Genomic DNA, 65,226 nt, shown 5'->3' with positions numbered 1-65,226 from the left:
TCAAACCAATGCCCTACATCACCACCTAAATGGTAGAGTCTCTTGTGCCCCCCCCGCCATGAAACACTTCAGCCCACCTGTCAAACTTGTTCCCGTACCAACCCTGGCCCATCAGAACCTCGGGACACGCCGGCTTTTCTGTCATGGGTCTTCTGGGTCGGCCCTTTCGTCTGTGATCTGCCCCGGTTATGTTTTAAGCTTTAAGGGTTTCCTCTTAACGGCGAACATACTGTCCACTTCGCTGTCTCTTTGTCTGTGGGATGTTTACGTTCACACAGGGTAGGATGACGCCTCAGACGTGCCGAGAGCTTTTTCTGAAAACGGCCTGTCCTATTGAGTAATCACAGGAAATCTTGGTCAACACTGGCCACACATTTATGGAGGACCCCCTCCCTCCCAAACACACACACACACACACACACACACACACACACACGCACATTGTGTCACTGGAGACCATCAAATTGCCTTGAACTCCTCCCTCAAAGCTTTGAATTTTCCTTTCATCTTTTTCAACGGCCAGTTCTCTTAGGTACTGTATGTTTGCACGGCTTGTTCATGAATGTTCTGCTCTGGAATACACCTCCTGTGATGTGTGTGTTGTTAGCCACCCGCTACGTGTCCCTCAGCTGCCTGCAGGCTTCCTTGAGTGATGTAATAACTTAGGCCTGAAGGAGTGGCGACCTTTTCCCATTCAGGCCACCAGGGGGCAGCAAAGAACCTCTGTCCTTCATGGTTAAGGTGGCTGCATAGTTCAACCGAATTCTACAGAATCAATGTTGTTTTCGCAATATGACATTGTGCAAGTGATGACTGGTGCACCGCCTGTGAAGAGCACCAGAGACAAACTTTTTTGTTTGTTCTGATCCTACTCGCTGTCCACGATTGGCTGGTGAATAATGTGATGCCTCAGGGTTGGTTAGCATGCAAGACTAATTATGCAGTTACCAGCATACTTTGCACCGCACTGCACGTATCTATAAATAGTATAAATAAATATGTGAATTTGTATACTTATGTTGTAAATAGTTAATGTCATAACTGTGAAATGTGCACCATGGAACGCTTCTGTTTCGTTAGAGCGTAACCATGAGTGCTGTGTACATTGCTGCCTTCCCTGTCTGTGCTGCTGCTAGTATTACGCTAATAGTGGCTGTTAATGAAAAGAGCTACTTCCTTTTTTAAAAAGCTGTTATTTCCTTTATTAAATTGACTCACGCACTCGCCACCGTATGTTTATTTGCGCTCTGTATGCGGCTCTGCTACATGGAAAACACTCTATGTCCTCTAGCTTTGTGGCATGACACCAACAGGGTGGCAGCATTATGTATCATGTTAGCTACGCACCAGATTGATCTCTCCAACATGCTCGATTTCGATTTGTCTAGATGTCGTGCGCAGTGCGCAGCCCCCTTTACTCTCCATACCAGGGCTGCTGTCCCTCAGGGTGACAGGCCTAAACCTCACTGATAGTAATTGACGTTATCCTAATAGCGACTGAGAGCAGGCTCTTGGCGTTTGCTGTGCTACGTACCGGCCTTGGTTTGGGCTGTCCCCTGTGGGTGCCTGTAGCCCCTTTCTCACCAGATGATCATCTTCCTGTGAGTTCTGGAGTCCCATTTATGTTCCGCCACTAACTCGGTGGGTGCAGGTCAATTATAGAATAGAATAGAATAGAATAGAATAGAATAGAATAGTGATATTAATCCTCATGGGGAAATTCCCGTCTCGCTGTCCATGAGATATATGTACAGGCCAGAGAAAACTTGAGGGTCACAGTGCAGGGAGTCACAGCACAGCGAGTCACAGCACAGCGAGTCACAGGACAGCGAGTCACAGCACAGCGAGTCACAGCACAACGAGTCACAGCACAGCGAGTCACAGCACAGGGCCAGCTAGTGTGCAGTTTTCCTGTGTCCGGGGGCCTTGCTCAAAGGCCTGCAGATATTTGTCTGTTCTCTCCTACACTGTTGTCCGTGTCTCACGAAACCCTGGTTTCCCTCTGGATCAGTGGTTGTCCCAGGAGGAGGGGGAATGAGCGGCAGTCACCATTAAACATTCTCACAGTTTCATCACACCTGAAACCATGATCCTTTCATTTCCCTCTGGAAGCCCCAACTCACCAACTAGGTGTCAGATCGCAAGCACTGTATGCGAGTGGTGAGGGTACCGGCCATCCACGCAGGGGCAAAACTACCAGAGGCTAAAATCCCTCAAACTGAGCTGATGGGAGCGACTGGTGCCACCTTTACAGTGTTGCTGCCTGGAAGGGCGAATGTCCTCATTGGTCAATTCCCTGGACCAGTGACCTGATTGGTTTGTTCATATGCGTGTCACAACACATAAACATTCAGCAAAGATCTTCTAAATGAGGAGGAAACCTTGGTGTTTCAGGATGAATTAGTCTGAGAATTTAGAATGGGGCAAACCTTAAGTCTTCCCCCAGCTTGTGACATATGTGTGTGTGTGTGTGTGTGTATCAGATACCCATTATGTTGTGGCAATCAAATGTCCCCACAATGTGATAAAAACCTGTTATTTTGACATTGTGGGGACCATTTTTTGGGGGAAAATCAATTTTATAAAAATTTGTAAATGCAATCAAAAAACTAAAAATTCCAAAAGTCTTGTACTTTGCTTTGTTACTTATGCTTAAGGTTGGGGCTAGGGGGGGGGTTAAGGTTGACATGTGGGGATTTGGGTTTTTGCCATATAAATGAATGGATGGTCCCCACAAAGATATGAATACGAACATGTGTGTGTGTGTGTGTGTGTGTGTGTGTGTGTATGTATGTGTGTGGGGCTGTCAACCCCGGCGTTGTATTGGCTCAGGCTTGTGGGCGTCACATGTTTCTGGGTTACTGTCTGCTGGGCTGCTTGCTGATTGCAGGTTCAAAGGTCCCACACACGCCCACACACGCGGCGAATCCGCGGCTTGCCCTCGCACACGTCCTCTGAAACCGAAATGTTAAAAACTCCCCTAAGCGGAAACTCTACAGAGAATGTGAGAGATTAAACACCGGCTTTAACTGTGTTTGCTGGTCACAGCTTATTCCATTCATATGACTGAAGATTTCTAGGGTTGAAGTTTTCAGTGAATGGATCCAAATACCAAGGCCCCTATGACCTCCCCCACCATTGGCTTAATGCACGCCCCCCCCCCCTTAATCCCAAAGAAATCCTCTCTGGCCTTAGTGGGGGTAAGTGGTGCCCCACAGATGAGTAGAACAGGGAGGGCTGCTCCCAACCATCGTGTTCCTCTTTCCTGACCCGTGACCGTAGTAACCGATGTCAGGTGACCCATTTTATAAAGTTACTCCGTCCTGCTTCCAGAAGTTTGACATTTCAGGTCCAAAAAGTAAAAATGCAGACCAAGATTTTGTGTCAACCAAGTACGCAACTGGTTGGTTGAAATAAAATCTTGTTCTGGATTTTTGGTTTCTGGACCTGAAATGTCGACCTCAGGACCTGAAATGCCCGCTTCAGATGGTGAGCCGCTAGCTCTGTAATCGGGAATTCCTTTTTTTGTGGGGGCTGGAAATGTTTTTAGACACAGTGGGTCGCTATTGTCTGAGCCCCACCCCCACTGTGACACACACACAGAGGGGGAGCTTTATCAGGGGAGCTTATCTGTGTCAACAATGCAGGCGAGCAGGGCCACCTTGGCTGGCTCTGCTACAGGAATTGTGTGTGCTGTGGGTGATGGGTGATTCCTGGTCACGCTTAACTGTGTGTGTCCTGCATACCATAATGCAGCTTGTTTGGTGAAAACTGAGGCATGAACAAAAGAGGTTTCACAAAGTTTAAGTTAAGTATGTGAGATGTTGATGTGGCATTTCTTTTTTACATGCCGGCAAATGAAAATTATTATTTTACAACAATAGTCATTTTACATCTGCGATGGCTTGCCTGTTCTGCTCACGAGCTCCTGCTAGTGGCTGGTGGGGGAACTATAAGCAAAACAGGCTTATTCAGTCCACTGGAGTCCTGTTTTGTGACGTTTTCAGCTGCTTTACTGAGGTTCACCACCAAGTTCTTAAAATACACACCAGTATGCTATATAATTTGTTACATAAATCATGTAATAAAACATGGTGACGGGGGGCTTCCTGAGAAAGGGGGTGATTGTGGAGGGGCGGGTGGGTAAACAGCGGCTGGTCGGTATGTGGCTAAGCAGGCCCATCTCGTTTGGTGCTGGTGGGGTTAACCTTCCCAGCATGCTCTGGGCTGGCCCGGGGTCACCAGCCCCAGTGGCACATTCTTCATGTGTGAGCCACCTGGCTGCCGACTCGCCGCTCTTTGGCTCCAATGTCCATATAAGGCAAGGAGCGCCATGGCAACCAGAGGGCTTGAATAGCAGTGTCAAATCCCTGAGCACACAGGCGCGCGCGCACACACACACACACACACACACACACGCAGGGAGAGCGAGTGAGTGAGCGAGCGAGCGAGGGAGGGAGGAGAGGGGGAGGGAGAGACAGAGGCAGCGGAGAGAAGTGCTGGAAGCGGCTCCTGGCTTTTCACAACGGGCTGCCTGGCCACGGCCTCCATGCTGGTCGGGTTCCCCTCTCCTGGAGGCAGAGACACGGAACGTTCCCACCCTGGAGATCTGTGCTGGGAGGGGCCAGGCCTCCGGACACCGCCGGCGCCGCCACCACTGACAAAGGGCCAGCTGTGTGTAAGGAGCGATTCGCGAGGAGACTCCCCCTTCTCCTCCTCCTCCTCGCTTCCCGTCCTCCGTTCTTGTTTTGTTTTCCGTCGAGAGGCGCGGAAACCGGCGAGGTGCTGACGCCGGCTGTTCTCCGTGGGCGAGTTGGAGATCATCCCCTTCCTTGAACTTTGATCTCGCCTCCTGGGGGAAGGAGTGGATGATTAAAGGAGACAGGGACCTTTTTCCCATTGTGCCGTGCTTTCGGGGGGAAACGTTCAGGGAAGGACAGCTTGCGGAGGACGCCGAGGGCCTGATCCGTGGGCTGCACCTCTGCACCCTGGGATCTGACTCACCTGGGAGGTGGAACTAAGAACCAGAGCAGAACCGCGGCCCCAAGAGAGTCTGCAGAAGCTACATGCTGACTGTCAGATGAAGGTGCAGGTCCTGCAAGAAAGTGATTGATTCTTTTTTGGGAACTTTGTCAGAAACTAGAATCTGCCTGAGCCCCGAGTGAAAATCTGGTGTTTCTCCTGCCATTTTCTGCCAAAGAGCCAAATTGTTTGCCAGTTAGCCGTCCTGTTCTTGCATAAATAACCAGTTACAGATACTTATATCTCTTTAAGGTTGCTAGGAACTCGTCCTTCTACGCCGTTAGAACCGGTGCGACCTGTTTCCAAACGCCTGGATCGCGTTCCCTTATCTCGCCTGCTCTGAAGGTCACTTGGCCGTTTTTCTGCCTGCTTGCGAGAATTCGACCGGCGGAAGGAGTTGCGCAATCGAGCGAGTCCTTCCCTCGAGCGTGGTTTGCATCCCGAGAAGAGGTCAGGAGGAGCTGAGCTGCATGCCCGGGCGTCTGCGAAGACGTGCGACGTCACGCTGTGACTGAAGGAGTGAAACAGGAGGGAGTTGCCAGGAACAGGAGGGAGGAGATACCAGGAGACACGTGAGAGCTGTGGTGTGGGGGACAAACCCCTTTTCGACCGTGTTTGTGTTACTAATTCCCCACATCTTAGCCAATCACTGCTCAAGAACATCAGTACGGGTGTTTTCATTAAGCGAGCAGACAGATGGCGCTGTGACGAGGCCCGGCTGCCACATTAACCTGAGCCAGCAGGAGAGGAGGCCCCCTGGCCACACGGAGCAAGGCTTGGCCTCCTGGGTATGGCCATGGTGAGCGGGGCTTGGGGGAACCCCAATGGGGACTCGAACGGCCTGGGGGAGAAGGGCTTCCTGCGGGGTGGCCGAGGGGACGGCTCGCCCCACGCAGGAGCCAGCGACCCGGAGGCCAGTGAGGATGACCGGGCCTGCGTGGTGGACTGCGCAGTGTGCGGGGACAAGTCCAGCGGCAAACATTATGGCGTCTTCACCTGCGAGGGCTGCAAGAGCTTCTTCAAGAGGAGCATCCGCCGCAGCCTGAGCTACACCTGCAGGTGAGGGTGTCCTCCAGGTGGCGGTGTTGAGCAGATTCCAACCCCCGCCTGATCTCACTGTGCCTGTTCTCCTCTCCTGTGCCATAGGTCCAATCGGGACTGCCAAATTGACCAGCACCATCGGAACCAGTGCCAGTTCTGCCGGCTGAAGAAGTGTTTCAGGGTGGGGATGCGCAAAGAAGGTACCTGTCTGTCCTCATCCGCCTGGGGGGGGTCATAAGGTACCTGTCTGTCTTCATCCGCCTGGGGGGGTCATAAGGTACCTGTCTGTCTTCATCCGCCTGGGGGGGTCATAAGTTACCTGTCTGTCCTCATCCGCCTGGTGGGGGTCATAAGGTACCTGTCTGTCTTCACACATCTGGGTGTGTTATAAGATGGTTGCATGCTTTATAATAGAGGATGGGGATTGTTGAGAACTTCCTGTCTGGCTCACCCTTTACCCACTCTGACACACACACACACACACACACACACACACACACACACACACACACACACACACACACACATACACACACACACACACACATACAGGTTTGTAATTATATCTTTGTGGGGACTCTACATTTATTTCTATGGGGAGAACCTTTATCCCAACATGGCAATCTTAACTCCTACCCAGCACTAACCTTAACCATAAGTAACCAAACAAAATATGAGACTTTTGGCATTTTTAGTTTTTTTATTGCATTCAGAGATCTTTGTGGGGACCTGAAAACTGGTCTCCACAACTTCAAAATAACAGGTCTTTATTACATTGTGGGGAACATTTGGTCCCCACAATGTAACATAAACCTAATCCACACACACACACACACACACACACACACACACACACACACACGTGTTGGTATTCATATCTTGGTGGGGACCGTCCATTCATTTCTGTGGGAAAACCCCTAATTCCAACAATGGCAACCTTAATCTCTACCCAGCCCTAAGCTTAACCATAAGTAACCAAACAAAATACAAGACTTTCAGAAACTGAAAATTTTTTGATTGCAGTAATTTGATTGCAGATTTTTGTAAAAGTCAGTTTCCCTTTGTAGGGACCCACAACATCAAAATTACAGGCTTTTATTGCCTTGTGGCGATATTTGGTCTCCATAATGTAATATATACAGCAGCCCCCTCCCCACACACACACGGGGAATTTCCCCACATTAACAGGAAGGGTGACTCCAGTAGGACACAGTTCGAATAAACTATTTTGTGTGGAGCAGTGGATGGACCTGGGTCACATCAGATGGCCATCAGGCATTGCCGGCATTAACCTTAGGCTCTGCATGGTCAGCTTCCAGACAAACGTGCCAGTGAATTCTGGGAAGCGTGCTGATCGTAAACAGAAACTTTGATCTCGATTTAATGCTGCTGCTCTGTTCGAGTTTCCTCTGGCCTGATCTTGATGTCCTGCACTGGACTCTCCCTATTGACCTGTACCGCGCGTGTGCGTCTACATAACTGAGCTCCTCTGCCTTTCCCCCCACCTCCCCTTAGCAGTTCAGCGTGGGCGAATCCCGCCCTCACAGTCAGCGTTGAGCCCCACACCTGTGCCAACAGGGGGCACCGTTGGCGGAGCGAGGGCCACGGACGAGGGCTTCGACGGGCAGCCTGTGTCCGAGCTAGTCTCGCGGCTCCTGCGGGCCGAGCCATACCCCGGGGGGCGCTACGCCCCGGCATTTGGCCAGGGGTCCGACACCATGGGCATCGACAGCATCTGCGAGCTGGCGGCCCGCCTGCTCTTCAGCACCATCGAGTGGACACGCGGCATCCCCTACTTTCCCGAGTTGCCCGTGTCGGACCAGGTGGCGCTGTTGAGGCTCAGCTGGAGCGAGCTCTTCATCCTGAATGCTGCTCAATCCGGCCTGCCACTGCACGCAGCTCCGCTGCTGGCTGCCGCAGGCTTCCACTCCGCCCCCATGTCGGCCGAGCGAGTCGTGTCCTTCATGGACCAGGTTCGTCTCCTCCAGGACCAGGTAGAGAAGCTCACGCGCCTGCAAGTGGACGCCGCCGAGTACAGCTGCCTCAAGGCCATAGCCCTCCTCTCCCCAGGTGCGCCCCCCCCTCTCCATACTTCGCCCTTTAACCTTTCACCTCCTGAGTGACCTGCAGTATCTATATCTGTGTATTTGTCCAGTTTGTACAGATCAGTGTCTACCTCCGGGTGCAAATCACTTGGCTCGGTTTCTGTCTCGCAAGAGAGATGCTCCATGCACCGTCTGGCACAGATTAGAAAAATTAACAGACTTAATCATCACCCTCGATCCATCACATGGCAATTTTGTTAAACTGCGGGTGCCAAAAACCGGAACGCTGAGGTTTGGCTCCCTCTTCAGGGGCAAACGTGAAATTTCACGCTGTCATCAACACTCTGTTTACTTGTTAGCCTATTGTGAGGTTGGCTCAGTATCCAGATCCACGCAGCTTCTTCCTGGACGGGTGACAGAAGGCCTTTGCAGGCACAATGATTAATGTACCTGGTCTCTGGGACTGAAAACCTTAAAAGAAAAAGCCCCTTAAACCCAGGTGATGTAGATCAGTGTTTCTCTGATTAGTCCTTGGGGACGCCCAGATGGTCCGCATTTTTGCTCTCTCCCAACTCCCCGAGGAGAATGTCGAGCGTTTGGGCAACCCTGAGGACTCCATTGAGAAACACTGATGTTAATGATAAGGGAATCACCTTTATCAGGCTCGCAGCCAGAAATGGTTTTCGGTGAGGGGTGTCCAGCAAATTTCAAGAGAGGCTCATACTCATTATTATATCTACGTGCCAGGTTGGGAGCAAACAATTTCAAAATAGGGGCGGGTTCAGACCAGTAATTTTACTATGTGGCTACCAGAGGTGGAGATTTCAGGTCCAGAGAGTACAAATCCAGACCAGGATTTTGTTTCAACCAACTAGCTGAGTATAAAGAGTCACAGTCACAGAGTGCTCAGCTGATTGGTTGAAACAAAATCCTGGTCTGGATTTGTACTCTCTGGACCTGAAATCCCCACCTCTGGTAGCTATGTGCCTGCTATTACAGAGTATTTCATGAAACTGATAATTGGTTTAATCAGGTCTATCTGCCCCTCCATGTTAAGCGGCCTTCTTTTACCCCCTCCCCCACAGATGCGTGTGGCCTGACGGACCCCGCACAGGTGGAGGCCCTGCAGGAGAAGGCCCAGGTGGCGCTGACGGAGTATGAGCGGGCGCAGTACCCCAGCCAGCCGCAGCGATTCGGCCGCCTGCTGCTCCGCCTTCCCGCCCTGCGCGCTGTCCCCGCCGCCCTCATCTCCCAACTCTTCTTTATGCGACTGGTGGGCAAGACGCCCATCGAGACGCTGATTCGTGACATGCAGCTCTCCGGCAGCTCCATCAGCTGGCCCTATGCTTCTGGCCAATGAGCTGCAAGCATGTGGGTGCAGTACTGCCACCTGCTGGAGGACAAGGCACTACACCGGCAGCTCCTGGACAGCGGTCGTCTTGCCATGCTCCTCAAAGAAGAATGGCTGGAAGAGGATTCCTAGTGGACCTTTCTGGGCTGAGGGCCCTGCCTGGCCTCCTGGAGTGTTCAGGCCTTACCTCACACCTAGTCCTTGTGAACACTCACATTCACGTGAGGCACTGAACAAATGACTTCCTGTGCTTCACACCACCATATATCTGGAGTCATTATTGTGCAGATTCCATGACTAAAAAAAAAATATCACCAAAATCAAATATGAAGAAGTAGATTTCCTTCTACAGGTATATAAGGCTTTTACTATGTTGTGAGTTTTAACTTGTTGTAAACACATTTTTGCTTCTTTCAAAAGAACATACTGCTCAAATGAGATCTTTTGTTTTAAATGTCTGATCCCAAGGTGGTTGCTTATCCAGCCACTGCTGGCGTTCATTGCTGTTTTATGTAGGTCCCTGTAACATGTAAACGTTCCACTCTTGGACGTATCATTCCTCTCCGCCCCCGAGGCTCTGTGCGCACACATTGCGGGGCACGGCGGTATGTCCTTTAAACAGCAACCTTATGCTAAGCATCAGAATGTGACATCATTCAGCTCAGTGTCGGCTGGGACCTGAATGATGCTGGTGTGTTCTTAGGGCCAGACTACAGGTGGCAGTAGCGAGCAGATATCTGGTCTGAGCGTAACAACGTTAAAGTGGAATGCAGTTATGACCAAATCATTTACTACGTCTGTAAATTAATGATACATTGTCTGATAAGCAATAAAGTTTCTTTTACATGTTAGCTGACATGTCACCAATTTATTGTAACATCAGTATATCATATGATACAGCTTATAAAAATATTTGATTGTATTTGGTGCAAAGCATTGAATGGAATGATATGTTAACGAACATACCTGGTCCCTGATTAAGAAATAAATACACCATTGTAGGATTAAAAGGAAAGTGGCAAACAGTTCTGTCCTGGTGTCCTTCCTCCTTTGGATACAGATAAACACAACAGCCCATGCAGAGCAATTGCAGAGTGATCCCAAGGCTGAAGATTGTTACATGCACGGTTCTTCCCAGCCGAAGTTTAGTTCCACTCAGAAAAGCCCAACACCAAGTAGGAATCTGAAATCTTGTGCTCTGGTTCCTCCAAGAGTACTGTGGACCTGAAGCATGTTCCTTCATACATTTTTTGGTAGTTGTGCATTTCACTGTGTGTTTTGCAACTGAGACACAACACCATCCTTACATGAACATGCTGGTGTTGTGTAATTGACGTGCTGACCCTAGCTTGCATCTTTTGTTTTTAAAGTTGCACGTCCAAGGCCTTTATTTTTGTGTTACAAGGTTTGATGCATTTAATTGTGTTTTCCAGTTTACATGCCAATATTAAAACATATGTATAACTAACGTATAGTGTACATAGTGTCATGCAGTTCACATGCAATTGAAAGAATGCTTTTTTATTGCATTGGCTCACTGTGTAGTTTGAAAGCTTGCTTATGTTGATAAGTCCCAGAATGCCGTTGTTGTGCGTTACAGAGTTGTCACTGTCCAGAGGTCCAGAGAGTTGTGACATGTGATTGTTTTGCAGTAGTATTCACACGTTGTGCATGCAGGCTCTAAGAACGTCTAAAAACATTAAACTACGCATCTCTCAGAGCGTGCATGTTTTCTATTGTGTTACGGAGTTGACATGCCAGTAGAAGAAAGCTTTTCTTGACAAACTGGCCCAAGCAAGTGTTTTTAAATTGGATTTATACAATTATTACGATGATGCTTTTTTTGAATATTAAAAGGTACGCTGCAGTTGACCCTAACGTTTTAGCATTGTTTTTGTGTTATGGAATTGACATGCCACTCAAAGCCATTTCATTTTACTTCATGTTGATGCCAAAATCCAAACAAGTATATGTAAATTGGATTAATGGTGTTATAATAAATGATGTGGGTTTTAGAAATAAATGCCAGACTTTCTGGGGCAGGTCTGGGCTTCTAAAGAGAGATGGTCTTCACCCTTCTTGGGCGATCTCATGTCTAAAAACATGGCAGAATGTCTTTCGTCAAAGTGTAGACTTTGCAGAGCCAAATCCAGGCAGCAGACAGACCAGCATAACCATCTGTCTGTTAGCTGCCTAGATATGTCACCTAGGGTGCAAAAAATAAAATAAAATTGAAACCTTGTATGTTTCTCAGACAACCAAGTAGCAATTTGCCATAAAACAAGCTTTGAAAACGGAATACATATTCAATTGGAGCCCATAACACATGACATTAGTAATATTAATATAAAGTTGGGTTTGTTGAATGTAAGGTCATTAGCTACTAAATACAAATAATCTGACTACTGATCATGGTGTAGAAATTTTGTGCTTGACCGAAACTTGGCTTAAGCAAGACGACTACATTTGTTTAAATGAGTCTGCTCTTTCCTAGGTATGCTTATAAACAATCTCAAAGTGGTGGCTGTTATCTTTCATTGCCAGCTAGGTATCACAGAGAGATTAGGGTATGAGTTCCACACGTTTGAATTTATGTTTTTTAATGTAAGTGGCTGAGCGACATGCAACCTCCCATAAATGTCACTTCGGTCGTTGTTTAATGGCTTCCTGGCCCTTACAGTGACTTCATAAAGGAATTCACTGATTTCTTTACAAGCTTGATCATATATATAGATGAAGTTGTCATTGTTGGGAATTAAATATCCAGATGGGAAATGATACTGATCCTGTCAGAAAAGCCTCCAACCTCGATTCTGTTGGTTTTATGCATCATTTGTTTAACCATATTTTACATTTGGTTCTTAGCTGGGGAACATGTGGAACTTCTCCCACTATTTGAGATTCAAACAAAGACCATTGTAGTTTCTGGAGCATTACTTTAATCGTTTGATCAGTCCGTTGACTACTGCAGGTCTTGCCTACAAACGTCTGCACACTTTACACACATTAGATGAGGCCACTATTGAGGCTGAAGTGGAACTCGAATTCCAAATGGTTGAGCAGGCATTTTGTAGCAGTCTTGACTATGCGGCTCCACTAAAACAAAAATGACTGATAGACAAGAAATACATACCTTGGTTGTACAGACAAAGCGTGTGAGCTTAAGCAAGCACACTTAAGTCTGAATGTAAGTGGTTTAAAAAGAAAGGGTTTTAACATACAGGCATGTCCTAACTAGGGCCAGCTCCGCATACCTGTCCAGGCTGATAGAAAACCACAAAAACAATCCCAGATTCCTATTTGGAGCCACGTCATGTCTGACAAGGGATCATGCATCATTGGACTCGCAAGTTCCAGTGATAAATAGCAGCAATGATTTTATTGCATTTAACAAAATTATTAACATTTAGGGAGACGATCTGGAGAGTTACATCGACGGCTCGTGATATTCAGACTTCTGACTCTGCGATGACTAAATACTGTACTCAAATTCACTGTGATAACTCAATCTGATGTACTAAAACTATACTACAACTTCAATGAAACCCACAACCAGTTTGTTTGATGACATGCCTGATATCAAAGCTGTTAAAGGACACTGCACCACTAATAATCAGCACACTACTTAATATGATAGACTCATCCTTAAGCTTGAGGTGTCCGCTCGAGGTTGCTGTTGCCAGATCTGTCCTCAAGAAGCCAAATCTACATCCAGTTGATTTGGATAATTACAGACCTATTTCTAACCTTCCATTTATTTATAAAATCTAAAATCTGTGAAAATGTAGTTGCTAGTCAGCTATTTATTAATGAGATGTTCCAGTCAAGGTTTAGTCCAAATCCCAGCACTGGAACTACACTAGTGAGAGTCACGAATGAATGGCTTATGGCTGCTGATGGTTGCGTATCCCTGTTGGTTCTGCTGGATCTAAGTGCAGTATTTGATACTGCTGACCATGAGATTTTACATTTTATTGGCAAGGCTGAAGTATTTGGTTGGTGTTAATGGGCAGGTACCGTCCTACTTCTGCTTATATCTAACTAACCGTCACCAATTTGTTCAAGCGAGCAATGAATCCTATGAATCCAACAAAACGAGGTATGGTGTCCCACAAGGTTCTGTCCTGGGTCTAATACTGTTCACCTTGTACATGTTGTCTCTTGATTATTTTATTAGGAAACATAGTGTTTATGCAGGTGACACAGAGCTGTACATATCTGTTAAAACAGGTGAGCTTCCGCCATTTTTCAAAGACTGAGAAATGCGTGGTTCAAGTTAGGGGCTGGGTGGCCAGTAACTTCCTTCTGTTAAATCCTGACAAAACAGAGGTCTTACTACTGGGCCCCAGGGCAGCCCGGGGTGTTGCTGATATCATAAAGCTTGACAGCTGCCTAGACAATGTAAGCCCATTGCTTAAAAGCCTTGGTGTCTCTATTGACTCGGCCTTGTCTCTGCATGCTCATGGAAATGACGTGGTCAAAACAGCTTTCTTCCATTTGAGCGATGTTTCAAAACTTCACTTAAACATGCAGAAAAGGTAGCACACACCTTTATAACTTCTAGACTGTACTAATGCGACACCCTATTGGTTAGGTGAACCTCTGCATTATCAAATAAACTTCAGTTGGTGCCGAGCGCTTCAGTAAGTGTTCCTAACAAGGACAAACAAATGTCAGCATATTAGCCCTGCATTGGCATCGCTCCATTGGCTTCCGGTTAGGTTTGCGCATAGACTACAGGGTGCTATGGCTAACAAATAAAGCAATGAATGGTCTGGCACCAGAGTACATTAGTAGTGTACTGGTTCCATATTACCCCCAACCCCCCCACTCCCCCGTCTGCTTCATCCTCAAGGGGCTTCCTGGCGGTGCCTGGAGTGGAACGATCGTCATGCGGTTGCAAAGTGTTTTGTTACTGCGCTTCATGTTATAGAATAGTCAACCAGCAAAGGTCAGAGACTGAGACTCCCTACTGCTGTTTAAGTCAAGGCTAATAAGTCACTTGTTTAGTCTAAGATATGGTGACAAAGCTGATAGCAAATTTTCACCCTCAGCTAGAGTTATAGTGTGGGGTGTAGAACTGGGTGGCCAGTGCTGTAACTCTGGCTTCACGTGCCCCATGTGCTGTTGGGGTGCTGGTCGGATTCCTCATGCCTGGTATTCTGGTTTATGAATTGAGCCTTTGTTTATTTCGGACTTCATTTGTCAGCCCCTGGAAGATGGGCTCCTCCTTTGAGTCTGGTTCCTTACAAGGCTTCTTCCTTCTGTGGAGTTTTTCCTTACCAATGTGATATCTGGCTAATGCCCCAAGGGCAATGTACAAGGACAATGCACAGAACTTTGACACAATGTAATGCAGTCAAAATGAGCTCTACGATTCTATATTACGCATTTTACTGAGTTGACATGCCACATCGAGCAGTCACACTTAAAAAATTTGCATGATGGCTTAGCATGCTACAAAAATCACAAATTTTTACTTTATCACGTTATGGAGTTGATGTGCTATACCAAGTACTACATGCAGTTTGACTTTATCCTGTTACTCAATTTACGTGCCACTGACAGCATGCATTTTTATTTTATCCTGTTATCGAATTGATGTGGCACACCCAGCATGCAACTTCATTGCCTTACAGATTTGACATGCTACACACAGCCTGAAATGTAATAATATTACAGACCTAGTTGATTATATCAACAATAAAACACAATGCATGCTTTATGTGGGGACTTCAGCTCTGTGATTTGATAAAATTGCATGTTTTGCATAGGGCATTGACTCTGTAATGCAATAAAATGCATGCTTCGTGTTGTGTGTTTCATGGAATAAAATAAATTGCAATCTTTGAGAAGTATGTCAACTCTGTAACTTAATACAAAAAACCCCGCATGCTTTGCATGGTGCATCATTTCATAACGCAATACAAAAAAGTGTTCTTTGCTGAGTGTGTCAACTCTATAACATTATGAAATAAAAATGCAATCTTGGTGTGGCATGTCAATTTTGTAATACAATAAAATGCATACTTTGAATGCCATGATGGCTGTTTTACGCAATTTTTAAAATTGTGCTCAAACTGGTGTGTTACTTCGTAACGCATTTTTTATATTTTAAAAATGCCTTTTGAAATCTTAACATAACTGCATACATAAAATGCTTTAAAATGCTTTTGTTGCCCAGGATGTCAAATGAAAATGCATGCTTAGAATTGTGGATCCGTTCCATGATACAATGAAAACACAGAAATTCATTTAAATTCAAAATAACCTCTACTGTAAAACACAAAAATATGCATGCTTGGGGTCAATGCAATTTTAGTTACATCTTTGACTGTGTACCAACCCCATAATGTACATTATATTTGGGGATAAACTAGCACGTGAGCTCTGTAATTTGATACATTAAAATAAAGATGTAAGCTAAGCTATTGTTCACATCACCTCTAAAACACTAACGCTGCTTGCTTTAGTACATCAGCTCCCTGAGGAGAAAAAGAAATCTTCCCTGCCTATCTTCTCCTTGCCAGGATCCACCACTGCATCAACTCCATGTTGAACTTGAAAAAATATAGCTGCTTGGGCTGCTGAGTGAACTTAGAATGTGTCAAGCCTACAGTGCAGTGCAGCACCAAGCATTTCTAAGAGGTTGCATGAGCTTTGCAGCACGGTCATAAAGATGCAGGCTTGATTAGGGCCATGGCCTCTGTTACATGTGCCGGCCTGGAAGGGAGTGCAGCTCCAAATGTCAACTCCATTTATCCAATAACAGACACACACAACAGCATCAGCTCCATAAGGCAACCATTAAGAGCACAAACACTATATGTGCCAGACTCACAATGTGTTGGAAACCAGGCACGGGCTCCGTGACATAATGAGAAATACTGAAGTGTAAAAGAGCTCAGAATGAGCTCGGAGCGCTGTATAAAAGATCAGCCCCGTAACACACTGATAGCAACACTTCAGCCCCAGATAACAACCATTACGGAGCATTTGGACCATAAGTGAGCCACTCAACTGGATTTAACTCCTGGAAGAAGAGGAAAAGAATTCCGCCCATCTTGTTTACTAGAAAATGGGGATGAGGGACTTTGGCACTAGAACAACACCTAATAGCATTACTGCTGCGTTGTGCAAGGCCTGCACACTTCCCACAACAACAACAATGCAGGCAGCCTGACAGATGCAGGTGAGCCCCGAAGTGGAGGACATGGCATCGTGCCGGACCGGCCCCGGTGGTCAGGGAGCATGCTGGCCATCTCAGAGGGCTGGGCCGAGGAGGACTCCTATCTGAAATCTGCGGGGGAGTCGGTCTCAGAGGCATGCATCAAAATTCTTCACTTGCCGCTTGATGTGGATGAGTTTGCAGCGTAGCTCCCGGCATTGACACTTCTGGGTCTGATACTCCGGTGCCTGAGGGGAGTCAAAGGCCATCCATGGGGCAGCTGTGTCCAGGTGTCTTTAACCAAGACCCACTGAATTGGGTCCAACTACTTTTGTCCTTTGAGGACACGTCATGTAGCCCACCTAATTCTGGAATGCTTTCTGAAAACGTAGAACTGCAGGATCTGCCTGTGGTCATAACAGGTCTGTACTCACCATTTTCAGTTCCTTCAGCCTATTGTACTCTTCTTCCAGGGCCTGGATGGATACACAGACAGTTTACATGTGTATTTTGGTGCCACCTGTGGCTGGAGGCCAGTATTGCAGGTCACGTATATATCCCAGCCTAATGATTTCACTACTTTTGGAGAAGATAAAATCTGTCCAGCTACCAAAAATAAATAAAAGCAACATTGCACGTGGCCCTGGAATGAGAGCCAGCACACGTACGGCCTCAGATTCAGGTCCCCTTGCTGATCTGTACTGAAGCAGGAGTGTAAAATGTCACCCCATCTGCGTTTTTTTTCCAGCCTGGTTTGGGGCTCTGAGGAGGACCTTCATCAGGCCCGTCACACTGCCCACTTATGCCATTTGTGATTTAGTGCCCATAAAAATGTGGCCATTTGTCAAGATTGTGACCGGCGCCCTCACCTGGTGCTCTGGGGCTCCATCTGACAGCAGGTCCAGCTCACGGGCCAGTTGGCTCATTGGGCCGTTGATATGGTCCAGCTGGGCGCACAGCTGCTGGTAAGTCCGCAAGTCTGAGTCGAACACCCTCTTATACTCCTGGCGCTGGCTGGCCGACGTGATCTCAGGGTACATGCTGCTCAAGATTAATGTACGCATTCAGAGCAGTGTAGGATTTCACCCAATCAGAGAGTCCGTTAACGGGCCCAGAAGCTCCCCCTTCTGTCCACTTACAATGAGAAACAGAGACCTCACCTGTGCCACAGCGGAGTGTCCGCTTCTGGGCCGCTGTCCCCCCCACTCGCATAGCCAGTTTCGTATTGTGACTCGCTAGGCCCTGGGGTGTGGACCGGGGTCCTCTGTGGGGGAGGTGCCCCGGACTCCTCGGAGGGGATGGAGCTGACCCAATTGCCACTGGTCTGGACAATTAGCTTGGTGGGAGGGGTCACCTCTCTGGGGACAGAGCATCATATCAGCTTAGAGTTCCTGCAGGGGCGGGTTCTTTTGTTGCATGGCATAATCTAAGGGCGTGGCTACTAACTGGCAGCAATGCCAGTGCCGGAATGGTGATACAGATGCCCCGCCCTTTGTGAGCCCCCGCCCCACTCACACACAACCGTCCTTGGGGTTGTTCCGCCCACTGGAGACACTGTCAGGCCCGGTGACGAGCTGGGGGGTGGGGGGCTTCTCAGACAGCAGCACGGTCGGACCCGTTCGTACGCTGGGCTCCCCTTCGATGTTGTTGACCTGAAGCACAGTAGTCACCTTCACCTTTGCAACATGGTGGTCCAAAACCAGGTCATGGGGGTCATTATGAACGCATTATGAAAAGAACCAGTCACGTTGATGTGAAACAAAACCTAATACGTACCGTCTAGTCAAAACGACGGCAGACTGGAATGGCCTGGTACCAAGGAGACACAGCTGCCAAACAGAAACTGCCTATTTCTGCTATGACTACTATGAAATCTGAGAACCTCAAAGTCAATAATGCAATTTGCAATCATTCCCAGACCATACATACAGTACATGGATTTACTATGACCCTAAACATATCCTAAATACATCATACAGACTGAAACACCATACAGAATTACACAGCCCCTAAATTTATCTACGTGCGTCATTCACTCCAAACAAACGGGACAGGCTCCTGAGCACCAGCCTGTGAGGCAGATGGACCACAAGAGACATCTCAGTCCTCCCATACTTGAAGTCACGCCCTTCCTGTGTTATCACATGATGGGTCTCCTTCCTGCTGTCTAAACTGCGGACGGGAAAGGTTCATGGGGCCCAGTGGAAAAGCGAAGAGGCGTGTGCTGACCCACGGGACACAAGCAGCACTCTGGGACAGTCACAGAAGACCCCCCCCACTCCATGGCTTTGGCAACACAAGGTGGAGTAAGCCATGAAGGAATGTGTGGATGTGGGGGGGGGGGCAAGATTTCATAGGACTCTCCATGGAAACAATAAACACACTTTGACAGCTGGATTAAGGACTTGAGTGTGTCTGCAAAAATACTCACAGCTTAATACCTACAGCTCAAACCTAAAGTTTCCCCGAAAAGAAAAACAACAAAGTCTTGTTGTAGAAGTGGCTGGAAGGCAAAAGACCGGTCTGCGCCTGTTTGGCTGCCTGGGGGGTGTTTGCGCTGCTGCAGTGTGCAAAGACAGGGTGCCCTGAAAATGTGATTAATCTCCCCCTTACAGATTCTCAGCCCGTCACGTAAACATTATCGCGATACTCCAAGGGAACGGCGCCGTATCTCAGCCGGTCAAAGATCACTCCAAGTGAAACCAGGTGCGACCGAAACAAGCAGCCGGTGACTGTTGGCAGCTGGCCCCAGTGACTGGCGGGGAATCAGCAGACAGAGTGTTTGGACTGTCAGGACAGCGAAGGCCAAGCTGTCTTGTGACGGCTACTTTACAAAGACGATATTCTGGCGTGCTACCGAATTGTGATGGTATATCCCCAGTCCCAGAATAAGGACATTCGGCAGCCAAAGTCCACCTGGCAAACCACAGTGAAACAGTCTCGTTTACAGCTTGTCTTTACAGACCAACTGTAGGAGAAACCTTCCAGATAACATCAACAAAAGAATATGAGGGGGGGGCCTTTAATTCAGCAGTATATCGGAGCATATCACACACAGACTGATGGACTCTGAACTGCCCTGAACACTGTTTCAAAGAGGAAATAAAAACATAACAAGCAAACTCAGTCATAGTATCTGAGGAAGTTATTCAAACAAGCAACTGATATGATATTTGACTTTCGGGAACTGGTGGCCATTTTCAATCTGCTAGTAGACGCCTCCATTAAAATTCTACTCATCCATCCATCCTGATCACTCTAACCATCTGCCCAGGATCTATCTGCCCCATCTTGATCAATTCTATCCATCTATCCCAGGTCCATCCATTCCAAGTCCACCCGCCAGTCCATCCAGTGCCTACGCACCCAGTCTTCAACATCCCGGGCCCCGGAGGCCTTGCTACGGGGCCGGTCCCAGTAGATGTTATGCTTTCCATGGCGCCAGATCTTTCCTCGTGTCTTCTGGGCAAAGCAGGCAGCGATGGTCAACGCCACGACTGCCAGGAAGCCGCAGACAGTGGCCACCACCTGAGGAGGGTCCATGAGTCAGGACAGGTCATACTTGTCAAGAAAGGAGACAGAGGGTGTTTCTCAATAGCAAGAACGCAAAGGTTGCACTTATGGTCTTGGCAAGACCGGTCTTGCTAACTTGTCTCCCAAGAATGAACTTGGGCCGCACTGAATCAAGGGATTGGTCTCCTTTGGCGAGGATGTAATCGATGTATCTTTGATATTTGGGGGTGTGGGTGACAATGACATCCGGGGATTTTTTTACTGTTCTCTCAATTTCTGTTCTTAGTATTGGAACTGGTCTTCAGTAGTGGAAGATGACGTAAAATGGTTATGCAAGAACACAAGTATGGTACGCATATTGAGAAACACCCAGAGAGAATGTGGGTAGGGCAGCTCACCTCTTGTGGGTCTATGAAACAGTAGTGGTAGAGGTGCTGGTTATTGACAGGAAAGGCCCCAACGGCTCCCGCAGAGTTGCCGGAGTACAAGCTGTTACACATCATCACAATAGGGTTATAGAGTATGCTCTGTGAGCTCTGTGACATGGGGTTGATGCTGATGACATAGATGATGCTGATGACGCCCTGGAGGAAGGCCAGGACTGAATCCACCACCACCACCAGCAGGTAGAAGCAGCGTCCCCGGAAGTTGGATGCTCGGACGTAGCTGAACACCAGGATGCCGATGGACACCAGGAAGTTCAAGGCGACCGTGGTCATCATGGTCACCTTAGCAGCGTTGGGGCTTGGGTAGGCGCCAAACTGAGAATGGGCGCTGCTGTAGTATCCCGTCCCGAGCCCCCCACCGTAGGCCCCCGTCGCAGGGAAACTAAAATTGATGTCCCACACCAGCGTGGAGGCCACGCAGATGAAGACAATGAAGCAGAGGGCGGCCACCACGCATTCCATGGCTCTGACTACCCCGGGGGGCGACAGCCAGTAGTAGAAATACTGTGGCCTCTCGTGTGCGTAGTACGGCCCAGGACCCCCCCCACTCCTAGGTGCTAGAAACTCCCATGAAGGACTCAGGATTCCAAAGTCCATGTATGGGGACCGGTACCCAGTGTGGCTGGTGTAATGCTTTGTGTCATAGAAATACATCTTTCATAGAAGTTTGGGCGCCACCTGCGCAAAGAAAACAGACACAGACACGCAAAGTGCGCATCAGTAGTGCTGGGCTGGGCAGGGCGTCCACAATGACCCACAAACGTAGCTGACACCATGTGTCGCCGTGGATGACACTTAGCGTCACCCGCAACAATGACACGACATTATTGAATGTATAGCAGAGGACTTTGACTCATCATTAAACAAAGCAGAGAAGATCTCACCATGAGCTCACTGTCTGACATCCCCGACACGAGGAAAATCTCACGTAATGTCAGATAAATGATGTAAGAAATGATATTCCTGAAATGAAAAACTGCAGCTCCCACGTGCCGAAAAGTTATTTGTAGAATAAGAGGCTCACTTTCAAGATGCTTTCCTATACCTTAAGTACAACTCGCTGAATTGCCTGGAAAGAATTCTGTGCAACGCGACCTTTAAGATCGATTCCCTTTTCTCTGCTCTGTTGTCACATACGAACACCAAGCTGCGATTTTGCAACGAGCCGCCGTTTCCAGATGCGGCACAAGGCCAGGGAGCCATTTCTGTGCGGGGGCAGGAAATGAGTGTAGATGGGTAAATGAGATAGCGAACGGATTCATAGATAAACGAAGACGGGAAAAGCCAGATAAACAAATGCTGAGACTAACCCCGCCTGGGCCGGCGGCTCTTAGCTTTCTCTGGCCACAAAACCCCGCCTAACCATTATCTGCTGTCTTCCTGTAGTGTAACGGAAAAGTCAGGGGCTGTTAGGGGGAGTTCGTAATCTTAATGGCGTGCGTCAAATCCCACACTGGAGCTGCTGTTGAACCACTGAACCCCTGGCTGAACCTAAACAGCCTCCTTTGAATCACCAAAGCGATCAAACCACACTGAACTCACGTCGGGATTGCATTTCCCGGTGTTTCAGCGCACGTAACGGATACACCGTCTAAACATTACAGCCTATATATCTGCAGCTAAGCCGCTGGAGTGGCCCAGATGCACTGCGATGCCGGACGCGGTCACTGTCCTATGCAGAATGTCCCCTCCCAGCTCACTGTGACTCCTTCCAGGGGACCTTAATAATTCAGACAGACATTCGAGACCAGATACAGAGGATAAATAATTAAAGGGTAAAGCTGCCCTAATTCTCCGAAAGCAGCGGGACGAACACCGAATCCATTCAGGCCGTCGATTCGATGCTCTGTGTGAGAATTCAGACGAGGCTTGTGGGAAGGAAATGCCGATGCTGACCAGTCATCGCTGTATTACCCGCGACGCAGGAACACGTTACAGACCGGGTGTCATTCTGACACAGGGCAGGCGTTACTTACAGCCACCGCACTGCGAGGGCAAGGATGTGGATCTCATTTCACTTTTACTGAATAATTCTTTTAATTACGCTACACTTGACATGTTTCCCAATAAATCTGTCCTAATCACAAATGCTTTTTCTGTCATCCGCCATGCGTATTTAATGGAGCCATGCCCTAGTTTATTCATTAAGACTAATCCATTAATTATCATTAGAACAAGTTCACAAGCACCATGGATCTACGCTCTTGTCACAGACAAAAGAGAAACTTTGTAAAGTAAGCAGGTGTTACTACCGTGGACGGTCATGGTCAGTAAAATCAGACCACGGTCAGTACAGTCGGACCGGCGGCAGATCACGCTTCCACGTACCTGCGGGCAGCGCCAGGTGAATCCGCGAAAGTGGGTGTAAGCCGAGGCAGTGCCGAGAAAATACTCGTGTCGCCCTCCGGCTGAGTCCCGGCTACGCTGCTGCCGCACGACTGTCCGGTGCTTCTCTGCTCCGCTCAGCTCATATTCCTCCGAGGGCTGAAGGCTGGCCTTGGCTCCTCATTCCTACTCTCACCTGCCTCCCCCGCCCCCCTCTGCCCCCCCCCCCCCCTCGTGAAGTGCCTTCTGCTCCGCACAAGCCACAGGGGGGTGATATTCCAACGCGGGATGTTTCCTAGATGAAGGGAACAGACCCTTCACCGTTTCCAGGGAAGATCAGGGGAACGTGGCTCTCCAGGTGAATTGGCGAAGCCCATCAGGGTAACATGGCACCTGATGCAGAACCACATCTGGCTTGGATACTAAAACAGCTGCATTCTGAAGAAATATAGCATAAGGTATGTATGGCTATATTACCGTGTTTCTGCTTCGGTTCAGAGTCTGTGAGAATGCTCCTCCACTCAGAAGCACTGTTAAATAGTACAGACTTGTCTTTCTGGTTATTAACATTGTTCGCGAAACCCATAAATTAGTCATCATCATCTTCATAGCACTTCTCCATGCTTTGCGGGTCAGAGCAGACTTCATTCTCCCGGCCCATGGACTCTGTGTCGCTCTCAATCCGCCGTGTCTGGTGACTGAGAGCGCTGCTTGCCAGATGTCTGCACCACCTTAGGTGACTCAGTGTCTCAATCCTCAGTCGCGGCGGCTCCGTTTCGAGTTCCTGCACCCCGTCACAGACAGACCTGGCAACCCTCGGGCAGAATCCCCAAGCGATGCAGTAACAGTGCTGGTGCCCCATATTCCTACAGCACCTCCCACAGCATGTGGCAGGGAATGCGGTCATATGCCTATATCAGGTCCTCGAAATACATGAAGCCTGCCTTAGCATATTCATGTTAACCCTCACACAGACATGAGAGGAAGAAGAGCTGGTCCACTGTCTCAGAGCCAGGCTGAAATCCACGTTGTTCCACCTGAATCCTACAGTGCCCGTCAAAAGTTTGGACACACCAAGCCACCTACAAAGGAGAGTGAAGGTGTCGCATCACGTGACCAGGCCACCTGACATAAACACAACAGAAATGGGGGGAGTCTGACCAGAGAGTGAAGGCAAAGCAGCTGTGAGTGCTCAGCATATATGCGGGACATGGAAAAAGCATCGCAGGAGGCCACCTCATGAGACTGGTGCAGAGGAGACAGTAGGGCCAGCCAGTCCATGGAGCAACTGGGGCTTAGAACCTTGCTCAAGGGCCAATAGTGGGGTCACTCTGCTGAACCAGGGATTTGAACTGGCAACCTTCTGAGTCCAAACCCACAGAGCTGCCCCCCCCAAACTAAATTCCTTTTGTTTAATACATTTTTTGTCAGTTCATAATTACATATGCTATTTTATAGTTTTGATGTCATTATAATGATTCTAAAATGTAGAGAATAGTACAAACAAACAAAAAAGTAGGTGTGTCCAATCTTAACTGGATCTGCAGATCTGGCCACTGGCTGGACTCCTGTACTAGATCCAGTCATCTTCCTATAGTTGAGACGCATGTTCCGGTTGCTATTTTAAAAACAGGGACCTCCACCCCTGTTAGCCAATCCAGAGGTACTTTCTCCAGCTTCCATGCAACATTGAAGAGGTGAGTTTACCAGGTTACCACCCTTTGCTATTCAGCATCCGGTCGGATTTCATTGACCCCTACAGCCTTTCCACTACAGAGGCCTCTGATCACATGAACAACTTCACATGGAGTGACTGACTCTGATCAGAAGCTGCTAACCCTGACTCCTAGTGAGAGGAAATATCCACCATCCCCTTGTCAGCTGAGCCCTGATGATTAACTGGTCCTTTTAATAAAATGAGTAAAAACCACATGTGCAAAATATGTCGATGCTTATAAAGACAAATACAGCTGTAGAGTCTGTCCTGGTTTTTATTGTATTTTTACATAAAATACTTCCAAGTGATGGCAAATTTACAATAATCTTATACATTTACAATAATCTTATAAATTGAGAATAATCTTTAAAATTTATAATAAACAGGAGTAAAAAAATCATGATACATATGTACACCCATTTCGAACCAAAACACATGATAAATGTTAGACATGCTTTGGCTTGGATTCCATATGCTGGATGATTATACTGTAAAGTGTCACTTCACTGTCACTGCTGATCTGAGATTAATGAGCAGAGCTATCGGGTATCTGCACAGAGAGAGAGGCTGTGCCGTGGGGGCAGGATGTGGACAGCAGGAAGAGGCTTTCAGTTGGCCCCGCCCCCGCTCCTGTCAAAATCCTGAATGCGGCCCTTGATATGGTTCAGTTTGGCCTTCAGGTACTCACATCGTTCCTTTTTCTCCAAAAATGAGGGATCCTGCCAAAGGTACACATGATTCAGCTCAGGCCACTCCCATTGTGGGAGGGGCAAACTGTACTGGCCACGCCCATTCTAGGAGGGCAACACAGGATACTCTGCTTTCTAACCACAAATGATTAAAATGTGGTTTAGGATATACTGGTATCTTTAGGCAGCCCATAATCTATGTGCCGTCAGACACGCAGGGGCTCCCCCGCCTTGTGTTTCCTGGGACAGCCCCCAGGGCCCCAGGACCCTGCACCCAGTAACGGATACTTATGGATTTTTAAAATACTATAACCCGTCATGTCAGACTTACATATTTTTTCTCCTTGTACTGCTTTATGAGCCGGGAAACTCTCTCCTGATCCTGTTTGACACAGAAAAAAATCAGCATTTTTATCCTAGGAGCAAAAGTCTCTGTGCCTCACAGATGAGACCACACCACGTAACTGCTCAACCAACTGGCAGTGGTTACAAGCACTGGCATCCGGGAGAGGGAGTGTTTAATCCGTGAAGTCGTTGTCCTCCAGCACAAAATCCTCAGACATATCCACACACACACACACACACACACACACACATACACATACATGTAATTATATCTTTGTGGGGACTTTGCATTCATTTCAATGGGGAAAACTCTAACCCCAACATGACGACCTTAACCCCCACCCAGCCCTAACCTTAACCATAAGTAACCAAACAAAATATGAGAGTTTTGGCAGCTGTAGTTTTTTGATTGCATTCACAGATTTTTATAAATATGGGAGTTTCCCCTTGTGGATGAGGAAAAGCTGATCCTCACAACATCAAATCAACAGGTTTTTATCACACAATGTAATACATACATATATACATGACCCCCCCCCCCACACACACACACACACAGAGGAGGTGACCTTCTCACCTTCTCATACCTCCTTCCCGAGCCCCCAAGCGTCCTGTCTTACCTCGGGACTCCTGATGTCAGTGAGGAGTCTGCCCATGGTCCGGTCCAGTTCACTGAACTTGCTCAGCGTGGCGTTGACCTCCTCGTGTAGCTGCTTGTACTCGGTGTACTGGTCATTGAAGACGGCCTTGTACTGTTCACGGTCCTCCAGGGAGCGGATGGTGGGATACTTTCTATGGGGTGGGGGGAACACGGGGGACATGAAGTTTAATGTCTCACCTGTCATCAGCGCCGGATTCTGCATCTGCAACCTGACACTGGATTATGGGATGGAATGACGCTGTAGGGTCATGTGACCAGGACATGCCCGTCACTCACATGATGTAGTCGGCCACCACTTGAGGCTTGGGGACGTGTCCCGTGGGAATGGACCGGCTCAGCTTGCCAGGGTCCTCCCCCTCCTCGGCAAAATGGATCCTCTTGCTGACCCTCAGAGAACCGCCTCTGTGTTCCCCCTGCCCGGATGTGGCCACCCTGAGTTGGCTCCGGTCCTGGACGAGGTGGGATGCCTCATAAATGGGGGCAGGGCGGGGCTGCATGTTTCAGAAAAAGCAGAGGAAGGTGATGTTCAACATACACTCTACTAGCAGAGCCACAGCAGTGTGGTAGAGTGGTCACAGTGCGACCGTTTGCCTGTTTCACCTCTGTGTGCTTCCTTTCCTGCCTGCACGGTGCCACAGCACCGAATGCCTCCCTCTGCCCCAAACACTTCACCTTCCTCAACAGCCACGCTAAATAATTACTCCGTACCGGCTCCACTGTGAACACCGATAAGAGTTCACAATAAGCACGCTAGGCTCTGAGACGTCACTGCTGGCTCTGTGACCGCAGGTCAATTAAGCTCACGATTATTAATCGGACCATTTTTATTTCAAGTGCTGTTTGGAGCAGGGTCACATCCATCATATAGACAGAAAGCTTACATTGAGTCGTCAGGTTAATCTTTAATTAAATTCATACATATAGATATTATACTGGCTCAGTTTGGCGAGAGAATCTTCTTAGAGGTAGAACATGAGAGATCTGGGATCTGAACCATATAAAGCCTTTTTGTTAAGCACTCTGCCATTCTTCCATCCCTAACTGGAAGCAGAAGGACTACGAGAAGAGGACAACTGAGGTCATCCTCACTAGGCTCCACCCTGGGCCCCCATCCCCAGCACCCACCTCAGCCCCCAGGGCCTCCCTCCGCAGCCTCGCTGCCTCGTGCCGCCACATTTTGAGGCACACCAGAAAGCTGATGAGGTAGGTCAGCATGTTGATGAAGATGAAGGCCGTCCCAGCCATCTGGCCGCCTTCCACGCGGCACAGGGCAGACATCAGCGGGTTGAAGCCTGGGGTCATGTAGCAGAGCCCACCGCGGTTCAGGTCGTTCAGATAGACCGCGCCCGCTGCCATGTAGAGCACGAAGACTACCAGGTTGAGCACGGCCTCCGTCAGCGGCCACCACTGCGAGTCCAGCAGGATGGTGCGATAGTACATGGTGAGGCCCAGGACGAGCAGGATCACGGTGACCAGCCAGGCCACGCCAGCTACCGCCAGCACAAACATGGTCATGGGTCCCCGGTAGTAATAGCCCGAGGCCGCGTAGCTGGGGAAGCCCCCAAGGTTATAGAAGTTGTTCCACTCGCTGTCCTTCTGGACGTAGGCGCAAACGCAAGCCAGCACCACGCCCCCAAAGAGAAGCTGCAAGCCAGCGAGCAACCTTAGCAAGCCAGGCCATGACTTCATGTAGGAGTATTTCAGCTGGTACACTTCCAGTTTCTCCGCGTAGCACTCGGCCGCCGACACCTGAGCATCCTGGTACAAGGCCTCGTTCTGGGACGAGCCGGCGGGGGTGCTGTCCAACAGCGGTCTGTGGGAGTTCGGGGACTCACTGACACCCTGGTACCGGCGGCCTGGCAGGGGACTGACAGGAGGGCTCACACGAGTCCCGTTGGGGAGGATTACCACCCTCTGGGAGCCTGACCATGTCGTATGACTCCTCCACCTCCCAAGAAGACCCCCCCATACAGGTGGGAGGAACTTCTTCCACCCCTTTCCCCCCTGCTCCTCTATCTGCTCCGCTGAGGGTAAGCTGGTGGTGTCACTGAAATCATTGTGGTGTAGGGGTACACTGTACAGGGTGCCACTCAGCGCTGAAGGAGAGTCGTCCAGGTCATCAAGTCGGCCAGACACTCGTCCCTGGTTCCAGTCTTCCTCTGAGCTCTTCTTGATAGGCACATCTACAGAGCTCATGCTATATCCGTCTGAAATGAACAATGATGGACTCCCTACTCACCAGCTCTACAGAAAAGCCATAGACAGAAAGTGTCACTAAAATTTGGCTATGATAATAATTGATGTAGAACAGAGATGAGTTCCACATTTCAAACGCTGTAGAAAATCCAACTTTACCCGCTTTCAAAAAACCTTTGAAACATGAAACGGGTATGAAATAATGACATTTAAGATGCATAATTACCGACCGTTATTATACCGAAACCGAAGCATATTAACTGGGGCATAGTTTATGGCTCTAATATTTCTATGTCTTTCCGACGGAAATCACTTTAAAAAGCGGACTTTTGAAAGATTTCGTCGGTTTTCCCGAGTTAGCGACACCATCAGAAGCAAGTTGTCTTTAAGGACCGGATCGCCATCATTTATAGGCGTTATCTGTACCCTTACTGTTAACTTTTATGCTATTTAAACTGATGAGTGTCTAAGTAACACCCGCAATTGTGCATTAACCCCGTATTTCAGCAGCGTTATTCCCGTTCCGCTTTTCGCCATACAGACGCACCAACCCGATACCAACCCTGTCAGTCAGCTTATGTATGAAGCAACGATGCTCACTTTACCTGGTGACAAACGGGACATCCAGGAGAAGAAGGGACTGTGTTAAAATGGCTCCCGTCCGGAGTGGACGCCGCTGTCACGGAGATTAAGGGGAGCGGCTGTTTAATCATTAAGCTCGGCAAACAGGGAGGGTGGCGGTGCCGAGCCGCCGAGCGCACAGGCGCACGTCGCGGGCATTACAACCTGGGAGCCGCGTCCAGCGCTAGGCACCGACCCCGGTGCATAATATACACTGACATCTCATCTCGGGTTACCACTTTCAATGCGATTTGCCGAGCGGGTCGAGGGAGGTTTAAGTAAAATTGGTGTGTTTAGTGGAAGAAAATAAGGAACAAATCGCGTCTATTATTGGTGCGAAAAAGGACTCGATATTTTATTTTTCAGTCCGGCACGATCCCGATCGTGGGTGGCATCCCTAGTCTCAGACGTAACTTTTGCCTCTTCTTCTAAATTTTGAATTTGGCTATGACAAATAAACCTGAAATAACTAACCCGTTATTTCAGTGCAGCCAGAATGGCCATGGAGGATGGCAAACACATGACAGGGAAAACCCAGCGCCGCCTCCTTCCTATTTTTGTGACTGTGCCTTAGGTGATAACTGGCCCGAAAGGCTGTGGCTTTCAGAAGCAGAATTCATAGCCCAGGTAGTATGTATTGTATGCTTTTAAATTAGGTATTCCAACCCGTTCTCTTTTTAATGACATTTCTGTATCTTATTTCAGTTGTGTGTGATTTAATTGTTTTAAATGTGCGCGATTTAATTGTGTCCGTTTTTTTTTTCGTTTTAAAAGTCCAAGTATGTATGTCTAACATCTGATCCTTTCACTAGGACTGAAAATGAGCTAATGGCTGTCTAAAAATACAGTAGTACAGCAGTGTTCCTCTAGGGGGCAGTAGCCGCACTGGCTCTCACGTGCTTTAACAGACTCCTGGAGTCATCTGGGTTAAGAAAGGGAACCATGCCACCCTGAGGATTCTCAGTGTGTCACAGTGCGTCTGTCCCTATGCAACAGTCAGCTGGGTCTCATAGCGTCGCACCAGAGCCTTTATCCATCAGAGATGTGTTAGACGCTTTCAGGTTCGGCTTTAGCCGCTACGACGAGGCGTTTGATTTAAATGCGGCTTTCCCTTTATTCCTCCGGATTCCTGGGACCCAGAGGAGACGTGAAAACTCATCCAGCCTGCTTAGGCGTGATTCCGAATGTAAGGGGAGATGCGATGATGAGGCGCGATCGATCGGAAACGTTGTTTGAAGTCTGTTGGAGATTCCTGCAGAATCTCCCCAAGGAAGCGATGGATCACACACGTACTCAGCGCATGTGAACGGCCCCGTATTGCCCCCCCCCCAACCCTAATGAAGACCACAAAGGACACCAGCAAACCGGTGATATGACTCATCGCATTTCCTTTATTATACTTTATACCTCCAGTGCTAACTGATATGCATAACTTGGTATCAAATACAAAAGTGTGATTATACATTTCTTCTTAAATTTCTTACCCACATGTTAAAAAATAATCTCATCTCACTACTCAGAAATGACATGAATAGATGCTTAATTGTAGTTGGCTGTAGCATAATGGCGTGTAAATTCAGTGATAATCAGTACTATACTATAACTGTTTCCATACATGAATATGACTTTTTGGCAGGATTTAAGACCAGGTCCTACAGTCCTAAGTGTTGGGGAGCAAATCCTCATGATGGGCCTCCCTGTGCATATCATGGTATGACCCTGCACAAGTGAGTTCACCAATCAGACGGCAGGGAATGATGCATGCCAGTGTGTGAAAGGGGTGGTAACCGAATGGTGAGCCACCCAAATTCAGAGAGGGCTGAGTGTCACCCTAGAGCATATGAATGCAAAGAAAGATGAACAAAAAGTTCCTAATTAGGGTTGATATGGAGACACACTGGAGGAGGCTGGACAGGTCGTGAAGGTGTCACTTTATAAGGACTGTGTAGCTGCAGCTCACTACAATGTTTATCTGTCTGGCACTTTAGTGCCACTTAAGACAAACCAAAACCTTCACTTTCCAGTTTTTTTCCTTTAAGATCAGCATTCAAGGGTATGACCATGGTTTATGGGTCTAGGGTTACGTTTCACGCTTTGGGTGCAAAGAGGTGCTGGGTTCAGATCCCACACGAGCCCTAAAATTCTTTAAGAATTTATCCTTGGATCGATGAGGTGTATCTTATGTAAAACCCACCAAAACTGTCATCAGTGCAGTTTAAGTTCTTAAATCATACAGTTTATGTTAAGGTTAGTGTTAAAATACTCCATGTTACAAATATTCCTTCTAATACCTGATTAAAAATGAGAAAAGACTGACATAAGGGGTGGAATCAACACGTCATACCTACAGTGGGTGTGGCCTGACTTTTCCCACCCGACCCCCTGTCCGTCAAGGCCTCTGGAAGCACTGATTTTATGTCGTGTATCGTTGGCAGGTCAGATCCGCAGTCTTAGTTACCTTACACTGTTAATCAGAGACATTTGTAAAAGTTTTCTAAGAACAGCTAAGTATTGCATGTAAGGGAGAGTTACAAAATATTTGGTGTCACACAGCTGATTTCGAGATTTCCCGTTCTGAAATTTTCTAGAGGAATGTGTCGGAAAAAGGAATGTAATGTCTTCCCTCAGACAGCACTGTGAGTGGTAAACAGCCAGCGAGAGAGTGTGACAGCCCCTTATTAAATTCACCTCCTCCTGCCTATTTTAAATCCTTGGCATAAGTGTCTTTAAGCTCCGCCCTTCTATGGCCAGTGAAACTATCAGCTCCCTGCTTATTCCCTAAACAGCCTCTCACTTCACTCCCCCCCCCCACACTAACCCTTCCCCTCTTCCTCTAGGTCAAAGCTCCAGCTCCCACCCCAAAGGCTAGGAAGTCCTGTCCATTTTCTGCTCCCTGTCCCAGAATGCCAAGCGGCGGCTCCCCTGAGGCCTACCTCCCATCCTCCAATCAGTAACATGGGCTTTATAAAAAAGCTAACAGGAACAGCCATACAATGGCTAAACGTAAACGCTGTGTTTGCTGTCCGCTCGTTTGCCTGTGGCGGTTTCAGCGGTCTGAGGACGACGGGCTAGCCGCTGTCGGAGGAGGTGTGCGGCACCGTGGAGGGCGACCGGCGCCGGCGGGCGGGAGGCCATGAGCGCTCGGAGCCCAGGGAGGCTGGGCGGAGCCGCTGGGCGAGGCTCTCGAGGGCTTCGCTCTGCTGCTGTGCCAGGGCCCTGGAGAGCAGGCCGGGCAGCGCCCGCACGCTGGCCACCACCGCGTCCAGCTTGTCCTCCAGCACGGCCAAGCGCTGCTCCATCTCCTCGCCTCGCTCCTGCAGCTCCGACACCAGCTCGTACATCACACTCTGCGTCTGTGGGGGAGTGGGGGGTTCATACACATGGCTTCCGGAATATTCCACGTGTAATTTAACAGGTCCTCCCTGCCCCCGTATGCTGCCTGAGTGCTGCCTGAAGAGGCATCAAACACAAATGCAGCTGCTTAACAGCCCTGTAATCTTCTTATAATTTAATATTAAGCGACTAGGGCTGAGGATTTGCCAGAATATCAGGTTTCAGCAAGACTGAAGCTTAGAGACATGAACTGGGCGAGTCTATCCTACAAAAACGGAATGCTATTTAACTGCAGGGTCTGTCTGCTGGCAGATCCTACTGGGCTCTGAGCTCACCTTGGCCAGGTCCACCAGCATGTTGGCCTGGTCATTCAGTTTCCTCTGCTCCATCTTGACACTGCGTAGTCTGGGTGGACGGGGAGGGGGGGCACGGCACCATCAGGAACCACAGCCACTCACAAGCACATAAAACCCAGGCAGTCACAGAACACACAAGAACACTCCCCAGCTGGGGGGGTCAGAGGTGGACCGGAGGGACTGTAGGACGAGTGAGAGCAGGCAGCGTGAGGAATGGCCGGGGCGAGCAGAGACGATGCGGATGATTTGAAGGTGAGACACAGGGTCCGAATGGAAAGATGGAGAGAGGGCAGGTGTGATGTATGCGGGGAAGTCAGGGTTAATTAGACAACCTAGAAGTGTGTATTCAATTAGGCAGCCATGTTGAAACTGCATGGACCTTTGGCTGACAAACTATTAAGAAACAACCAGCAGGGGGCACAGTGATTAAGGCAGCAAGTTTATAATCAGGAATTTAATTTCCAAATCCTGGGTAGCTCCTTCAATAACATACCCAAGAAACACACAGTCGCACCACAAAGACACAGATATGTGTAGACATATAAAGACACAGAGAATTCAGCACAGTTAATCCTTTGTTCTGGGCCATGTCTGACTGTGTACCTGTGTCTGACTCTCTAAGGCTCTGTACTCCGTTTCTGTGTAAACTTTTTGTGCAGTTCTCAAAAATGGTTACCCAGCCACCAGATTAACAGTGTCCTTCTTGCAGTGAAACATACTGAAACTAGGTTGGAACTAGGTGGACCTGAGATGGAAGGGAATTCTGGGAAATCGAGTTTGATTGATGTGATTCTACAGGTGACCCTAATGTCACAAAAGCTGTCTGGAACGCCAGACTGGGTATGGGACAGGGCCATGGTGGAAAGTCACGTATGCATGTCTGGATGACACTGACACAGCAGACAAAGAAGTGGAGAGAGAGTAGACAGAGACTTACTTCTGAGCTCTGCAACGATTGAGCAAAACAAGGACAGAACACAGTACAAGTTTAAAGACCCACAACTTACACAGAACAGGCAGGTTTCGAACATTTCGAACTGGGTGCACAGGAGGGGAGGGGGGGCAGGCATTTGAACACAAACAGAACACTGGAAACAGACTGGTGTTTCGAGAGCGACCTCGAGTGTGTGAAATGGCATTCAACATGTTACTTATCTGTTTTAACGTGAAGACAACAGGCATGTACGTGTGAGTGTGAGGAAACTGTAAGGAAATGGCCAGTCAGAGCTGCGTCCTGACTATTTTTGAACTATATGATGTCAGTTTTGCCTAAACTAAACAGGACGTGAAACACGCAAACCTTCAGGAATGTTCATTTATCATTGCTGGGCTTTGCTCTGGTGCGGCTACTGAACACGGTAAAGAGGGTTGCATTTTATTCATGTACCTGTGTCAATATAGGTAATAACAATAAAAGCATAAATCACCCTAAATGTCAGAGCTGCTGGCTCCAGTACAAATCCTGTTACTAAAAATAAAGTGGGTTATTGTTTGGCTGCCACCACCCCCCCCATCCCCCCGCCCCAGTGCTGCGCTGCACCCCACTTACTGGTGGATCGCCAGCAGGAACTTGCGCTGATGCTTTCGTACGCGGGCAGGGTCCACTTTCTTTACCAGCTTGGTGTGTTTGTAGATGAGCCATGTTTCCCTGAGTACATTGGCGGCAGTGTTCTTCACCTGGGCGGCAGCAAGGAACATGTGTGTCATCTCTGAGGAACACGTATGTGAACCAGAGTCTCTGAGGAACACGTATGTGAACCAGAGTCTCTAAGGAACACATTTGTGAACCAGAGTCTCTGAGGAACATGTATGTGAACCAGAGTCTCTAAGGAACACATTTGTGAACCAGAGTCTCTGAGGAACATGTATGTGAACCAGAGTCTCTAAGGAACACATTTGTGAACCAGAGTCTCTGAGGAACATGTATGTGAACCAGAGTCTCTAAGGAACACATTTGTGAACCAGAGTCTCTGAGGAACACATATGTAAGCCAAGTTTCTGAGGAGCACGTATGTGAACCAGAGTCTTTGAAGCATGGGCATAGGTTTGAGTAGGGACCAGGGGAGTTTCAAGCTATTGAAAAGATCAGACATTAAGTCAAGTTTACCTGGGGCTTGACTTTTTTTGCGAAGGAAGGAAGATCGGGGTTAAAATACTTGGACCTAAGGATGACCGCAGGAGGGACCAAATCAGCCCTGAACCCCCCGACCCTTAAACACACATGTTCCTATCCCCCATACCTATGTCTATGCCCATGCTCTGAAGAACATACATGATAAACCAAAGAACATACAAAGGAGTCTGTATCACTGCCTAGTCTAGCCCTTGACCAGTCTACCCCCGAGTAGGTCAGGCCTCCTCCTTTATTCTAAGGAGGCTGGGAGTCTGCACCCTTTGACAACGCTACTTCCTTAGGGGGGTGTCTGACTCACACGCTTGGTGAGCTGTGTGTCCATCATGAAGTTGTGGACGTGCTTCTCGGCCTTGGTCAGCTCCAGTTTCCTGGCTACCACGGCAACCACGAGGGCTGTGCACCCGGCACCCTGTGGAGGGAGAGGGTGGGATCAGAGTTCTGGGCCCTGCCTGGCAATGTGTGTCATAGTGGATCCCGAAGCTGACATATATCCATAACAAATTTATAAAATAACAATTCATAATAATACAGCACACAGGGGGGGTCTTGGGATGAATGAATCAGCTATACGGCAAGCTTGTACAAATGTCCTAAGGTTCCGAGGTGAGATACGTACCATGATCCCTGTGAGCAAACACACCCCTTTGCCACAGTAGGTGTGTGGCACCATGTCCCCGTATCCGATGGACAGGAAGGTAATGGAGATGAGCCACATGGCCCCTAGGAAGTTGCTGGTGACGTCCTGTTTGTCGTGGTACCTAAGGGGACAATATGAGAGACAGGGAAGAGTCCAGTCAGAGGGTGCAGCGACAGCGGGCAACGTGCGCGGTCTGTCCGTGCAGGAGTGGTGACAGGCATCGCGAGGCGGGGTGACGGTGACTCTACTGCATGGCCTGAGTGTCACAAACATCCAACAGAGAATGAGCAGTAACATGCCACACAGAACGGCCCAGGAAGCTGGAAGAACAATGCAGGAATCTTGCAGAAGGACGCTGAGGGACAGGAGGCCTGGCAGTTTGCAGCTTCGCTGACTCTTACCTCTACAAGAACCCTGGCATGAACAACCACTGACGTTTACAACGGTTCCTTGCAATCCCCCTGCAGTCCAGCAGGGGGTGGTGTCCCATCACTCAACGAAGACTTGGGTAGTTACTAGTGGTTGGGAGAGAGCATCACGACCCGGTTCCTCATCATCCAAAGACAAACATGTCATCATTCTCTTTTGGATGTAAGATGTAATGAAGGATTTGCAAGCAGACGTGCCAGGAGTCAGGGAAGCAGATCGAAGGCATCCAGTTAAATAAGCACTGTGCCGTGAAATGTGGTTCTGTCATGCAGCCACTGCCATTCTAAGCACCAGGAAAACAATGCTGGGCAGAGTAGAGAGAAGACGGTGGTTCTAAATGCTCTTAACCGTTTAAATGTCAATTTGCTCGCAACTGGGATTCCACTGAAGGCCACCGAAGGTTTGAAAGTTTAAAACCGCAGAAAAACTCATCAAATCAATATTCCTTAGGAAGCAGATAAAAGCAAATACGGATCCATCCATCCTTCTACAGATAAGTCATTCCGCAGAGGGTCATGGTGATAAACTTAAAATACAGTAGAAGAAGCCGACGGACAAAATGGGGGGGGGGCAGGTGGGGGGTGTGTCCAGGGCAAAAAGACATGTTAGCTAAGGGGGGCGCTAACGAGGGCTTTTCCACACATGTAAGGAAATGCGAGGCCAGCCTGCCGACTGAAAGATGCAATTTCATGGGTTTTAATCCATTAACACGCAGCAGAGATACAGTCATGGCTGGCGGACAGACAGCCTGCTGACAGCAAAGCACCCTGGGATGCCGTGAGGGAACACACGATCGACCTCGAGAGACGTATTCCTTGCCTCCCCCTCCCCATGACAATGTTCCTGATCCTTCAGCACCTCCCCTTGAGCGACGGCCCCCATACAGCGGGACATCCTCCCGGGCTGGGCGAGGGCCAGAGGGACCGAGAGAGAGACTCCATCTCAGGGTCTGACCTTCTGCATTCATTAGCTGCCCATGTGGTCATTAAGGCCTGAGCCAGGCGACGAGGCCAGATCATCGCTGCTGGCTAATTATTAGCTCGCGGTGAACGGAGCGCCACCCTGCGCCGGCACAGTCAAAGGATCCCGATCTGTGCAGCTCCTCATCTGAAACAGCCCCCGGGATGCCGGTGACCACAAATAACCAGCAGCTCACGTACAGAACAGGGCAATGGAGCAGCCCTGGGGTCTGGGTTGCCCACTGAGGAATCAGGGGCTTAAACACTCTCGGATATTTCCTAGGTGAGGAAGCCGATCTGCCTATGAGTCGCAGAGCAGCATTGGGGGGGGGGGGGTGACCTGGATGCCTTGGTCAAGAATACCATGGTAACCCTGGGGCAGCCGAAGACCCAAACTTGAATGCACACCCCTTCACTTCGAGAGTGCCCCGCTTTGGGTGGCAGGGGCTGACGTATCTGGGGTGCGGGTGGGGGGGGGTCATTTTAGTCCATGAGTCCATACGGCAGGGGAACAGATGTCCCGCGCCTGATAGCCAAGTCCCTTTTAGACCATCCGGCTGACAGCAAGGCAAGCCATGGCCTGGGCCATCCGTGATGTCCTGCCTCCCTTTTCCTCCTTACTTTATTACCTGGGGTACCCTCCCCCCCCCAGAGGGACCAGCACACTATCCCCCCGCACCTGGTAGGCAGCCCCTCTGCTGCCGCTTCCCCAAGGCAGCCCCTGCTCTGACATGCACATGGCAGCGGGGATCGCAGTGCCCCATTGGACTCACACGCGCCCCTCTCGCATGTCGACATGTGACGCAGTGCGCTGAGACTGACTGGGGAGAGGATTTCCGTACAGACTGTGCTTCTCAACCTGCACTCGCCACCTCCCGTCCTCCAGAGCCCTTAAGGGTGGCTGGTCAGCGGAGAGCGTCTGCTAGGTGGAGGATTTGTCACTAAGGGTAACATATCACCACTGACAGCTGTCATTCTTGTCAGCAGGAACTCAGAGTTGGATGTCTATTCACAACAACTGCCCCGTGGGCATTAATGCGGGGCTGGGGACTGGGGGCAGCTTCCATGCTGCTTTTTTAAGCCGGGCTTGACAAGGCGTCTTGGAGACCAGTGTGTTATTTTGACTCGCGTCGCCATGCTGGCAGACTGGGGGAAGCTGGATGCTTCTGCTTGTCATCGTGGCGAAAAAGGCACTTGGTGTTTCCTCCGAAGGTCGTCAGGTTTGCGTCAACCGCAGTGGACGTGACGTGCCGGAGGTCTGCAAGCTTAACAAGCCGACAAAAAAACAACAAGAAAAAACAAACAGAGGCTGCAGGTTCCATGAATTCATGATCTTTGCTCACTGCTTCTGGGTTCCGGACCGTGTCCCCTAAGGTAGAAGGAAGTCGGGGAGAGTTTCTCCAGCAAGCAAACATCTCAAAGTGCTGGCTGCAGCAATTACTGCTGTGGGGTGGGGGGAGACAGCAGACTGGCGTTGGGAAAATGCCCCCTTGGCTTCATACTGTAGTAGTGCTACACAGAGGGAGTGCTTAACAGGTCTGAAGGTAAGACCCATAGAGGTTTAAGTTATCGATATACTGTGAGAAGGCATTTCATGGAGCGGAGTTGGTACCACTGCCAGCCATCCAGTAAGAAGCACCAGCCTGAGCCATGTGGGGAACAGGGTCATTGTAGGACTCAGAGCCTGATACTGAATCCTGAGTGTTTTATAGGCTATGTGTCTGAAATTGCATACTTGTTTGCTATGTAGTAGGCGAAATGTAGTATGCAAATGGGCAGTATGTCCCAGTCCTCAGTATGGATGAGACAGTAGGCGAATGGTACCCGGGTGACATATTACATTCTGTTAAATTCCAAAGTGTGCAACCGATAGATGCTGCTTTATCCCAGAAGGCCACTGGAGCCTTAACCAGAGACGAGGAATGCCACTTGCTCAGAAATGCTTTTCAAAATGACTGGAAGAAGTGCCATTTCTGTACATATCTAAGTATGAAACAATACCCAGTCATACAAGTTGATGCAAATTTGTATTTTTTTTTTGTTAGTTTTTAACAGTTTTTAACTTTCACAGGGGTCAAGCTACTGTACGTCCGGGTCAGCATGCATACTTACAGTATGCACTACATTAATGATCTGATGAAATTCAATATGTACTGTGCAAGTATGCCATTTCGGACACATCATACAGTTTGTATTTAGCCTCATGCAAGTAATTCTGTGGCCATCTGGAGTGATGTGGGAAGGGTCATGTGACACAAACCATGCTCCCAAACAGCCCCACCCCCTGCCAGCACCCAATAACCTGTTCAGGACTGTAAACCACCAATAAAACTTAACACCCTGTCAGTGACCATAAAAGAATAGGAGAACAAGCCAATCCGTTCATGCCTATGTTCTGGCACGGACACTGTAATTTTAGCCCCGCCTCCTCAATGTTTCTGGTACAGTTAACACATTCTTAATTGAAAATTTTATTTCACATATTAAAACACACAAGACCCAGAAGAAATGATTAGCGATTAGCCTGAACTCCGGCATGTTCCGTGACGTAAATCACGACGCGCATGTCAGCACGTTGAAAATCCGTCAGCGACGAGGAGAAATACCGGCCTCCTCCCTCCCCATCCCTGACCTTTCATAACGACGCTCACAAATCACATCGGCACCCCAACTGGATCTCAGCCCAGGAGGCAAAAAACGAGCTTTCGCTGAAATTGTTAATCAATTCCCCTTTAAACCTTTAAAGTACGATAGCATTCGCTGTCAGGTTTCAGATGTCTTTTAAGCGCCGTCTGCTTCAGCCTGAGCTGGAGCGCTGACTTGCAGCCAAGAATAACAAGCCTGCTCCGAATCCTCTGAAAGCTTCGGACTGCACCCTAGCATCCCTCCCGGAGGAGCCACTCATCCATCAGCGGGCGTTGTGTTACTGGAGCGAGAAGCCCCACGCTTTGTCCGCTTGCATCCTCCCTGCCTCTCCTTCCACCGCCGATCCGCAGGAGCCTGTTAAAATATCCACGCCTACTCCGAGGTAGATAGTGGCAGCCGCAGCCTCCATTTACTGCCGTGAAGACGAAATGCCAACCGCTCCGCTGACCCGACACAACCTTAAAACAGAGAACTGTCCCAATGTCTTAATTATCGAACAAGACACCCGTCTGTCGACACAGACGAAACACCTGCTTTCCCGTATATAATGACGCTATATATCACCATGTGTGATATTATGCAGCCGGGACAGAGGCACTGAGGCTTATTATCCTGAGGATAATCAAATGCAAAATAATTAAATCTTTTCACTGTGTACTTCATGAATTAGTGCACATTCGTCTACATTATATTTATATAGTATATTTAAAAGGTATATTGTTCCCATTTCATTAGTCAACATTCAAAATAAAATCAGTATTCTATTTCAAGCGTCTGCACGATTAGCATGATCCTGTTTAAAGTTAATTAAAAACATCACAAAGGTGTTAAAAAGGGAAAGCAGGACTTTTGAACTCATGCAAAGAACTCATTAATAATCTGTCCTCTTTTAATCAGATATTAATGTACACTATATAGGATTATGCAGCTGCCTAGTATTAATTTTACATAAAAATAAGCTTGCACTTATTCCTAATTATTAAATATATTTTCCTGACTGCTGCCAAATAATTGATTTAAATTATGCTACTGATGGTGCCCATTTAAAGGTGAGCAAAAGCATAAAAATCATAATAGGTATCATTAATCATAAAGACTTCCCAGAATTCTTTGCAGCTGCTTTTTTCCCCATCAAACATAGCCACAGTGTATTCTAGGGAGTCACTGTGTCCATCCAGGTCACCAAGATAAAGAAGGATGCTGCAGAAACACCTCTGAAGATCAGGTCTACAGGTTATCTTTGTTGAGGTATCAACACTCAGTCCAGTCAGTTGGCTCAGCTGCCTTTAGCCCCATTCGCAGGACTTGGGAGATCTCAGTTGAACGTCTAGAGTCGTCCGCTCCACCTCTGGACTGTCTCCATCTTCCTCAGGTCTACCCTTATCTAGCCAGTGAAGTGACTTATGCTTCTGGTGAGCAAACCTCAGCCAGCAAGGCGAGCTGAACGGGATGAAAGATGTCGAATGAGACGCTTCGCAGGCAGGGTCAGCCAAGACGACATTTGCATAATGGAGGGGACAGCACACTGCTACACTGGAGACACTCTGGAAAAGCATGTGAAGGAGTGTAATCTCGAGGACGTGTAATGGACGCGGCTTGGAGGACCCTCCTCTGTTTCACTAAATTCTTCACCCCCATCACACATATGGAACAGAAGTGGCACTGCTAGAGGTGCACCGATGTGGGAATTTTGGCCGATACCCATTTTTGTCTAATATTACCGATACCTGTTAACTGGCTAACCGCTGAGCTCCACAGATCCGTAGTGAAACTGCTAACTTGAACTACTGACTTAAATCTAAATATCGGCCAAGATTGACACACATCAGACTGATGCCGATGTCTTGCTTTTCTACAAACATCGACTGATACCGATATGTTGACTGATACATATCGTGAGGTTCCGCTCACTGTTGGGGTGACTAGTAACTGGGCCAGACCCTGAAGGTGTCTGCTGTCTGGGGGGGGGGGGGGGGGGGGGTTGATACCTCGCTGCTTAGTGCTTTGTAACTGTGTATCTCTGTACATGTGTGAACCGTGTAACTGTCCAAGCCGTGCGATTCTGACTGTGTGACCCTGAGTCTACATGACTATTTGAACCATGTGACCGTCTGGCCTGATGACCTGGCCTGTGTGCTCTGATCCCAGCCCCCCCTCTTCCCCGCAGAGCGAGGCTTCAGTGGCACCAGCTCAGTGACGTGATGTCTGCTTTTCCATGGGGGGAGAGAGCGAGGACTCACATGGTTCCCCTACGGTATCCCGCAGGTGCAGAGTAGGAAGACAGAAAGTACAGCCATGAGTGACACTCACACAAACGCACAGGTCATTCGGCAGCTGCAAGAAGAGGCTAGCGAGCTCCCAGCATGCACTGCGGCAGCCTGCACCTGAACAGTTCACAGCGTCATGTGACGTTGTAGCGCCTCTCCTGCGGATCACCTCTACCTATCCAGCCCAGACATACTCTCTACCTGCTCCTCTGCTCCACCTGTCCTCCTGAGGGCGCGAGGCATTAGGAAAAGTTGCTCACGCAGCGGAAAGGGGGCATCAGTCACAGTTCACAGGGTATTGCTGATCTGCAGTGTGACACACATGTGACCTAAGGTGGCCTGACATGTAACATAATGTGTGATGTACCACGTGGTCTAAGGCAGTATTTTCCAATCTGGTTCTCAAGGACTCACAGATAGTCCACATTTTTGCTGGGAGCTGGGAGGGAGCAAAAACGTGGACCATCTGTGGGTCACTGAGGGCCGGCTTGGGAAACACTGGTCTAACGCGTGGCCTAATATGCAACCTGATATGTAATACTGTGGCTTAGCCTGAAGCGTGGCCTAACATGTAAGATAGTGTGCGATGTAATGTGATGTGGCTTAGCCTAAGGCGTGGGCTAACAAGTAGCATAATGTGTGATATGATGTGATGTGGCTTAGCCTAAGGCGTGGGCTAACAAGTAGCATAATGTGTGATATGATGTGATGTGGCTTAGCCTAAGGCGTGGGCTAACAAGTAGCATAATGCGTGATTTAATGTGATGTGGCTTAGCCTAAGGCATGGGCTAACAAGTAACATAATGTGTGATATGATGTGATGTGGCTTAGCCTAAGGCGTGGGCTAACAAGTAACATAATGTGTGATTTAATGTGATGTGGCTTAGCCTAAGGCATGGGCTAACAAGTAGCATAATGTGTGATATGATGTGATGTGGCTTAGCCTAAGGCGTGGGCTAACAAGTAGCATAATGTGTGATATGATGTGATGTGGCTTAACCTAAGGCGTGGGCTAACAAGTAGCATAATCTGTGATTTGATGTGATGTGGCTTAGCCTAAGGCGTGGGCTAACAAGTAGCATAATGTGTGATATGATGTGATGTGGCTTAGCCTAAGGCGTGGGCTAACAAGTAGCATAATGTGTGATATGATGTGATGTGGCTTAGCCTAAGGCGTGGGCTAACAAGTAACACAAATCATTACTGGGGATCATTTCCACCCGCTGCGGCCAAACACTACAAAGGCTCCTCCCACTGGGCCACTCCCACCCCCATCGTCACCCCCAGCCATAACACGCCAGGAAACAACCCATTTTGCAGTAGTTTATTTGTTTTCTTATTTGCACATTATCTCTGCTAATTTATTTATTACTTTCATTTTATTTATATTGATTTATTTCATGAATATTCCATAATGTTCTGTTTTTCAAGATTCTATCTGTGTACTGTATACTGTTTACATTTGTTTCCACAGCGTTTACTTGTTCACACTATGTGTACTGCATTGAACCTTGTCTTTTACAAACATGTTTGTCTGTGATCTACATGCTCATCTAATTCTAAGAAGTAGTTTAGCCTGAGGCATAGTGCAACCGGTAGGACAAAATGTGATGTGATGTGACATGTGGCTTAGCTTGAGGTGTGGCCTAACACATAAGATAATGTGTGATGTGACATGTCGCTTAGCCTGAGGTGTGGCCTAACACATAAGATAATGTGTGATGTGACATGCGGCTTAGCCTGAGGTGTGGCCTAACACATAAGATAATGTGTGATGTGACATGTTGCTTAGCCTGAGCCATGGCCTAACACATAAGATAATGTGTGATGTGACATGTTGCTTAGCCTGAAGTGTGGCCTAACACATAAGATAATGTGTGATGTGACATGTTGCTTAGCCTGAGGCGTGGCCTAAGACATAAGATAATGTGTGATGTGACATGTGGCTTAGCCTGAGGTGTGGCCTAACACATAAGATAATGTGTGATGTGACATGTTGCTTAGCCTGAGTCATGGCCTAACACATAAGATAATGTGTGATGTGACATGTTGCTTAGCCTGAAGTGTGGCCTAACACATAAGATAATGTGTGATGTGACATGTTGCTTAGCCTGAGGCGTGGCCTAAGACATAAGATAATGTGTGATGTGACATGTTGCTTAGCCTGAGGCGTGGCCTAACACATAAGATAATGTGTGATGTGACATGCGGCTTAGCCTGAGGATGTGACATGTGGCTTAGCCTGAGCCATGGCCTAACACGTAAGATAATGCGTGATGTGATGTGACATTTGACTTAGCCTACGGCGTGGGCTAACGTAACACAAAACACTACTTAGGATCATTCCTGCCCGCTGTGGCCAGACACTACAAAGGCTCCTCCCCACTGGGCCACTCCCACCCCCATCGTCACCCCCAGCCATAACACGCCAGGAAACAACCCATCTTGCAGTAGTAAAAGCTCAATGCTATCTTTTTTATTTGTTTTCTTAATTGCACATTAGCTCTGCTAATTTATTTATTACTTTCATTTTATTTATATTGATTTATTTCATTAATATTCCATAATGTTCTGTTTTTCAAGATTCTATCTGTGTACTGTATACTGTTTACATTTGTTTCCACAGCGTTTACTTGTTCGCACTATGTGTACTGCATTGAACCTTGTCTTTTACATACATGTTTGTCTGTGACCTACATGCTCACTGCTGTATGTGATGTGACATGGGGTTTAGCCTGAGGCGTGGCCTAACACAATGTGTGAAGCGACATGTAGTTTTGTCTGAGGCGTGGCCTAACACGATGTGTGATGTGACATGTGGTTTAGTCTGAGACGTGGCCTAACACGATGTGTAATGCGACATGTAGTTTTGTCTGAGGCGTGGCCTAACACAATGTGTGATGCGACATGTAATTTTGTCTGAGGCGTGGCCTAACACGATGTGTGATGTGACATGTGGTTTAGTCTGAGGCGTGGCCTTACACGATGTGTGATGTGACATGTGGTTTAGTCTGAGACGTGGCCTAACACGATGTGTAATGCGACATGTAGTTTTGTCTGAGGCGTGGCCTAACACAATGTGTGATGCGACATGTAATTTTGTCTGAGGCGTGGCCTAACACGATGTGTGATGTGACATGTGGTTTAGTCTGAGGCGTGGCCTTACACGATGTGTGATGTGACATGTGGTTTAGTCTGAGACGTGGCCTAACACGATGTGTGATGTGACATGTGGTTTAGTCTGAGACGTGGCCTAACACGGTGTGTGATGTGACGTGGTTTAGTCTGAGACGTGGCCTAACACGATGTGTAATGCGACATGTAGTTTTGTCTGAGGCGTGGCCTAACACAATGTGTGATGCGACATGTAATTTTGTCTGAGGCGTGGCCTAACACGATGTGTGATGTGACATGTGGTTTAGTCTGAGACGTGGCCTAACACGATGTGTAATGCGACATGTAGTTTTGTCTGAGGCGTGGCCTAACACAATGTGTGATGCGACATGTAATTTTGTCTGAGGCGTGGCCTAACACGATGTGTGATGTGACATGTGGTTTAGTCTGAGGCGTGGCCTTACACGATGTGTGATGTGACATGTGGTTTAGTCTGAGACGTGGCCTAACACGATGTGTGATGTGACATGTGGTTTAGTCTGAGACGTGGCCTAACATGATGTGTGATGTGACGTGGTTTAGTCTGAGACGTGGCCTAACACGATGTGTGATGTGACATGTGGTTTAGCCTGAGGCGTGGCCTAACACAATGTGTGATGCGACATGTAATTTTGTCTGAGGCGTGGCCTAACACGATGTGTGATGTGACATGTGGTTTAGTCTGAGGCGTGGCCTAACACGATGTGTGATGTAATGTAACATGTGGTCTACCCTCAAAATGCGGGTGGAGCCGGAGATGTGAGACATGCCCACTCAGACCAAAGGTTGGAGGGCGTACCTCTCACAGACGCGCACGGTCCACGCGGCGATGATCCAGGAGGAGATACTGAAGACCAGCAGTACTGTCCCAGGGCAGATGGTCATGAGAGTCTTCATAACGAAGCGCGTGTTGAAGTTGATCTTGTTGAGGGCGCCGATGCTGCGCGATGAGGCGTCCGTGAAGAGCTTACTGTGAAGGAGCATGACGCGACCAATCAGGTAGAGCCGCAGGAACATGGGGATGGACAGGATGACGTCCACGTCTGCTACAGCCACGGAGGGTGTGTAGGTGAAGGCCAGGCGTGCCGTCCAGGTGAAGAAGTACTGGCCCGGGATGGGGTGGATGGCGCAGCCCAGCAGCTCCAGCACAATGAAGAAGATTCGCTCGTAGGTCATGGCGATCCTCCAGTCATCTGCCCCGTTGTCAACCATGAACAGCTGCAGGGACGCGAGAGCCCGTTAGCCAATTAGGCTGTTTGCCTGTTAGTCCATTAGGCTTTTAGCCTGTTAGTCCATTAGGCTGTTAGCATTTCAGGCTGTTACCTGTTAGCCCATTACGTTGTTAGCTTTTTACACTGTTAGCCTGTTAGTCCATTTGGCCATTAGCCTTTTAGCCCATTAGGCTGTTAGCATTTTAGGCTGTTAGCCCATTAGGTTGTTAGCGTTTCAGGCCGTTAGCCTGTTAGCCCATTAGCCTGGTAGGCCTTGAGCCCATTAGTCAGTGACTCACCTGGATTTCCCGAGCGTGATACATGATAATGAGGCCGAGCAGGATAACAGTGGAGAGGCTGATAAGGCATTTCAGTGCAAATGAGTATGAAGACTCCTGCAGAACAAAGAGAGACAGCACACGTCGGCATTAGAGTCTATCGTCTGTGTCCTCTGCCTGTCCAGGCCCTGTGTGGCCCCATGTATTTGACTCTGGTGCCACTAACAATCGTGTTATAGTAAGCTGGACCCCTGCCTGAGCTGATGGGCCTTATCACTTTTAAGCTAACCTCAACATCCATGGCCTCGATTGGCTTCACTGTGCAGTGGAGGGAGCTATGAGCACACTAGCCCGCTCCACCACACTGCTCCCTGAGTAACACCTGCGTCTGGGACAGCAGGAGTCAGTCCTCCTGACCATTTAACCCCTACATGCCACCAACACATTTACTTGATATTGGCAGCCTTTGTATTAAGGAGTGGTGCTTTGGTGATGTCCTCTTTCACCTAGTAACATGTGGTTTCAACAGGAGAACATCATAGCTGTTTTTGTTTAAACTTGTACCTGCTGTAAGTACTCCTTAAGGAAACGGCTGAATGCATACCAACCTTAGTGTAGACACCCCAGGAGAGCTCTGTCTCCGTCACCATGACGACGATCCCAAACATTCCAAATATCAGGGCATAGTCACTAAGCCGCTTTCGCTTCTCGAAGAGCGCCCTCCGGTGGCCCAGCTTGTATCCGATGTCCTTGTTCTTTTTCTGCGGTGCGCTGGTGCCCTCTCTGGCCAGGCTCTCACTGGACGCCTTGCTGGGGTCCTCGCCATTACCCTTGGAAACCACGACCTCCAGGCCGGGGCTACGCAGGGTTTGCAGGGGCTGCATCTCAGAGTCCAGCTCGCCACCCGGGGGCCTCCCTACTCCCCCGTTGTACCGGCAGCTGCTCATGGCTATCTCAGGGCAGGTGTCGGCGCTCTGCTGAAGAAGCAGCCTGGATCCAGCATGGCTCAGCGTTGTGGCTTCAGCATCAACCTGCTTGGCGAAAATGAGGTAGGGCTGTCACTATGTGGTTGTAGTCAGGATATCACATGTGTCAGGGTAGAGATATTTAGATGGGCATGGTTTAAGTCAGCTTTAGCCAATCCTGGATCATGTACCAAATTACAGAGAGAGGTACAATGAAATATCGTGAGGTCCAGGCTGAACCAGCTGTCCTGGTTACTCATAAACACATTGGGCCTGACATTCCCTACAGGAGTTCTGGTTTGGACATCATTGTTCGGCTGCCGTTTGGTGTGTGAGTTTGAGAGCTACATTCATCTGAAAGAGGAAGTCAGTTCTAAGGTTTTATATATCAGGACATAATAAAATATCATCTGGTCCTTAGCAGACCTTAAAATTAGGAAAATACAACCTCAGATGAACAACACATGACATATTACACTGCGTCATTATTTAACAAAAACTAAGCCAAAATGCAGAATCAGTGTGTGAAAAATTAAGTACACCCTTACTGCTTCCATAGGAATTCAGAGGGTAAGTAACAGCCAGGTGCTGCTAATCAAATGCACCTGATTAATTGATCATCAGCAAGTGTGACCACCTCTATAAAAGCAGAAGCTTTGGCAGTTTGCTGGTCTAGAGCATTCAGGTGTTTGTTAACCAAGGAGGAAAGACTTCAGCAATGAAACCTTAGAGAAGCAACTGCTGCTGCCCATCAGTCTGGGATTGGTCATAACGCCATTTCCAAACAATCTGAAGTCCATCATTCTACAGAAGAAAGACTGTTCACAAGTGGGAAACATTCAAGACAGTTGCCAGTTTTCCCAGAGTGGACGTCCCAGCAAATTCACCACAAGGTCAGACTGTGCGATACTCAGAGAAATCTCAGACTCTACAGGCCTCAGTCAGAATGTAAAAGACATAATGACAATTAGAAAAAGACTGAACAAGTATGGCTTGTTTGCCAGGACAAAGCCTCTTCTCTCTGAAAAGAACATGGCAGCACGGTTTTGGTTTGCAAAGCTGCATTTGAACAAACCATAACAATGTCCTTTGGACAGATGAGACCAAAGTGGCCCTAATGCATAGTGCAATGTTTGACGAAAACCAAACACAGCATATCAGGACAAACACATACTGTTGAGCACAGTGATTATTTGGGCTTGTTTTGCAGCCACAGGACCTGGGCACCTTGCAGTCATTGAGTCAACCATGAACACCAAAGTATTGTAGAGTTAAATGTGAGGCCATCTGTCCGACAGCTAAAGTTTGGCCGAAATTGGGTCATGCAAGAGGACAATGATCCCAAGCACACCAGCAAATCTACAACAGAACGGCTGAAAAAGAAAGGAATCAAGGTGTTGAAATGGCCCAGACCTCAAGCAAGTTGAAAGGCTGTGGTGGGACCTTAAGAGAGTATAAAAGGATGCCTGCAAACCTCAATGAACCGGAGCAACGTTGTGAAGAAGAGTCGGCCGAAATTCCTCCACAATGATATGAGAAACTCATAAAGTCATACAGAAAATGATGACTTTAAGTTATTGCAGCTAATGGTGGTTCTACAGGCTATTGAATCACGGGATGCACTTAGATTTTCACACACGCCTTCTCAATTTAGGCTTCATTTTCGCTAAATAAATAATGACACAGTGAAATCTGTTTTGTATCGTTTTACACCTGAGGTTAGATTTAAATACTTTTACAGTCCAGTATGGACCAGAGTTTTTTTTCATTATGTCCCGTTACACAAAACCGTAGAACTGAAAGAGGGTGTACTTTCTTATTCACATGAGCGATTCCTTCTTACCATTATGCCGAAACATCTTCTCTAAGCCACTGTGTAAGAAAAAAGTATAAATATAATGGATTGTTCCATATGCCAAAAGCAGAAATAGAAGACCTAAAAATTCAGATTAACGATAAATCTGAGTGAAAACACAACACACGTGCAATTAATGTACGATGAAAAGCCCATATTTTGAATCCCCTGTGAAACACTGCGGGGAGCAGATTTTAGACTTGTACCAAAATTGGTGACATATGGTGAGTAACGGTTCAGCTTATTGCACATTATACGCAGTCCCTACGCAGCCCAGCCTGAGAGCGCGTGCCTGGCTGCACGTGGTGAGACGAAGGTTAAACACAAATACGCAGTGTATCAGGACAGAGAGAAGGACACCAGCAGATTCGTGGTTTCTGACCTGCTGAATTGGCTTCTCCTTATCTGTCCGAAGGCTGATTTACGGGGAGGGGGTAAGGGTAGAGGGAGGGGGGATGGAGAGACTGAAGGAATGATGGACAGGTGGGCTCACAGACTAACAACCAGGCAGGCTGATGGAGGGAGGAGAGAGAAACATATTCCTGCTGAGGAATATGACCTTTTCCTTATGATAGTTCATGGATGCCCTAGGACGGCGCGCAGGCCTACCCAGAATGCCACGTATTCCTTGTCCATTTCAAAACCTCTGTTTTTGTTACAGCACTTTCTATATTAGAAGTACACCTGCTCCTGCAGTTTTAAAGCATGCATTTTCGAGATTGCGTTTGCTTGATGATAATGACACTGTTATTGATCCCTCTGGGGAAATTCTCTTTTTTTTCCTACCCCATTTTGCTCTCCTGTGACACACATATAGGAGAGAACAAGGATGGCAGCCAAGGCTACCCACCTGCAAGCAGACCCATGGAGCTGGGGGGGGTTATGACTTTGCTCAAGGACCCAAAAACGTGCCACTATTCCAACCAAAGCCTTCCAGTCACAGGTATAGAAGCTTAGCTCTGCTGAGCCAGACAGCGGGGTAGCATGAAAAGGTTGCCATTAAGACAGAATGCAGACAACAACTGGCAAATGATGTGCAACAGTGGGTTTGACCAATACTCTTCTTGAACGAACATGTGAATTTCCTACAGCCAAAGTCTGTACCAAAGTCTCAAAGCACGGGACCATAATCTACCCACAGCTCTGACTACTCTTCACAATAAAGTCCCAGTATATCAGAGCAAAGGCTTCTGTTCTTTTCTGACGTTTTGACCCTGCACTGTCTCAAGAGAAATGGTGGAACGCTGCTATATCCCACTAATCCCATTATTGCTTTAAATAGCTTAATAGTTCTTAAACCCATCAAAGGAGTTCTTATGTAATAATAGACTGGCTCAGGAGAGCGATGGCAATGGAGGACACGCACCGAGCTGGGTGCGAAAAGGGCTTCCACTGACTGTGAGCAGCTGGATTTGCACTACGCCTGTCTGTGAAGCGAACTGCCTGCATGTTCACTGCTGGTGCTGCTGAGAAGATGCTGGACCCACAGAATCGACGCAAACCCAAGGCCTCCTCGTTCTCTAAAGCCTGCTTAGAAGCACATTTGTTGAGGAGGTGATACATTTCACTTTCCAGTAAAACCACCCACAAACTACCAGTGCTGTCAAGTCAAACCCGTGTGACACGCCTCCAATTGTCAACCACCCCTCCCCCACTGACCGCCCCCATACAGCGGTGTGGCAGAGAGTTGCAACATCTGCGCTGACAGTCCATGACCAAGAGCCCGGGGGGTGGGGTGAGCTACCTCCCATTTCAGCTCTCCACGTGCTGAGAGTCATCCTGCTGATCTTGTTTATCAGATTCTCAAATTCCTAAGTAGAACAATTCACTAACACACTCACTCACCAATTCATGTAATCATTCATTCGGTGATACACTCACTCATCAATTCATGTAATTGTTCATTCAGTGACACGCTCACTCACCAATTCATGTAATCATTCACTCAGTGACACACGCTCACTGACCAGTTCATGTAATCATTCATTCAGTGATATGCTCACTCACCAATTCATGTAATCATTCATTCAGTGACACGCACAAACTGGTTTATACAAGTAGTCACTCATTCACTGACATGTTCACAATGATTTACTCACTCATTCACTGAAACTCTCACTCACTGATTCATGTAATGATTCATTCATTGATGTGCTCACACAGATTTATATAATGTGTCACTCACTGATTGACATGGTCACCCTGATTCATATAATCAGTCACTCATTCCAAGACAAGCTCACACTGAGTCATATAAACAGTCATTCATTCATGGACATGGTTACTCACTGATTCAGATACTCACTCACTTTCTCATTCACTCACTGATTGCAGTAGCTTTGGTATATTTCTCGAATCATCTGCAACATTTGCAAAACAGTAAGTGCATTTCTCGAAACAATTCATACAAACAGCACCACACGATGGACTGATTACCTGCAAAAGCCTGTAACTTCCTCAAAATCCTTAGTTTATCCCACAAAAGTTAATATTTATGTCAGTGCCATCAGAATGAAAAGACCTTGTGTCATTGTTCATGAACAAGATGTTCAAAATACTTACCCATGTTTTCAATAGAACAGTGCACCCAGTAAGTATTTTCCGATGTGAACTAAGGTTTTGATGACAACGATTGAAAATGCACTACGTTGTATTTTTTTCTGTATGGTATATATCAATTTCAGCGGTATAAAGTTACATATACAATGTGTGTGTATATATATATATATATATATATATATATATATATATATATATATATATATATATATATATATATATATATATATATGCATGCGTGTGTGTGTGTGTATGTATGTATGTAACCGAATAAAATATACCTACCGTATAATATTAAATGTAAGTGAAATACTGTAATATGTAACATTATAGTGTATAGTGCATATTGTATAGTGTATATAGTGCACAGTACACAATGTTGGATTGTATACCTGTTTTCTCTGCAAAATATTTGACTGATTGAGAACACGGTTGTTCTCCCAGCATTCGGCTGCACCCTTCGACCGGCCTCGGCCATTGTAAGGCCATGACTGAGAACGTCTCTACCTCTTCCTCGGTTTTACCTCCCTACCTTTCCTTCGCGCAGCCTTACTCCTCTCCTTCTAATTGGCTGCTGACCTTGTTCATTTCCTTGTTTCCTTGTTCTTCCATTGCTAAATTGTAACATTGTTTTGCGCTCTATCACTATATTTCTGTCAACTGAAGGTTCACGGGATGCACCTCTGAGCTATTTTAGAGAGCTAGTTGATCATTTCCCGATCTAACACTTCAAACATTCCCCTGTATTGGTCAAAGTCAAGATTCAACTGAGAGAAATTCATCAATTCAGGACATATTTATATAAAAAAAAACTGTAACGGAGATATTAGACAATATTCTTGAAAGATTATGACAACAGGTTCAACCATTTCGCATGTAATGACATATAAAATGAAGTAATGCCTAGACTATTTAACAGTACCAGTATAATTTTTACCATTTTGACCAACATGACATAAACATTTGATAATGTAGGAATCAGCAGATGATTGTACATAATCATCCGCATGACTGTGCCATAGCATTTCCAATTTGACCAAAGAACGAGACTTTTGCATTTATGATGTGCACAAGTGAATCGATGATGTGGAGGTTTTACAAGTAGTTATGAGAATTTAATTCCTGATCTAAGAAATGTACCAAAACGACTTAGAAAAACTATCACATAATCAGTTACTCGTTCACAGGTCACTCATTCACTGATTCATATAATTAGTCACTCATTCACTGATTCATATAATCAGTCACTGATTCACGGACACGCTCACACACTATCATATAATCACTCAGTCACTCATTCACTGATTCATATAATTAGTCACTCATTTACTGACATGATCACACTGATCCATATAATTAGTCAGTCAGTTATGAACAGGCTCACTCCCTGATTTATATAATCAGTCATTCATACACAGACACACCCGTTGATTCATATAATTACACATTCACGGATTCATGTAATAGGTCATTGACTGATATGATCACTCATTCATCTCATAACTCATTCATTCACATGCTTATTCACTGATTCATATAATCACTCACTCCCTCACTCACTCATTCACTCGTCCACTCACTCCCTGAGGTATGTCGTGAGCTATATATATATGTTTTTAAATTAAGGAAATAAAATAATTTCATGTTTACACATCATCTAGGTTGCAATATTGTGAAATGATTCTTCCGTGAGTTTTCACACTAATATTTCACTTCCAACAATTACAACCAAAAACCATCCGCCAAATATTCGAATTTTCCGTGATTTGTGGTACGACATCTCCCACAAAGCACTGCCTTGTGGGCAAAGTCAGCAGTCCAGGACGTTATCTCCGTGCAATTAATCCAAAGCAATGAACTCTATTCCCCATGCAGGCAGACTCTTCATGGTCCATCACTGTCCTTGCAGCTCACTGCTGTGTCAGAGACCTTCTCCTGAGGAGACCTTTTTGCTTCACGCTTATCATGGTGTTGGCACATGACGGAAAGCCTTTCCACTCTGGGCTTCAGAATTAACATTTCTTGCCTGTGATTCATGCCGTCAAACCTGCACAATTACGAAATCTGGCTTTAACACCTCGCCCACTGTCATGGTATCTGTGTTTCCTGTCGCTCTGTGACAACACTTGAAAGGATGAAAGAGGAGAGGCCTTGCAGGGCCAGTAGAAGCACGGCGAGGCAACTTACGCGTCGCCATTTACACCACATCCTGTCGAAAGGGGCCCCCGTCATCCAGGAAGTGTCCAGATTCACAGTCCATTCACGTCACCTTCTGCTGTCGCCTAAATGGACCCAAGCAGCAGGATGTGGGAAGTCCAGCTGTGCCCTCAAATCGCTGTCATAACCCCTCACACCCACAAGGCCTCTAAGGCACCACGAATCTCAATGTAGGCTCTAAGCAGGAGCACTGCTTCCACTGCTAACACCTAAAACGCCTCCCCTGGTAGCCAGAAATCAAGCTGAAAGGCTTGGCAGACGTTTGTCCTGGTTTGATGGACCGATGAGTTTTCAGGAATAACACAAGCTACACATTACAAATACTGCTCCACATGGCTAGGGGGGAGATTTCCCGATGCGGTCACAGACAGACAGGGATGCGACAGGAGGCATCCTTAATAAAAATCGGCGAAATAACCAGCGTTCAGCAAAGTCACCCTCTCGAAAATAACTAGAGACGTGTATCCTCTGGGAGAGCCTGGCTCAGAGGATCAGTCTCGGTCAGGCACCGTGACTGGCTCACTCCAGTGGCCTGAATGCTCCTTTAAGGTCACGGTGTCTACATTTTAATGGGCTTCAGCATTGCTTCCCCAAGGCACCGACATGACAGCCACACCCCGACTGTCTGCGAGCCGGGTAACAGTCCTTCTGCAGTGCCCCTGGTCTCCACACTTCCTCCTCGCCTCCTCTACTCCTTCCCACCTTCTGTCTTTCCCCCTTCGCGTGTCTCTGAGCCACACAAATCCAATTTAAGAAATGTGTCTGGACATTGGATTTGTGCTTACTCGGGCCTCCCATGATGCCTTGCCTGTTTTGATGCCGATGACTCACGTTCCCCTGCCTTTTTCTATGACTGCCGTGAAGTCACTTCCTGGCCAGTTGCGACGGACCTTTCGTACCACCAACAAAACTAAAGCTGTGACATCCCGCTTGTCTATGTCAAGTGAGAATGAACAAGGGGGAGCTGAGGAACATTCCCTGCCGCATATCCGAGGCCAGGACCAAGATTCTCGTTGCATCAAGTAGATAAATGCTTCTTTAATTCTTAAGGTAAGATCGCGGGGTATCCTCTGACGTCTGATGTGATTGATCTTAAACTGAAGGCACAGCAGAGGAAGATGGGGCAGGTTCAAGTGCAAACTGCCTAATGGCCCCGAGCCACAGCGGTAATCACCTGACAAGATGACGAATCGCAGCATGTGACATCAGCAGGAAACAAGGAAACAGCATCAGGGCTGCCCTCCGTGACAAGATGAGGGACCTTTCTTGCTCTGAGGCAGAGGAGGGATGACCACAAAACAGAGAGGAGAGGGAGCTGCTGCTGCAGGTATGACTGGGACAGCGAGCGCGCCAGGTGATACCGCCGAAACGTCTGGTCCTGTGCCTGCAGTCCTCCTCTCCATCAAGAGCAGCACAAAATCATTCTCTGTCCTAGAATCCAGCAGGGAACTGTGGACAGATCAAGACAAGGGGGTCCCTATGGATTGGCAGGACCTGCTCATGGGTAGGAGGACCAGACAGCAATCACAATAAGCAAGGGGTGTTTCAGGGGGAACGGCGTGTTACCGGTGCATCTGACACACCCTGGGGCATTACTGCTAACTGATACAAGCCTAAGAAAAATGTCAGAAAAAGACAAGTTCGGTTTGCTCTGTCATTAAAATCCCTAATATTGACTAGGAGAAAGAAAACAGACTATTATCTCAGAAAGCGACGCAGACTTCGTTAACAATGCAGTGCGCAAAAACACCCTCATGCAATGTGCTGGTCACAGAACAGGCATCAGACCCGTCTGAATTCTTCTCAGTGGGCTTTTAGGGAGCTACCGTCGATCTGCCGTCAGAGCTGGAATGCGGCGTATAAAGAAACGGCAGGGCTGTACGGACACAAAATGGCCAGCGTGTCTGGGATTACAGGCGGGGGAATCCATCTCTGTCTCAGCCTGCGCATTCATCTCCGTGAAGAAGATAAATGATGCAATTACGAAGTGGACGGTGAACGTGCAACGTAGCGTGTGTAACACGCCGGCCAAGAGGTTAATTACCATGATATTAAAGAACAACTGAAAAGTCCATATCGGAGGCAGGATCAGCAGGGTACGCCTCTGCCTATAACCAGGAGGTTGCTAGTTTGAATCCCATGGTCAGCAGAATAGCCACACCAGAATAGGCCCCTTGAGGAAAACCCTTAACCCTGAAAAATGCTCCAGGGCTGTCAGACAAATGGCCAAACATGCACGCTGGCTCCAACCTTCACTGTCACCCGTATATATAGAGACGGCCTGGACCAGAGTACACACACAGATATCTGGGCTCCCTTTCCAAGCAGAGGGAAAGTCACAGCAGAGGGCGTGATGGGAAAACAACACAGAGGAAACACCCCCTCTGTGGGGTGGTCCCGCAAATATTGATGGCAAAGAGGAAACACCCCCATGTTGTGAAACCAGTGCCTGGTGACATTTTGAACTCCGCCGTCAGTCATTCATCATTTATTTACCGACATCAAAGTCATGGCAGACTCAGAAATACAGCAAAACGCAAATATTTATTATAAGGTTACGTCTGATTCTGCATCTGAAACCTGCTGCTTTTACAGGAAGGTGCAAAAATAAATATGAATTCTAGAATAGAATGGTGATGCCCTTTGACCACTCCATCCTTCCCTGTTCCGTCAAACCCTTCACGCTTTCAGCGATGTCTCAGGCACCCGCCTGCTCCTGTGTGTTTGCTTGTTTTCTGTGTTTTTCTTCGTCACTTTATTTTCCTGTAGTATGCACCAGAAGTTCCCCCTGAGACCAATAAAATACATCTTAATCTTAATCTTAATCTTGCTCCCGGTGAGACAAGCAGGTATGAGCGAGCTTGGAGGTCACAGCGCAGGGGCAGACAGCGTCTAGTGGCCCGAAGTGATTTTGGAGGTTAGGACGACAGCTCACCAGTACAGACATATTCACACATCTTCGCTCTGAAGGACACAATTCTCCCTGATGGACTCCGTGGAAATCCAGGTCTATCTGCTAATCCAAATGGGTACTTCATGTCCCCAAATATAGTCATTCATTCCTACAGATTTCACAGCACAGAAATGAAGATGGCGTCCACCTGACACACACACACACACACACACACACACACACACACACACACACACACACAGACAGTTGTATTCATATCTTTGTGGGGACCAAAATGACAACCCACAATGACAACCTTAACTCCTACCCAGCCCTAACCTTAACCATAAGTAACCAAAAACTAAATGCAAAACTCTTGGCACTTATAGTTTTCTATTGCAGTCACAGATTATTAGGAAATTGTGATTCCCCTTGTGGAGACAGAAAAGGTGGTCCCCACAAGGTCAAAATAACAGCTTTTTATTACATTGTGGGGACACTGGGTAACTCACTCTCCTTTTAATATCAGTTTGGAAACTTTGATTTATGTTTCTGTGAATGTTTTGCTGCGTTGAACAATAACCGTTTGTCTGCTTTGGGTTTGGTGTGGATGTTACACGAAACAAAACCACAAAAAAACCTCCCAAGTAACTTGACTGTGTATTTCTGTACTGATTCTCACCAGCAAGGCCAGACACCGAAGGGGAAATGTGTCGGTGCTCTCGGCTGTTTTGACACCCCAGCGCTCAGGTAAGCACAGGAAGTTTCTAGTTATGAGCTTTGTTCCTTGTCCCACGGGACCCCGGTTAACAATGGTGCTGTTTTCTTTAGCTGGATGAGAGCTGCACTCGCTCTGATTGTGTTGAATTGAACAGCCCTGGTCTGAGCTATCTCTGCAAGATCACGTAATGGCAAGAAAAGGAGAGGTCGTGTCCTCCACATTATACTGTAATGTTTTGAGTTTGGGAGGCGACTCTTGACAACGGAGACACACACCCCGTACAACACAGCAACAATCACAGGGGAACACATGAACTCACGCTCGCGGCCTACAGCATACAGATCCCGACAGATTGTTCGCTAAAATGTCACCTCCCAGAATGCACTGGGGCTGACTGAATCTAAGAAATGCATGTTGAAATGGTCAGGTGGAGCTAAGACATCGACACAGACTAAATAAGAGGTATCCTGTTTGTATTTTCCTGCCAGTCTATCTCACATGACAGCCCGTCACCTGGGACATTGGCGACATAGAGCATCCTGCGTGACCCTCCCCACACTCCCTCCCCCAATGAGCACCAGAGCCAAGCCCCAGTGCCCAGTGCAAGCAACGTTCCTCGCTGGGGACGTGTCTGGCTTCCGGACGAAGGCTCTCACCCTCAGGTTACGGCCATTACGCCCAGTGCTCATGCTCGCGACACCCGCTGCTTCCATGGCAGTGTGACAAAGAGGACTCCACCCCCAAGAACCAGAGTTCTTGTCAAATTAAGACCCTCTCCCTTTTAAATGAATTTCAAACACGCTTCAGAAAATTATTTTTAAATTCCGTGACCCATAAAATATAGGAGTGTTAAAATGTAAGCTGGTATTTTTGGGACATTTTAAAAAGTTAATTTTACAGGATATTGATGATGGCCATGAGAGGGGGGGAACTCTAATTGGGGATGTCAGTCCCCTCTGCATTCCCGACACTCCAACCCAAGGGCTGGACTTGCACACGTTTCATCCACCTTCAGCTCTCGATTTAATCGACCCGGTTTGACGTGAGACCAGCCGTAAGGGAAACTCAGTTTAAAGGTGGCTAATCGGATCTAATCTGACATGTGACGCCATCAGACACCTGCCCAGGTGGGGGAGGGCGAACAAAGGATGTCATTTGAAAGTAACCCTCGAAAGCGGCACCACGCACAAGCGGGAAACGGTGACATAATCAAAACAAACGGCTTATTAAGAAGCAGAATAACGATCGTGAGACTGGAGATCTGACGCAGGCACACAAACAGCGGGCGAGCCGCCATCCTCGGCCAGCGAAGCGAACCAGCAACAGCCCTTACAGAGGCTGTGCTTCAGCTGACCTGGGATCAGTGTGGCCAATACCCACAACACACATGGAGTGACCTCACGTAATACTTATCGCCACACAAGACTGGATATGGATTCGCACAGTCGCATGACAAGACAGTCATCATTACCACAAAACAGTCTGGATGCCAATATAATGACAGAAAATAGGGAACTGAACCCACAACCACAGAGACGTGGGGCTACGATGCCAACCATTAAGTCACTGCTCCACCTGTCTTTGAACCGGACTGTAACATTTTGAAACACTTGACTGCAATATTCGCAGCTGTAAATTATTTCCGTAATGCTTTATGCCAGCATGTGATTTTTGTTATATATTTTTTTATATTAATCCTAATAATCTTACCATATGATGCATAACAATGCAATTAATAGATATAATGTATCATCACGCTACAGGCATGCATGATAAATTATCTTATTATGTATTTCGTGGCGTCTGCCAAACAGGGCGCCCTGTGTTCATTTCCGTACCAACAACCCCGTTGCAGAGGAAATTGTCTTCAGGCCCAGAGCAAATAAAAAAGAAACATATACACAGATACACATATAAACACTTAACGTAAAAGTTTTACATACCCCAGATATCATTCCCATGCCAGCAAGTGATCCCACGCCCATAACAAATTAGCACATTTGTTTGCATTAATGCATGCATTTGCACCGGCGCATTTTAAAATTCACGGCCCGCTCGACCTGCTTTTTAGAGGAGTTTCCAGAATCTCTCTACTGGACTGAACTTTATTAGAAAGCATAAGCACACCTGTTCATCTCCCGCTGTGCAAACGGGAGGCATGCGGGCAACCTGTAACTATTTGGGGTGACATTGAAAGGTCTGCACCAAGTCATGCTTAAATGTATAAAGCGTACCTGCTGTTCGTCCTTTTCGCTCCGGTACTCGCCCGGACGGGGCTCGGCCGCCGGCCACAGACGGCTGCTGGAGCAGTATGGAGAGCTGCTCCTCCGGCTGCTGGCTGGAGATCCGTCTCTCTCCAGCGGGTGGCCGGGGGGGTCCACGGCGGCTCGGCGGCACTGGCGCTGCGAATCAGGCGTCCGTTGGCTTGCGACCACCTCGGTGAGCCTCTCGCGGTCACGGTGCTCAGGTCGCCGGTCCCGGTTGCTGGGCAGGCTGCTCCCTACGAGTCGCTGCTGCCGAGCTTGCAGGAGCGGCTGTGGATGCTGTTGCAGGTCCTGAGACTGAGACGGACGCGGCTCCCCTGTGTTTATACCGGTAGGCTGGCGTGCCTCCTGCGAGGAAGGGTCGCTCCGGTGCGCTTGGAGATGCCGAGTCTCCTGCAGTGCCCAACCACGCTGCTGCTGTCGCCCTTGCTGTCCCCCGCCTCCTCTGCTGTTACAGGTGCCGGGGTGCCGATCGCAGTCCCAGACCTGGTTTCCACAGACGGACGCCGGCGAAAGCGTCGGCGGGGGTTGTACGAAGGCGTGAGGCTGGGGGCTCCGCTCCCAGGAAGAATCGCCTTGGCACTTCTGAGCGGAGACTTCGGCTGTGTCCCCGAGACTCTGGCGCAGGTGGGGGCGCTGATTAGAGAGAAAGCAGCCTCTGCTGGCAATGGACGGGAGGCTGCCTGTCTGGGTGGAGGAACTGGGGCTCGGCGGCTCCCGGTGACTCTGAGGATAGAGTGAGGGGTTCCGCTGCCTGATCGGTGGAGGGGGAGGCGGTAAATTGTACAACGAAGAGGCTGGACTCGCCGCTCCCTTCTGGGGATGCGCTAAGGTGCCAAGGTGTTGCTCCGGAATGGTGGTTTGCTGGTGGGACACTGCACCGGGGTAGCGATGGCGCATCCCCCCAGAAGCGGCGCTCCGTTGTTGCTTCTCCCCAGTGCTGGGACGCTTGGGCACCCTGTCATTGCGGGCTGACCCAGTCGAATCGAGCCGGCCCGTTTCATTGGTGGGCTTTACAAGGACCAGCCTCATAACGTCACTGCACGCCGCCTTCTCATGCAAACGGGTCCGCCCGGATCCCCCTCGCCAGGACAGAGCCCCGTGAAGAACTAGGAAACCCAGGCGACTAGTTAAGGAATGCTGGTCCGTAAGAAATGACTGAGGTCTAGTAAACTCTCTGCCTGAATGAGCAAAACCAGCCCGAAGTCCAGATTCCTACCACTATTCAACGACTGGTGATTAGTTCTCCGTTAATAAAAGATTATTGTGGAACGGCGGTCCACCTATTCACAAAATAACACAAATAAAACACCCAAATTGCCTAATAGATCAATCACAGCCTTGCGCTTTTAAGGAAATGTATAATTAAGGTTACGCATTGATTTCTCACAAATTAAGACGGGTCAGATTTCATTTAGATATATTTGTATAATTTGTAAACCCACATATTCTTGAATACCGTACACAAGAACTGGGTTCAAGGGGAAAGTTTAAGGCGTTTCCGGCAGTATGAGGCATTAGGCAGGTTTCACTAAAAAGAGTCGCATTGCAACTGCCCACGTCATCGTCCAACAAGTCCTGTAAAAATAAATGATTAGCTTGTAAGTGATTTGGGTAAGGGGAAAACCCGGCCGAATGAAAGTGAAGAGGATCCATAAATACGATGTGTAATGCTCCAAAAATTGACGAGAGATACCACCCAGAAAAGTGCCCTTAATAAAAACGTAATCTTCGTCTAAATATTTCACTACTTCTAAACATTTCGTAGAAAGACAGGCGTTTTTTGCTCCTCACAGCACGACAAACGAAACACGAAACCTTGTCATGAAGAATTAGGTTATTTAAAAAAAAAAAAAAAAAGACTCGCACGGAGGAAACTGGGTGTGACTATTTTAGAATTTAATCTATTTTTCATCTGAGCTTGACGAATTAATTCAGATATGACAAATAAACGGTGGCAGCAAAGAGGAGATGGGTGAGGAGGGGAGTGGGGCTTCCCGTGGTCCTGATGAAAGTGCGACAAGGACAGAAATAGACAGAATTGACACGTAAACGAGAACAGCTTTCAAAGTGTGTGGGGGGAGGGAGAGGAGGATTCTCGTCGAGTTGGTGTATAAACTGTAATAAAACAGGAGAAGGTTTCTCTGTGATCTCCCAGGGACGTCTTTTAAAACTTAGACCTGTCAGGGACTGGGACTGACTGTCCCGATAAAGTTGCGTCTTTGTGAGGTGGTTAGCGTCTGGGTGCATCCCTACGGGCAATGTTCGAAATATATTCCACAAGAAAATGACATGATGCAAACCCAATTAGACTAAATCCCACTGTTTTCACATAAGCGCACGGACGTTTTGTTATATGGGATATTTGTTCCTGGAAAACTAGACTATCTGTGGAGGACTGTCGTGGAAGGATGTCCACAGCTGTCCTACAGTTTGTGCTAATGATATTTTTCATTAATCCTTTGATTGTCAATCGCAATTCTGAGTATAATCTCAATAAATTTGATTCTGCAAATGTTTGCAAAAAGACAACGTGTGAAAGTGTTTCTTTTCAAACCCTGGGAAACTGCTGGTTGAACTTCACCCAGAGAGTCCTGTAAATACCAGTTACTCGTCGATAGGTGATGGTATCTCGTATTAATAAGTTATTGATGTAGACACGAACATCATCCGTTCAGTCTGTGACCAGTCATAGCATCAATGAAAACATTAGCGATGACTGAGAATTTAAGCTCATGTTGAACTCAGATGAAATATTTCCTTATAGGATGTAAACTAGTTTATACCCTCGGTGTTGTTATTTCTGGTCAGAGCAAGAATAAGTCTGCTGTGCACCATGACGTCAAGCAGTAATCCCGAGATCTGTCTAAATAAACAAATACGTGTTTGCAAGTGATCACACAACGTGCGAACAAAGCAAATCTTTCCCGTAAAACAATATTATTAATTGTATCTTAACGTTGATGCTTAAAGGAATAAGTCTACCTCCCCCTTGAGGCGGTAGGCCTATTTCATATGCAGGAGGCATCGCGGTGCAATTGGAAGAATAGGTTGAAGTTACTAAACAATCACTCTTGCCGTGTTAATACTGATTCCTTAAAGCCAAACCGAATTTCTATAGAATGGTAACCAAGCAGTTTTTAACCTGTTGAGTGTAGACTGAGGAAGGAGAAGGGAAGCTGTGAAGGAGGGCACTGCCAAGAGATAGAGGGATGAAGCAGCATGCGGGCGGAGGTGAAAAGAGGGATCAGATGAAGAAACAGCGGAGGGTGGAACACTGTGAAACTGAAGCTCGTGCACGTGGTGAGCAGGAGCGCCAGCGGCCGGGCTGCCATCAGCGGCTCCCCAGCACGGGAAACGCGACACCGCTTATCGAACCCTGCCTGAACCATTTCGCATCTGTAACATAACAGGTGCTGATGATACAGACCATTAATAAGATGGCTACCATCCCGGAGGGTGACCCCAAGTCGGCACCGAAATTCATAACCACGACTGCGTGCCGCTTTTAACGCTTCTATGAAAAACACAGTAGCCTACATGGATCTAAGAGATTGTGCGGGTTTTAAAGAAAAGAGTGGCTAAATTAAGTCGGAAAGCAGCTGCGCTGAACAGCAGAGAAATTAGTCCTTGTCTGCGGCTGGAAAATAAGCCGCTCATCTAAGTATTCATAGGAGGCTTGGGGAGCTCGGGGGTCTGACGGATCCTCCTGTCATAAGCAGATGACTTTCCCTCGTCAGCAGGGGGGACACTGGCCGTAGACACGGTCTGCCCTTCAGTGCTGCACATGTGCAGCTATACCGAAATCAAATCGCTGTCAGACTGGGGCTTCACCGTGAAACAGACCGACGGATTAGAATCAGTCCTGGAACATTTAAATGATCTGGCCTGAAATCCACATTACTGCTGATAAATTCACTGAACAAATCTGCACAAAAGGGAATTTTATAGTAGAAATTATGCAACCTGTGCGCATCTTTGCACAATATTTATATTTTATCACACCGTAGTCTCCATAGCTGATCGTGGTTGTATCCGTCTGAATCAGGATTTATTTTTAAATAAAATAAAGGCAAAACAAAAGTTAAGCTGTAACCTCGATAAGCAGAAACCCAACAAGCAAACGTGATGAAGACGAGCGCAAAGTCAACAGCCATTGGCAGCCCGCGTTGGGTGACTCAGGCTTGGCGGGGGACACAGCCCGCTTCCGTACCACCCCACGGGGAAGCAGTGCCAAGCCGAGAGGTTTGGGAAATCCACCGGTCGCTGCATATGACCGGCACAGCGGTACATCGGCAGAGAGCAGAGCAGAGACTGGTAGAAGGCCACGGCTTGCCTCAGAGTCAGAGAAAAGCGAAGGGTCCCCATGAGAACGAGTCCATTTAGCTCTTCATGCGTAAAAGCAGCACTGGGAACCCAACATAAATAAAACGAAATGAGGCGGGGAGGAGTAGAACTATACGGCAGAGTAGCGGCTAAATGCCTTTTCCCCTATCCAACGAATATTCTCATTAATCAGATCAGAATACTTATTGTCACGTGACCATGGCTGGTGGAAATTCTTCTTGGCACAGCTTACTAACGTTTGAAAATATAGAAACACAACTTATACGTGTGGCAAGGTACGTTCATTACGAAGAACGTACCCCTCCCGTCAAGGCTTCTATAAAGACGTGTCCCCCACCCCCAGACCCCTGTCGGAGAGCACTGGTACAGTTTAACGCACCTTTCTCGTCTGTAATTACGCTATTATTACAAAAGCATATGACACTGTCGTGTGGCACCCGTAGACGCAGTTGCACTGTTAGTCCCTTAGCTAAGAAAAAAGACTGACTTACCCTCTCTAGTACCAGTGCCGCATTTCTTCCTACAAGACTGCAACCTGGAGGTAATCTCTACATGGGCTTGGAGGAATGTCCGTGTGTGTGTTTATAGGGTGGGGAGAGGCAGAAAGGCTTCCTGAGTTTGTACGCAGACAGAAAACAGTCACCATTGCCCTCGCCAGAGGCTGGACTGGGCTCCTTTGAGTGGGTTAATTAGGATTCAGGCAGAAAATGCTGCACTGAGCTTCTGAAGGGTTGGCATGCAAATAGAAGAAGCACAATATAACACGGGTGGGGGGGGCAGGGTGGTTTACAAGACAGGCAGGTTGGGCAGAGCAACCGACGTACATAAAGCAGCATCACATGCATAGAGGCGTGTGTCTATA

General features: G+C 47.8%; 3 protein-coding genes and 1 long non-coding RNA gene across 8 annotated transcripts; 1 reads left to right on the top strand and 3 right to left on the bottom strand.

Moving 5' to 3' along the window:
- Window positions 1–4,382: 4,382 nt before the first annotated feature.
- On the top strand, window positions 4,383–10,484 carry LOC125716685 (nuclear receptor subfamily 2 group F member 6-like). Of its 2 annotated transcripts, none has more exons than XM_048989272.1 (4): window positions 4,383–6,081; window positions 6,169–6,263; window positions 7,582–8,133; window positions 9,194–10,484. In XM_048989272.1, exons 1-4 carry the CDS (start codon window positions 5,813–5,815, stop codon window positions 9,466–9,468), a joined length of 1,191 nt encoding a protein of 396 aa, XP_048845229.1. In that variant the 5' UTR covers window positions 4,383–5,812; the 3' UTR covers window positions 9,469–10,484. The 2 variants fall into 2 exon arrangements, with proteins under 2 accessions (XP_048845229.1, XP_048845228.1); XM_048989271.1 differs by having other exon boundaries at window positions 7,579–8,133.
- On the bottom strand, window positions 6,206–6,515 carry LOC125716686 (uncharacterized). The gene is made up of 3 exons (XR_007384380.1): window positions 6,383–6,515; window positions 6,307–6,344; window positions 6,206–6,267 (listed from the first exon to the last, which is right to left on the bottom strand). It is a non-coding gene; the product is annotated as an uncharacterized LOC125716686 (long non-coding RNA).
- Window positions 10,485–12,129: 1,645 nt separating the features above from the next.
- On the bottom strand, window positions 12,130–29,268 carry LOC125717135 (uncharacterized). The gene is made up of 13 exons (XM_048990109.1): window positions 29,125–29,268; window positions 27,449–28,530; window positions 26,600–26,814; window positions 26,283–26,454; window positions 25,649–25,699; window positions 25,246–25,347; window positions 20,539–21,219; window positions 19,994–20,155; window positions 18,143–18,279; window positions 17,788–17,985; window positions 17,497–17,668; window positions 17,062–17,103; window positions 12,130–16,875 (listed from the first exon to the last, which is right to left on the bottom strand). Exons 1-13 carry the CDS (start codon window positions 29,141–29,143, stop codon window positions 16,777–16,779), a joined length of 3,132 nt encoding a protein of 1,043 aa, XP_048846066.1. The 5' UTR covers window positions 29,144–29,268; the 3' UTR covers window positions 12,130–16,776.
- A 1,243-nt stretch (window positions 29,269–30,511) lies between these two features.
- On the bottom strand, window positions 30,512–65,025 carry LOC125716911 (small conductance calcium-activated potassium channel protein 2-like). Of its 4 annotated transcripts, none has more exons than XM_048989743.1 (10): window positions 64,856–65,025; window positions 59,988–61,595; window positions 47,152–47,577; window positions 46,565–46,660; window positions 45,854–46,272; window positions 35,580–35,721; window positions 35,262–35,372; window positions 34,379–34,506; window positions 32,809–32,878; window positions 30,512–32,493 (listed from the first exon to the last, which is right to left on the bottom strand). In XM_048989743.1, the coding sequence occupies exons 2-10, from the start codon at window positions 61,047–61,049 to the stop codon at window positions 32,209–32,211; spliced, it is 2,739 nt and encodes a 912-aa protein (XP_048845700.1). In that variant the 5' UTR covers window positions 61,050–61,595; window positions 64,856–65,025; the 3' UTR covers window positions 30,512–32,208. The 4 variants fall into 4 exon arrangements, with proteins under 4 accessions (XP_048845700.1, XP_048845701.1, XP_048845702.1 ...); XM_048989744.1 differs by having other exon boundaries at window positions 59,988–61,126; XM_048989745.1 differs by having other exon boundaries at window positions 47,152–47,574; window positions 59,988–65,025.
- Between the last annotated feature and the right edge of the window lie 201 nt (window positions 65,026–65,226).

The sequence above is a fragment of the Brienomyrus brachyistius genome, chromosome 21 (assembly GCF_023856365.1).
Source record: "Brienomyrus brachyistius isolate T26 chromosome 21, BBRACH_0.4, whole genome shotgun sequence".
In the NCBI taxonomy this organism is placed as follows: Eukaryota; Metazoa; Chordata; class Actinopteri; order Osteoglossiformes; family Mormyridae; genus Brienomyrus; species Brienomyrus brachyistius.
Note: the sequence above shows the minus strand (reverse complement) of the source record. Positions and strands in the feature narration are given on the sequence as shown.

Bases quoted from the DNA above. Each gene is read 5' to 3' on its own strand.
- LOC125716685 (XM_048989271.1), top strand. From the start codon at position 5,813: ATGGCCATGGTGAGCGGGGCTTGGGGGAACCCCAATGGGGACTCGAAC. The intron at 6,082-6,168 runs GTGAGGGTGTCC...CCTGTGCCATAG, and splicing joins AGCCTGAGCTACACCTGCAG to GTCCAATCGGGACTGCCAAA. The intron at 8,134-9,193 runs GTGCGCCCCCCC...CCTCCCCCACAG, and splicing joins CATAGCCCTCCTCTCCCCAG to ATGCGTGTGGCCTGACGGAC.
- LOC125717135 (XM_048990109.1), bottom strand. The intron at 25,348-25,648 runs GTAAGTCTGACA...TACCTTTGGCAG, and splicing joins AGTACAAGGAGAAAAAATAT to GATCCCTCATTTTTGGAGAA. The intron at 20,156-20,538 runs GTGAGCTGCCCT...GACCCTCCTCAG, and splicing joins GTTTCATAGACCCACAAGAG to GTGGTGGCCACTGTCTGCGG.
- LOC125716911 (XM_048989743.1), bottom strand. From the start codon at position 61,049: ATGAGGCTGGTCCTTGTAAAGCCCACCAATGAAACGGGCCGGCTCGAT. The intron at 47,578-59,987 runs GTACGCTTTATA...ATTTTCGCCAAG, and splicing joins GCGAAAAGGACGAACAGCAG to CAGGTTGATGCTGAAGCCAC. The intron at 35,373-35,579 runs GTACGTATCTCA...CTCCCTCCACAG, and splicing joins GTTTGCTCACAGGGATCATG to GGTGCCGGGTGCACAGCCCT.